Source organism: Sander vitreus, chromosome 14 (assembly GCF_031162955.1).
Source record: "Sander vitreus isolate 19-12246 chromosome 14, sanVit1, whole genome shotgun sequence".
In the NCBI taxonomy this organism is placed as follows: Eukaryota; Metazoa; Chordata; class Actinopteri; order Perciformes; family Percidae; genus Sander; species Sander vitreus.
In genome coordinates, this window is record NC_135868.1 from 18786788 (window position 1) to 18858145 (window position 71358).

At 41.1% G+C, this 71358-nt stretch overlaps 5 protein-coding genes and 1 long non-coding RNA gene across 9 annotated transcripts; 3 read left to right on the forward strand and 3 right to left on the reverse strand.

Moving 5' to 3' along the window:
- The first annotated feature begins 4061 nt into the window (after nt 1–4061).
- On the forward strand, nt 4062–5468 carry LOC144529024 (uncharacterized). The gene is made up of 3 exons (XR_013502951.1): nt 4062–4313; nt 4741–4841; nt 4979–5468. It is a non-coding gene; the product is annotated as an uncharacterized LOC144529024 (long non-coding RNA).
- A 1451-nt stretch (nt 5469–6919) lies between these two features.
- On the forward strand, nt 6920–9415 carry LOC144528660 (proline-rich protein 15-like protein). The gene is made up of 2 exons (XM_078267401.1): nt 6920–7327; nt 7841–9415. The coding sequence occupies exon 2, from the start codon at nt 7861–7863 to the stop codon at nt 8212–8214; it is 354 nt and encodes a 117-aa protein (XP_078123527.1). The 5' UTR covers nt 6920–7327; nt 7841–7860; the 3' UTR covers nt 8215–9415.
- A 1041-nt stretch (nt 9416–10456) lies between these two features.
- wipf3 (WAS/WASL interacting protein family member 3) lies at nt 10457–18997 on the forward strand. 2 transcript variants are annotated; one of them, XM_078267397.1, is made up of 8 exons: nt 10457–10774; nt 12996–13093; nt 14571–14706; nt 15929–16090; nt 16214–16933; nt 17890–18027; nt 18703–18804; nt 18900–18997. In XM_078267397.1, exons 2-8 carry the CDS (start codon nt 13013–13015, stop codon nt 18938–18940), a joined length of 1380 nt encoding a protein of 459 aa, XP_078123523.1. In that variant the 5' UTR covers nt 10457–10774; nt 12996–13012; the 3' UTR covers nt 18941–18997. The 2 variants fall into 2 exon arrangements, with proteins under 2 accessions (XP_078123523.1, XP_078123522.1); XM_078267396.1 differs by having other exon boundaries at nt 10458–10774; nt 18700–18804.
- Nucleotides 18998–19960: 963 nt separating this feature from the next.
- Nucleotides 19961–25207, reverse strand: LOC144528658 (peptidyl-prolyl cis-trans isomerase FKBP14-like). Of its 3 annotated transcripts, none has more exons than XM_078267399.1 (5): nt 24886–25004; nt 22919–23036; nt 22668–22819; nt 21593–21720; nt 19961–21441 (listed from the first exon to the last, which is right to left on the reverse strand). In XM_078267399.1, exons 1-5 carry the CDS (start codon nt 24905–24907, stop codon nt 21283–21285), a joined length of 579 nt encoding a protein of 192 aa, XP_078123525.1. In that variant the 5' UTR covers nt 24908–25004; the 3' UTR covers nt 19961–21282. The 3 variants fall into 3 exon arrangements, with proteins under 3 accessions (XP_078123525.1, XP_078123526.1, XP_078123524.1); XM_078267400.1 differs by lacking the exon at nt 24886–25004 and adding an exon at nt 23328–23492; XM_078267398.1 differs by lacking the exon at nt 22919–23036 and having other exon boundaries at nt 24886–25207.
- Nucleotides 25208–26067: 860 nt separating this feature from the next.
- LOC144529462 (uncharacterized) lies at nt 26068–32981 on the reverse strand. Its single transcript, XM_078268569.1, has 17 exons — nt 32885–32981; nt 32674–32783; nt 32432–32545; nt 32148–32192; nt 31979–32005; nt 30625–30696; nt 30473–30535; nt 30319–30345; nt 30181–30225; nt 29831–29866; nt 29678–29758; nt 29188–29284; nt 28921–29060; nt 28685–28804; nt 27546–27675; nt 26709–26811; nt 26068–26137 (listed from the first exon to the last, which is right to left on the reverse strand). Exons 1-17 carry the CDS (start codon nt 32979–32981, stop codon nt 26068–26070), a joined length of 1377 nt encoding a protein of 458 aa, XP_078124695.1.
- Nucleotides 32982–40905: 7924 nt separating this feature from the next.
- On the reverse strand, nt 40906–44278 carry npvf (neuropeptide VF precursor). The gene is made up of 5 exons (XM_078268321.1): nt 44245–44278; nt 42614–42630; nt 42370–42552; nt 41200–41576; nt 40906–40975 (listed from the first exon to the last, which is right to left on the reverse strand). Exons 1-5 carry the CDS (start codon nt 44276–44278, stop codon nt 40906–40908), a joined length of 681 nt encoding a protein of 226 aa, XP_078124447.1.
- Nucleotides 44279–71358: the final 27080 nt, after the last annotated feature.

Here is a 71358-nt window from a genome sequence, read left to right on the forward strand (position 1 = left end):
CGTCCTCACAACACACAAGGCCGTGTCTGCAGGTGAGTCATCTCCCAGCACTCCCAGTGATGAGGAGAGCCAGCTATTCTCTCAGTTTCTCCCTGAGACCACCAAGGAGGAAATGCTTGAGCAGTATGGATCCTGGATCAGAAAAACCAAAATCTTCCAAAGGGCTTTTCTCAATGAGGACATCCTGAAGTGCCAGCGACACGTCAGCGAGCCTCATTTGTCCAACCGGTATGCTGTGGACTGCAATAACATTGTTGCCTGGAGCCTCATAGTCACACAGATGCTCAACCAACTCAGGCCTCCTTTGAGCTTTGAAGAAGAAACCGACTCTGGAGATGAAAGTCCAGACAGCCTCGACACCCCCGACAGTAGAGAGGAAATAGAGCCAGAAAGTGAGCCAACAAAGCTGGAGCTGCCGCTGCAAGAGGAGCTCTTCCCTGCAGAGACGGTGACAGAGCCACAGCCTGAAAAGAAAACTAAGAAGAAGAACAACTTTTTCTCTTGGCTTTCTAAACTGGCCAGGTGCAGGAAGCCATAGATGCAAACACAAAGACAAAGGGATATTGTTTTTTCTGTTATTTTCCTTTTGTATTGCATTTAATAAACCTGTGCTTTGAAGATGTTTTATAAAGGTGAATCTTTGTTGCACGGGGAGCCAATGAAGGTGTTAAAGTGCTGAAGTAATATGTTCAGTTTCCATGGATGCAATGACACACAAATACTCACATGCACACATGAGACTTGGGGATGTTGATATTGGTCCAGGCTTTGCAGAAGCATGTTTATACCAGTAGGTGGCAGAAACAGACAAGTGCTTGAAATTTAATCTGAAGGAAATTATAGATTGGCAATAATTATTTTTATTACAAACATTTGTTAACAATACAGTTTAAATCTTTACATTAACAGTTTATAAAAGCATTGTTTCTGGGAAACACAATCACTCCTTAACTCTTTGATTTGATAGGTAATATCAAATTACCTATCAAAATACAATATTTAATCTGACTGTGAGCAACTGCAATTGAACAATTTCCCTGAGAGGATCAATAGAGTATTCTGATTCTGATAATAAAAAAGATGGTGCCACTTTTCACACCATATTTTTGTTTTGCCAATCAATATTTTCATATTAATAACTAATCAAATGACTAGTCTGCAGTTGCTCTGAGCTCATTCCAGCAGCAGGCAGATATGCACATTTTATTTCTATTTCATCTCTAATCCCAGATAAAATACCATATTTGGAGTAACGTTTATTTGCCTTCATCTTAAAATCAAACGTGTCTGTCTAAAAGCACTGATGAAGTCTGGGAGCGCTCTCATCTGTCAGCCCTCTGTCCAGGTTAACCTTTGGGTCTTTTTAGATTGAAACATTAAAATGGATATGTAGGTCTATATAAAACTCTGCCACTGGCAGCACTGGCAACTAATGTAAGCTATTTATTTCACTGATGATCACCAAGTCTGTGATGACACAATATTATACCCTGAAGTGTAAAGAACAGATGATGAAGAATTATATTTGGCTCCATCTGGTGATCAAATAACAGAGAGATGTTTTGTATGAAGCAGCTTGACACCAGAACTTTTCTACTACCCTACTTTGTTAAACTTTTAAGAAAGTGTAGATATCAGAGCTTGCACTCAGGCCTTCTTCATATAGACCTTTTCCTCTATGTTACTTGATGTTTTGACTGCTACAGTGACACTTTCTTCTGTGATAAAAGTGTATTCGTTACTTGTGATTTACTATTTGGGAAAAGTCTATGTCAGGGGTCTTCAATGTTTTTTGAGCCAAGGACTTAACTGAGACAGACAGAGCAGGGACCCCCTACTACATATATTGTATAAAATGAAGTTGCATATTAAACTGGGCCTACAGTAGCGTGTAGGGTGGCCTAAAGCCTTTATACATACCTTTTTTGCGTATAATACTAAGCTATTAAAATAGCCTAATAATTGTTGGCATGATTTTATAAATCATGTTTTAATGTTAAAACATGATTGTGGCACAGCTGTATCTGTGGATGGCTATCTTAGTGACTACAGTACTTTACCTATAGGCCAGTAAGCCTATCATTAGTGGGGATTTATATTTGCTAATAATGTGTTAGATTCATGTTAAGACTTTTTAATTTTTGAAAAGACTTTCAAAAATTAACAATAATTTGGAGGCCCCCCTGGATTGACTCTGAGGACCTCCTAGGGGTCCCGGACCCCCTGTTGAAGATCCCTGGTCTATGTAAATGTAATCAAAGTTTAAACTTTACACTTGCTGTGAGTCTGTTACTTTGTGAACTTTACAGTGCAGCCAACCTGCATCTGTTACAGTCACACATGATCCCAGTCACGCTTGGTGGTTTAAATTAATTACTTTAAGAGTGTCAGTTTGAGTGTCAGGCTCTAGGATCATGTGACAACTTTGTAATAAGCTCTAAAAGTGCTGGGGTTATTATGTTGTTTTTTTATATTCTTAAGATAAAACTTTTGTTTTGTTTTATGCAAATTATTACATACAGTATAGCATGCCAACTTCTCAATCACATTTGGAAAAATGTTTTATTTAACTTTAGAAGTCCACAAAATGGTCAGGACTGGGTACTGGATGCAGGTCTTTTGTGGTTGTGTTGTTTACTTCTGCAGTTACGAGGAAATGTTAAGAATAGTAGAACGATAATGACAATACGAAGGGTAAAAAAGCTACTTTAGGTTTAGGACTTTTGGTTTAAAGTCCCAATTGGTATAAGGCAGTTTAACGTTAGTAATGTAGCAGTGTGGGTTAATGTGGGTGGGTCCTTGTAAATGCAGTTTAGTTAACCTAACCTGTGTGTGTGCATAGCTGCATGTTTATATCTGTGTGCTCTTCAGTTTGTCTGTCTGTTTTAAGAATAGTACTTAGACACTCACTGATTAGACACTCATAAAAAAACAAAGAAAATGGCCAGTAATGGTTAGATTCCTTTCTTCATTCTTGAAGGTTTCATCTTTAGCGTCTGCGGTGAAAAGCACAGAGGAGATCCGGCCAAACAATGCAATCCTCAAATTAAGCACATAATGCAATTCATCGAAACTCATTCCATTCAAAGAACAGAACTCAGCCTGCTCCACCCAAATACTCGGAAAGAAACAATTTGTTTAGTTAGTACAATTCTACTATTTGAGCCATAGAACCCTCAGTCGTGGGCTGGAATGTGATAGGATGTCATTTGCGTACCTGTGAGGTGACCTGTGTTTAAAGAGCCCTTAAGTGTTTGTGCTGTCAGAGAAGGCCAGTAAACCAGTTATGTGCTTGTTACTGTCCTTAGATACAGTAGCTGCTCACTTCCTTCGAGAGGTTTTTGTTAGCTGACTCTACCAGTCCAACTGGCTGCCTTCCTGCTCTCTTTACCATAGTTAGCACACGTCAGCTCAACCTGTTGTTCAATGCTGCACAATGACAGATATTTTCAGGTTTATATTGTCAGAATACTGGATTCACACGCACATGGCACATGTAAGCACACTAGCGTCATCACACACGAAATCACAAGCGTAGACAGCCGCAAGTAGTTTGAATTGTACACTTCCGAGACAGCATAAATATTTATGCATGGTTGACTGAGTCACTTTGTGTTTCGTGTGTCTCTTACAAATGATTATTGACATCAATTGCATGCTGATAATAATTGAATTCCAGTTACAAAACAAAACATAAAAAGTCAGTTTTACTTCACGTATCTGCAATTAATAGGAAAATAGTATGTTATTATACTTGGCAGTCCAAAGATGTTTGTTCTTGACTCCAGAGCAGGTCATCTGTATTTGAAAGCAAGTGAAAGTAAAGTCTCCATCCTTATGTTATGGCCGATTCATACCGTTTGTTGTCAACTACCTCTGAGACAGAAATGGATACAGGTGGAGGGTATTACCTCATGCAATCATAACCGTTTCAATATCTCTCAACAACGTCACTTTGTGTTCTACACACATTCTCCACATGCCTCTCAGTCTCAACGGGCAAATGTTCAGATTTCACCCTGAGGAAATCCTTCAGTTCAATCTGGAACATTTTCAATGTGAGATGTCTTCTCGGGGTGGAGATGTTAATAATGCAGCTCTATCTGAAACATATCTGCATGGCTTGTTTTCTTTATCTGGTCTGGTTGAAGTTAATGATCAACTTTCAGTGAGACTAACTGTGGTTTGTGGAGGGAAAGCAGATTGAGAGATATGGGACAGAGAGTTGGAGAGGCAAAGCAAAACTGAAAGGTGATATAATCAGATCCTGTGATTATGATGCTGTGTTGACCAGAAGAAGCTGTATCCATGTGGTAAGCAGAGAGTATGGTGTTATTTTGACTATTTTATATAATATAGGAAGTGAAAAATGTTAAAAAAGATTAGTGAGATTAACCGATTCCAGCTTCCTAAATGTAAGGATCTGCTTTTAAATGGAACATCTTTGGGGTTTATACTCTTGGCTGGACAAAACTAGACATCATCCATGGGCTCTGAGAAATTGTGATGCGCAATTTTTCCCCTTTTCAGATATTTTACAGACCAAACAATTATTCTATAATCAGAAAAAATACAACAGGTGAATTCATAATAATTATTATAATATTATAATTATAATGTTAATCCAAAGGGTCATCTGCATCTGTATTGTCGACAGTGTGTATTTATGTGTTTATATGTGTGGAAATGTGCATGCAAAGGAGCGTCTATTGCATCATGCTTACCTGTATGTGTGCGCAGCTGGAATGAATTACAGTGGAGGACAGCATTCTGTGTGTGGTGGGGTGAGGAAATGACCCAGCAGAGTTTCGACTGCGATGGGAGGAGAGGGAGTCCCCCAGGTATGTAGGCCACCAAATGGCACACATTCCTGTTGCCACAGCAACTTTCAATCTAAACTTTTGGAGGAGAGAGACAAAAGGCATTCCTTGATTCCTACCTCCTCTCTCTGTTTCTGTCTTTCTGTTTTGATGCTCAGACCGGGTCTTCCCTGTTGGCACCGACCCACACAGAAACCATTTGGGATTCCGAAGGCACACCAAGAAGAACAGTTTCTAGCATAACGTCACACCTCGGAGATGTCATTTCCTAAACTGACACTTTGAAACTTGGCATTTACACAATAGATAGTTTAAGAATAAAAGGTTGTTCCATTTGTGATGCAATATGTCCCAAGCTCTACATGAAGCTCTGCTTTTTAAATCAATGGATATAAAGTGGACATTGCTAACACTTTTTTCTTTAGCTCTCCAGCTATTTGTTTTTGCGCACATGTACTGTATATTGTAAATGTGTCATTGTGTTTTCAGGATGTCTTGTAGCTTGAGAATGTTCCTATTTTTAAGGAGGTTTGTATTATTGAGATTTAGCAGTTTGACATTTTGTATGTGTTATGTTTTATGTCATGTTTATATAATGAGGCTGTGGACAAATTTCATTGAAGACAATAAAGTTGTTTTTGTATCGTATCATTTTGTACTGTATTTTATGCTATATGATGCAAACCACCAAATTCACCATCCATCATGTGTAACCGCTCATTGCTTTCCAACCATTCACACCTATGGGCAATTTAGAGTCACCAATTAACCACATTAACCTAACTCCACATTTTTGGCACACAGAGCCTGAGTCTGCCAGGTTCAAACCTAGAACCCTCTTGCTGTGAGGCAACAGTGATAACCACTTCTCCCCCAAACCACCACTAATTCACTCAAATAGAAATTCAAACTCACACTGTAAATTACTTACCACTTTCAATTAAAGCATCCTTTATAAATTGTAACTAATAGCCTATATCAGTTAAGCTACTCCAGCATGACACATGCTTTGTCTTTATAGCTTTTTAGTTTATCAGAAAGACAGCTCCAAAGGACCCTGCTGGAAAAAAGGACCCCTATGAGAGTATCAAATATTGTGTTATTAATATTTATGCATTCATGTAAAAGCTTTTTACTCTTTTGGCTGGTCCAGGTGGAGTTAAATATAGTTATTTCAGTTAATAGGCTATATTAGACAGTAGTAGGCTACCCCATAAGCATGGTATAAAACACATTTTCTAGTTGTTTCTAAATGTCAGAAATCATAAGTGTCAGAAATCATTATCACAACTGAGTAAATGTCATCTGTATGTCTATATATTGGATATATGCAACTTTATATACTGAGATGTAGATGATGCAGCATGTGCTGAAGACATGGATCCGTGAATGTGTCCTGGTCATGTGTCAATCTGACAGAAAGACAGACAGACAGACAGACAGATAGACAGACAGACAGACAGACTGACAGACAGACAGACAGACTGATAGACAGACAGACAGACAGACAGACTGATAGACAGACAGACGGACAGACAGACAAACTGATAAACAGACAGACAGAAAAACTACATGAACCTGACCCCATTGTTGGAGAAGGCAAGTAGCCCAGCTGGTGAAACCGGCGCCAGGCCAAACCGCTTCCCCTCACTCACTGTGAATTTACAACAGCAAAAATTGCACATCTAGTGCAGTAATGTTATTTCAGGAGACTCCTGACGTCTTCCTGTCCCCGCTGGTAATGGCAGCACAGGGTCTCATTTAAACCATGTAGCCTAACCGTGCTGCTCACTAGCCTACAACCTGTTTTGGTCGGTGGCTATTAATACCTTTAATTGAATAAACATATCATTATTCCTTTGCATTCCTTTGCATGACAACGTACAAGCCATTGTGGCCTAAAATACTGGGCGTCCAAAATCGGAACATAATTTGGCTTCCAGACTTGGGTAGGGTTCAGGTGATACAAAGGGTTATTTATCTTAATGTGTCACTGAAGAGGCGCACGCTCCCATGGGGTATGTTTCCACGCAACCACAAGCCCCGCCTACCATCGCAGTGGCTTCACCTGAGCGGTAGCACACGTGACATACCCTGGGAGTTCATCCAACCAGGAGTGAGGACAGGTGCTCCGAGATGAGAGTTTCGGAGGCGGAAACCTGCTGGTTCAGTAGAAGAAAGGTTGCTCCATATAAATGTGTAAACTCAGTTGTACTATTCTCATGAATTGCAGAAGAAGAGTAGAGATATTTGACGAGAGCAACAGTAGAAAAATCAAACTGTCTGGAGGTGAGAGATGTAAGGCAGCAGGACACCTGGCTCGTGCGTAAAATGGATACTGCTGCGACCCCTTGAAGGACTGCCGTTACAGTTGTGCTCCATCACTGAAGAAGAAGACACTAACCTGTCCTGTGGATTTATACCGCGGAACAATCTAAAGTGTTACATTTACACTTCGGGTTGTTTTAAGTGTCAACACACTACACTACACTACGACTGTAGCTCAGGTAAGTGTCCATGAGAGAGTTTTTTGCGCATTGTTCACCTGTGAATCACGGCTTGTGTTTGCTCTTATGTTTTCACGACTCATTAAACCAGTTTTACAGAAAATGTAAACGTGGTGACACTGGTTATTCTTAGGATTAGTTGGGGAGAAGTTGTCTCACCAGTGGAAAATGATGTACAAATTAAATCACATTCAAATTTAGAGAGGGCAAATCATGATATCCTAACAAAAAATAGGATTTGTGATGATTATGAGGGTGAGGATAAAGATGTAGAGCATGATGATTATTAGGACAATAATTTGTCAGAGTAAAATTGTATAAAACCAATGACATGACAGTTTTACAAATATAGTTTTTAAAAGGACAATTTGATGTTTTACTAGAAATTAGAGTAAGGTAAATCAGGGGCCAGATCAGAGCATGGTGATGATGAAATGACATGTATAATACTGATGCAGAGGGGAAGATCTTAACTACAGCTGAATTACTGATGGTATCTGTTTCCTGTTCCAGGTCCCTCCCTCCAGTCAAAGATGACAGAGAGGGTCCCATGGTGGAAGGCATTCCTGCCAAAAAAGAAGAGCGGAGGCCCTAAGGACAGCAGTACACCCCACACTCTTGACCCAGACTTTGATCCCTTTGCACAACAGACTGAGAAGCAAAAAGACCCTACAGCCTCCAAGACCAGCGGCGACCAGTCCCTTTCTCAACAAGAGTCCAACAAGAGCCCCAGCCTCGCCAGTGATGACACCTACGACGACTCCCGCCTGGAGTCGGTCTTCAACGAGCAGACGTGCCGCAGGAACATGAAGGTGTCACGCTCAGGTCGATTTAAGGAGAAGCGGAGAGTGCGCTCGAGCCTTCCTCTACAGGAGAAAGAGACTTAGAATGAGGACATGTGGTGACGGAGAGGAGGAGGAGGAGGAGGAGGAGGAGGAGGTGATCCAAAAAAGATGCTTGAAGAAAAGGAGAGGGTGTTGAGTACATGAAGATGCTTCATTCTCTTGAGGCATACCAAGAGGTCAGTTGTATGTAAGTTGCCATGGTGATGATGAAGATGAGACGATGATGGAGCATTTAACTTTTAACGAGGTTATGAGGTATATGACAAATTGGAAATGTGGACATTTTTGTTGATGGATTTGTGCCAGAAGGCCACAGGAACAATGGTCATTGACTTGAAATGGATTATATCTTGTTGTTCATGTTGGTTATTGAACCATTTCACCAACAGTATCCCATAATCAAAGCCCATAAGAAGAGATACAGTACTATTGCTGTAACTACTTAAGAGACCAATATGTAGTGTGTATGTGTCCCACAGTGTCCCTGGTTCAGTCACGGACAGTGCCATCATTGGAAAACTCCAAAAATAATAATAATAATAATAATAATAATAATAATAATAATAATAATAATAATAAATTGAATTTTTGTATAGCGCTTTTCATAGACTCAAAGTCGCTTTAAGACCTACAACCTGACCTAAAAATGACCTACAACCTTTTAAGAAAGCACAATCCTTGAATCCAATTTTCTGTCAATACTCAAGATTAGGTGTGATATAAGCACCCAGAAAATATTGTTCATAAGATGTCTACATTATTTCCGTCATAAGAATAATATATGTTTGATAATGAAGGATAGTAGTATAAGTATAATGCTCCTTTTACTAATGCTTTTACAAAACCCATGTTGATTCTAAAGGGTTAGAATGATGTTTATGAAGGTGTAAAATTATTTCATTATAATGTGTGAAAAAAGAAATCAGTTAGTGGAAGAAATGAAGGAATGCTTGTGAGCAGCTTTTAGTCAAGATGCACAACACTTGCCAGCAAAACTGCATAAAATACTTTAAATGAAGGACGAAACCCAGCATGCTATGACATTATGACATAATGGGTCCTATTGAAGTAAGAAGGTAATGTCGTGACTTGCGATATTTAGCTGAATGATATATGGCAATGTAGCTAAGGAAGCATGATCCAGATGTAGTTTGCTTTGCAGGACTACTGTATTTTGGACCACCTGTGAACTCCTAAATGAAGGCAAAATATGAGAAATAAATCCAATAACTGCTGATAACAAGTGATTGTATGAGTATGTGTATTTGCATTATTACCCTATTCAATCACAGTCTAATGGCTTGAACTGGACAGTGCAAGGTTTTGTGTTGTCTCTTTTGAGAAATTTATCTCAAAACAGATGCTGATAAAGAAGAAAAACATTTTACAGTTCAAAGATTCCACAAAGTCACATAAATACATAAGAAAATGTGCACTTCCAAACATTAGCTAAAAGTGCAAAAGACTCCACGTACTCAGGTGTCATATCACTTGTCTTGTCAGCCAGCCTTGTTCCTCATCATCACTTTACTGGAGGAGGCAAGGAGCGCGGCTGAAACTTTGTCTGAAAAAGGAAATTACAAGGAATTAGTGGCATTTATATGTAGCGCGTATGTCAAGCTGGCTTAATACTGTCTTGTCACTTAAAGGGAGGAGCACGCCTGTGTCACAACATTCCTCTGTCACTGTTGACATTTGAGGTGTGTGTGTGTGTGTGTGTGTGTGTGTGTGTGTGTGTGTGTGTGTGTGTACAGTAGCCTATCTGCAGCATTCATGTTTATGTAACATCCATTATGGCTACAAAATCACTTTATGACTTTCATATGTAATGCATTAATATCATCTAGTTATCTCACATTAGCTCAAAAGTGAAGCAGTAATCTGCAATAAGTGAAACATGTTATTGAATACAGACCATAGACATATATAATACAGTCTATGATACCGACACATTTGATTATGGATGACTTGCAATGCCATACTTTCAACACAAGGGGGCGAAAATGTGCAATCATGCAGCCGAAAATAGAGTTGAATCTTGTTACAGAAAAGTCACTGGTGCAGACTTCTTCCATAGCTAGCCTACACAATCTTTATTTATTTATTTATTATTATTATTATTATATATATATTAAGGTGACTGAAAGTCTGTTGGCAACTTCAGCATGAATTAAGTCGATGACACTGAACCAAGTGTCCGCCTCTCTCTCTCTCTCTCTCTCTCTCTCTCTCTCTCTCTCTCTCTCTCTCTCTCTTTCTCTCTCTCCCCCCCCATATTGGTCCCGTGTTGAGCGGGGGCGGCGAGGTGTGGCCTCCTGCACTGCGCTCACAAGGGAATAAACAGCCATAGCCAGAAAGAGACCATTGTTTACGACTACTATCGCATCTTTTGACACCAATGTGAAGTCAACATGAAATGTTTCTGCAACTTTTTGCAACGTTTCTTCAAGGTGTAGTTATTGGCAGCCTAAACGCCGGATACATGGTGTCCTCATTCGACTATAAATAACGCTATTGGGAGCGCACTATGAGGTCAGTGTGCTGTGGTCCATCTCACTGAAGCTTTCTCAGCAAACAGGTGGACTTGGGATATTTCGCAAAGGTGAGACTATGCTTCTGTCTATTATTAATGCACACCACTTGTATGTGACGGGTGGCTATTCTTATTCCTGTAAAACTGCCTGATGATCATGAGGGTGAAACAAGAACTGTGTGCAGCAGATGAGCTGTGTTTGTTCAAGCACCTTGTCTTTTCTGTTTTAGTGGTGTGGAGTTATTCAAGGTACATTTTTGTTTCCAGCAGTCAACTTTAAACTGAATACTTCCTCATTGTTTAGGCTAGTGCCCAGAGACCCACTGCTGTATGTGTTAAGAAAAAGCCACCATTTATTTTTTCCTTAAAATATGTTTTCTTTTTGCTTTCCCTTCTCACATTTAATGGAGACAAAATACAGCAATGAACATTAACTATTGCTTTCACACCAAAAAAGGTTTTAAATATGAAGTTCATAGTTATATGAATGGATGCTTAATTTCGGTTTGCATTATAATGAACAAAGCATGACAATTTGTGTCAATAATTGATGAAAACATTATTATACACATTTAAACCAATCAATTCCACACAGTATAACAAATATATATATATATATATAATATATGTTAGCCAAAAAACTCATTAACAGACAAAAGAAGTACAGTACGTTATAGTGTTGTTGCTTATGTTTCAGTTCAATGAACTCCCTGTATTATTATTATAATACTCCAATAATAGAAATCAGATTTAGTTTTTAGTATTTGGGTGGGGTAGTTCAACATAAAAAGTACTGTCAACAGCAAATCCAGACATAGAGCACATGAAAATCCATTGTATTTAACCATGAACTGTGGAGACAGGTCTGGCTGTGCGAGACTAGGGTCTCTGAAACCCCAAATAGAACATTATAGCTGCATCCTCCCTTTCTCTCGCTGATTCATACAATAAAGATTCAGTGCTAGGCCTATGTCATATCCTCAAGTAAGTTAGGACAGCCTCAGCTGGGGCTCCATGGTCTCAGTTGTTTTGCCTGTCTTTCACAAGTTTAGAAATCCCTTGTTTAGGCTGCAGCAGCTGCCAATTCCAGCTGCTTGTGTGCGTACCATCAGATCTTCTTTGCTTCAGGAAGAACAAGACGTACTACAGGTCAAAGAAAAACAGCTGGTGTGAGAGGTGCATTTCCACTCAGTATCCCACCTGTTCCTCTTGAGCTCAGCTAACCAGTGTCCAGCTTTGTCCCCTTTAAAGACCTACACTGGCAGTGTCACAGAGGCTGCTTGACACAGATATGGAGATAGAAATAGCAACGACAGGACAGTCTGCCAGTTGCAATGGCGGAAGGCATGACTTGTACACACACTCACACGCATGCACGCATGCACACACACACACACACACACACACACACACACACACACACACACACACACACACACACACACACACACACACGGACGGACAAAGAGAAGAGGGACAGATACATAAGAGATTCAACAAATACAGGTTCTGTTCTGTCTTTTATTAAATTGCTCAGGAGGAGCATGTGCAAATTCCCCAGAGAATTAAATGTGCACAAAGCTCTGGCTGTTTTCAGTCTTTCACAGCCATGCAAGACAGCTCGTCCAGAATACATGATGTCAAGACAGTTGTGTGGAGGTCTCAGTGACTGTCACTGTGAATCATTTACTAGCTGATTTGCCAACAACACTTGGAGATTGAAACACGGTGACATAATCCTGCATGAGCTGTTCCTGGAAAGTTGCTGTTTGGCCACCGGTGCTTATCACTTTGATTACTGAACCAGTTGCTCTTGATGACAGAACCACAATACATCCTGTTACATGTCCAGTATAATCTGGAGGAAAAAAAGCATGCAGAAGCATTTTCCTGTGGAGTTTCCTGAATGTGTTTTACAGCAGTGAAGGCCTTTGGTTACTAAGCGACTGAAGGATAGGGGTCCATTACTTTTCACACAACACTCTCCATTGTTCCTCTCCCAAGTACCGCCACAGGGCATTGTGGAAAGAAGAGTAGGACAGGGTCGGATGGGGGGGATGTGTCCGATTTCTCTAGAGAGGATGGAGCACTAGCTGTTTCCTGTTTTGCGACGTACGCTGGTGAAAGCTCTTCCTGTTCAGGGAGGAGGCTAAGAGGTCATCAAGTGTCCCCCTTTACATAGTAGCAGCCTCTGACATGGAGGACAAAAAGTCCTGTAGAAGGTGGTCAGTGGCTGTAGGGCACGAATAGCATGGCAACTGTGTTATAAAGTGTGCATTGTCTTGTGCAGGTAACTGAGGCATCAGCATGCCAGTCCCCCCTCCTCCCCCTCCGCCTCCTCTGGCTCCCCCTCCACCACCACCACCGCCCAACGCTGCCCTGCCAAAGGTAAGACTAAGTCTTTCTCTAGTCTATATCCAACATGTTCCACTTCCAGGATTGCTCCGTTGCCGACCGGAAATTCCACCAGATTTCACCCTTGTCAGCCAGATGTCCGTTACCTTCCGCTTTCTTTGTGTTGGAATTTTAAACTCCGGTCGATTTATGAGGACTGAGTGTTCCTGTTGCATGACTCACAACAACTTTTGAATGTACACGTGTTCCACCATAACAAGTTCCTTCCCGAGGCTATTTTGCAGCGGCACCGGGGCTCCATGCGGCTCTTAGCGCCTCTTAGCGCCTCCCATGACGGTTGTGATTGGTTTAAAGAAATGCCAATAAACCAGAGCACGTTTGTCTCCCATCTCTCCCAAAGTCTGGCAATGTGAGATTAGTCTTTCTCTAACTCTCTCTCATGCAATTGTAAACACTCCCTCGTGTCCTTCTCACTGACCATCAATCCTCACCTGTAGGTTATTTGCATTATTGATTGAGGTAATGCACACACACACACACACACACACACACACACACACACACACACACACACACACACACACACACACACACACACACACACACACACACATACACCCACACACACACACACACACACACACACACACACACACACACAGGCGGGAAGACAGCAGGCTCTCAGTAGCAGAAGAGTGTTATGTTTCACCAGGCGCTCAGTGTCCTCATGTTAAATGAGTCGCCGCTGCCAGCAAACAAGGCCATACTGCAAAGTGACATTAATAAACTGAAGTCACGGTGCTTCTCATCTCTCTATTGCATAACATAGCTAAAGACGATCCTCTCCCCTCCTGTTTCTCTTCTTCTTCCCTCACTTTTAATGAGTTCCTCTTCTTCCTCCCTTAACCCTTTGCTGAATGCTTTCACTGCACCTTCATCCTTTCTTTCGTTTGGTATCTGTTTGTCAAAAAGAGCTGAGGTGAAGTTGAGGAGATGGCGATACAGAAGTTCCATACATTTGTTCTCACCCACCGTAATGTAAATAGATCACATCAAATAAAACCTAAAAATCTTTATCCTTCATGTTTTAACCTGTTGATATTTTTTTTTTTAATTCAATGTTAATAACGAAGAAAGAAGTTAAGAAATTAAATGAAAAATAAATTCCCAGAGTCCAAGGTGATGTTTTCAAATATTTTGCTTTGTCCCATTACCACTCCAAAACCCCAAAATATTCAATTTACAACAATACAAAACAGAAAAGCACCAAATGGAGCCTCTTTATGCCATAATTTATTAATTAATTCAAAATAGTCTGTTCTTCACTTGGTGTCCTGAAGTGTACCATAAGACAGAACACATATAGGGCAAAACACTGGTCACTGTTACATAAAAGCTCTTTTTTGTCTGTGTGTGTGTGTGTGTGTGTGTGTGTGTGTGTGTGTGTGTGTGTGTGTGTGTGTGTGTGTGTGTGTGTGTGTGTGTGTGTGTGTGTGTGTGTGTGAGTCAGTGTCCAGCAGAGCCTCCTAAGTTCAAGTCTGGTGGAGGAGGTGGTGGAAGGAATGCCCTGTTGGCCGACATCCAGAAAGGAGCCAGACTCAAGAAAGTCACACAGGTTAATGACCGCAGCGCTCCTGCCGTCGATAGTAAGATCACAATCCTTACTGTGCTACTAATGTGCACACAGGCATGCAGAGTCTGTGTTAAGACACTAAATGATACTCACTCTAGTGTCACCGACTATGTCAAGTAATTCTCACAGTGGAGCTTAGAGTAAGGGGGTTTAAAGGTGTGTTTCTTTTTGGGATTAGATAGTGTGATGTACAGTATAAGGGTAAAAAGAGAGTGGGGGAAAAAATGGCAGTGGAGAAGGTAGTATGTGTAGTTCACTGGGAGTATGTTGTTTCTCTTTGACCTATATATGAGCATAGACACAGAGACACACAGACACACAGACACACACACACACACACACACACACACACACACACACACACACACACCAAGTGGACACTTCAGGAAGGAACGCACATCAGATAATGATGCAGCCAGAATGGGAAACTACTACAGTGGCAAACACAATAGACAAGACATACATTGTATCCACAGTATAATATTTATAAAAATGTCTATGTATGTTATCATGTTTTTAGTACAGTATTTTCAAGTCTGTGTGCATTTGACTGTATGTTTCGTCTGCATGGTTGCAAGACACATTTCTCTAAACTTTTAGCTGCAAAGGACAATAAATGTAACATTAAAACAGAGTAATTGGTAAAAAGTTCAGACAGAAACATGTACTTTCTACATGTTTGCCATTCTGATAAATAGAGTTTTCCTGCCCAACCAGAAAGCTATCTCATTGACAGGGACAAAAACACAATCTCCCTTTGAAATAAAAAACTCAGAAAATATTGCATAGTTGAAATATATCAGTCAGTATATCATATAATATTTTAACGATACATTCATTCAGTTAGTCGAGGAATTAGCTTAACTACATGGGGCCATTGGCCAGTAAATAGTACCTAACAGTAGCTTTGTTTGTTGATGGAGCCAGGATAGTTGAAACAGACCGCTCTATTTTGGGAAGGGTGTGTAGTTAGCCCTCAGGAGATGGGAGGTGCAAAAAGTTTACTCCTGTACTCATTGAACTATTGCGTCTTTATGTTGTCTTACCAGAACATTTCCACAACTATTAAACCTACTGAGAAAAGACAATGTTAAACAATAACCTTACGTGTGAATGCATGTATGTATTTGTTAATGAACATGTGATAAATATATAATGATTAAAAACACCAAATGGGCACTGATGTCATTGGTATTAATCATTTGTAATGTATGTGTACATGTCTTGTTACCCAGAGCCCAAGGCTAGCACTGGAGATGTATCCAGCAGTGTTGGTGCTTCTCAGGGCTCATCAGGAGGGATGGCACCCATTGTACCCTCTTTGGGTGGGCTCTTTGCTGGAGGGTTCCCCACTCTCAGGCCTACAGGACAAAGAGACTTAGCAGGCAAGACTTCAGGTTAGTGCCAAGGGTCTTGCTCTGACTAAATCTATTTATTATTATATATATATTAACCATCCAAATGACTCCTCTTCTGTGTGTGTGTGTGTGTGTGTGTGTGTGTGTGTGTGTTTGTTGAAGTGTCCCGATCGAGCTCCACAGCCTCCCTGAAGCCTCTGTGGAACCCCCCCATGCCAGCAGACACCAGCAGCGTGTCTGAGCCTCCCAGGACAGGGGAGCTCCGAGGCTCTGTCCACCGTCCGCCCGCTCCCTCGTCCTCTGCTCCTTCCTCCCCCTCTCACAGCAGCAAGCACCTTCCTTCTTTCCCTGCATCTTCTCCCCCTCTGCATCCACCCACCCCTCCTTCTGCTCCTCCCCCACCTCTCCCACCTCAAGCCTTCCAGGACCGGCCGGCCAACAGGCCTCCTCCGCCCCTCCCCTCCTGTCCCCCTCCTCCACCTCCTCCATCCCAAGTCACCAAGCCCACCTGGCTCCCCATCCAGCACTCCTACCACACCTCCATCTCCCAGCCCTCTACTCCTCCTCCTCCTCCTCCTCCTCCACCTTTCCAACCTCCCTCTGCTGTTCCAGGGGACCGTTCCTCAGGGTGCTTCTACACTCCACCCCCAGTCCACTCTGAACCTTCTAGGTTCCCCATCCTGCGGGACAGCCCACTGGGACCTCCTCCCCCCCCCCCCCCCCCCCCCCTCCCAGCTTCTTACACCCCCAGCTGCCCATCCACCCTCCCCCCTCCACCACCCAAGGTGGCCGCAGTGCCCTCCCCAGCTATGCGCTCTCTGCCTCCCTCGTACCCCTGCAACGCCCCCACACGACGGCCACCTGCTGTGCCCAGAAGTGCAGGTAGGTGGATGCCAAGAAGAGGAATAGTCGTTTTTTTGTTTTTGTTTTGTTTGCTCACCACTGTCTTTTCTGTTGAGTTGTTGTAAGGTACAGTAGATAAAAAAAAAACTCCTGTCATATTTGTTTGGAGTGCACTTTCCAAGGCAGTGGTTATACTGTATGAGATGATGTTCACTCATGTTAAAACACAATGTACAGCCATAAGCAATGCTAGCAAGATGGAGCTAATGTAGAGTAAGAAACTGATGACGATAAAGTAAAGAGGGACAAGAGAATGTATTAGATGTATAATAGAAAGATTGCCAATTTTAAGGCAGTGGGTTTGTTTTTTTCCATCTCATTTACAAGTTAGATAGGAAGACACCCTAAAACAGTAGTTCTATCTGAGGTGTTTGGGAACCCTACAAGGGTGTCACAAGTTAAATCTAAGGTGTTCCGAGATGATATTCAGGACAGGAGGGAAGAATTGGTTTTGGCACACAAAAATTAAATACATTTATTTTCTTGACTTTTATCTAATCATTGCTTTGCTTTTGTGAAATGCTGTTTTCTGATAGTTTCATATCCGTAGAAATGGTTAAAATAAGTCAATACTGAAAAGATGAAAAACAAAACTGTTTGGTGGAACTGTTGTGAGTAGACATCGCAGTGTTTTAACGGGTCACAGATGTCCAAATATATAAATGTACATTTTACAACAGATGATTCAACAACATGTTTATAGGGGGTAAATATTTGTAGTAACTGTTAGTTGTGCGGGGTTAGGGTTAGGTACATGTGTTGTGTAACTCTTTATTTTCTAAACAGCATTTACAAATCAATGTTTTTTATGGCCTTGCTGTCTCAGTTATCACAAAAGATCATATTGGATTTGGATGTATTTGACATGTTGTCGATTTTATTGCTGATGTCTGACACCCCTCTGACTCCTCTGCTCTTGCCACCCGTGGCAACAGGTGTGGCTCGGCTGGCTCCTCCTCCAGCTCCCCCGGCACGATCCCCCTCTACCGAGCTGACCAGCCGCAATCCTCCACCACCGCCACCACCTCCTCTGCCTCCATCAAGTCTCAGGAATGGACACCTGCACAACCTGGGTGAGTGTAGCTTACAATTATATATATCTGACATTTTAGAATATGTTTAAGGCCTTTAGGGGATTTTCATATCCCGAGTGACTTCAAATGAGAGCAATAAAATGTTTCATTGTATTACATTTTATTTATTTAATTCTTTCAAATAGTTCTCATCTCTTTAGTTATTTCCTACATCATCCTTAAAAATAAATCAGAACTTTTATGTATTTTCCAAAAATAATAAGCGTTTCCTATTGATGATGAGATACATCCCTGCATGTGGCCAGTATGGACTGCTGTGTTTAAAAAAACGGTAGGCAAATTATTGCTTGTGGAGTATACTTGTGTTTTGTTTTTATGTCTGCTTTTAGGCTGCGTCTCATTTCTCTATCTTACCCCTACCCCTTACCCCTAGCCCTTGGTTTGCGCGCTCCCGAGAGAGTAATTATTGTATGTGCATTTCTATCTTGTTGTAAATTTGGGTATGATAGGAGCACAGTAATTAAATATGATTTTATCAATTAAACATGTAATTCTCAGAGTGAAAGAACTGTAGAGGAAAGGAGACTCGACAAGGGTTGATTTTGAGAAAAGGACATACGTTTATTTTTGAAGAGGCAGATTGAATAACCTTGTATTTGAAAATGAGGACAAAATGACTTAATTGCATCTTCACTGTATGTATACTACCAGCAGATGATTTTGAATCCAAGTTCCAGTTCCACCCCGTGGAGGACTTTCCCCCTCCCGATGAATTCAAGCCTTTCCCTCGGATCTACCCCAGCAAAGAAAACAGAGGTACAACCACAGTACCCTCTTTATTTCTCAACTTGTTTACCCATGACTTCAATATCATCTATTGAGTTTTTCTTCCTCTTTCTCTTCTCTTATAGGCAACCCCAAACCACCTGGGATTAGGACACATCTAAGATGAGTCAAGGCCCCCCCCACACACACACACAAATACACATGCACGTGCACACACACACACACACACACACACTTATCAGGCAGTTAGACTCAATTTTCATCCTCCTCATGACAGCTCATGATAATGACATAACTGCCATGGGCTTATTTTGATGCAGGCTGTGTGTGTGTGTGTGTGTGTGTGTGTGTGTGTGTGTGTGTGTGTTAAACAGGGTCCCGCCTTATTCTGACTATGTGACCTCTGACCTATTCCAGTGTGGAATGTTTTGAATGTGTGAGGAGGAGGACTCTCCCTACACACACACACACACACACACACACACACACACACACACTCCAGGGACAGTGTCTTCCAGCAGCTATATTTAACACGACTCTTGACACAGTTTGTAAGCATTTCAGTTTCTACAGTATATACAGAAAATAATATTTTGATTTTATGTCATGATCTGTCCCTTTATAGAGTAGCACTTTTGAAATTCTGTATTTAACTCAAAAACATTCTTAAACGCACAGCTCTTTTATAGATACAAACTGTGGTCATCAGCAACAACTGTACAAGAAGAAGCTCCTAGTACTGTATAAATGTTTGACAAAATGCAGTCCAACAATAATTTAAATGTTCAATGTTCGAGCAGAACAACCCTCTCAAGAAGTCATCCGTTTTGGGGAATTCAATGACCTTTGTAGTCACCGTTAGCAGGGAAACCTCATCTTAAACTCAATGTGAAAAACAATTACAGGTTCATAAATCCTTGTACATACAGTGGTGCTCTCCTGTGTTTATGTTATTGTTTTTATAAGTAACAAATGCATCCATAAAAGTGCAGAACAGAATATACTGACATCACAGAATGATGGGAATGCATCTGTTTTGAGTTACACTGTTATGAATAGATAATGGAAGAGGTTTAGCGTTTCCTTTCTTACTGTATTACCAATACTAACACATGTGAAGACAGTGCCACCTGCTGGTTCAATGTGTAAAGTATTACAAGTTGTGACCACCAAATAAACCACAGTATTTTGTTTAAAAAGTTCACTTTATTGATCACGTTGGTTGTAAAAATACATTAAAACTGCCTTGTCTTGATGAATTTGCATCAAGGAACCCTGAAGCTAAGGAAACTGGACAGTCTAGATTCTAGTCGGCACTGTGTGAACATTTCCTGGTTTAAGACTTCTGTATGCAATGTCTCAAAACAGCCTCCAGCACACTGTTAAAAAAAATAGCAGATAGTTTATCCCACGTCATCCTTTCAGACAATTCTTCCTTGGATTGTAACTCGTAGAGAAAATTAATCATTATCACAGAACTCCAAGACACAGTAGGGTCAATTTTAATTTAATCAAAAATCTGAATGAGATTCCATGGATGTTGCAGAGCAGGGCTGAACAATATATCCTTTCAACATTGACATTGCAGTGTACGCATGTGCAAACAGGTGTCTCTAATAATGGCAATGCTGGCTGCATTCCATTTAGGTTTACCAGTGCCAGGGCCTGAGTACGGTGTATGCTGGCTTACTGGGAGCACTTACAGAAAATGAAACTGAGCAATCATGTTCTTGGTTACACCTGCTTTTCCTGCCATGTCAAGTCATCATGTCTGCCATGGAAAACTGATGATCACTGATGTCCTTTAAAAATACACATTTTGAATAGAAATTCAAAATACCATAGTTGGCATTGTCATGACTTAACTCAAATACACACACAAACTAATCAATATGATAACACTTAAGCCTGATTTAATGAAATGACGATTGTTATTTGAAATGGACCGATTTGTTTACCATACAGGGAAAAAATGCAAAAGCACTTTCTTTCCTAATGGACCCACAAAAGGTAAACTACATTGATCTGGTAACATTTTGTAAAGGAAATCAACACTATTTCCATTAAGGGGAATTTTACAGCCAAACTTGGCAACTGTAATCTACTTACATTGCCTGCCCACAGGATGCACTGCCACTACAATCATTTGCTCCGTGTCTGTTACCTCTGATATTTGGTGACAAGGATAACTGCATAACATTTAAATCCTTAATCCTTAAAAAGTGATATGCAAGACAGAGTGGAGAGTGGAATGGGCTCTTGCAGAAGTAAACACAAAAATGTAAACAAAAGTAAAACATCAGTGAAACAAACCCGTCGGCTCAGAGCTCACCACAGGAGGAGTTTACATGTCGCACACAAGACAAACACAATGCGTCTATAAAAATGAATTACTTTTCATGCGGACAATAAAAAAATAAAAATAAAATAAAAGTATTTCCACCAAAAATCAATGACAACTGGAAGATACTATGGGCAAGTGAGTGGTTCGTGGGACTGGGAGAGAATTTAAAGTTCATCGTGTTTGTACGTAAACTCTCGGGACGATATGAAGCCGTCTTTGTTCTCATCCTCTTTGGCAAAGATGTCCTCCACCATGTTCTCGTGTAGAGTGTCGTTGGGAGCGTAGCCGTGACGCTCAAACTCTTTCCTCAGATACACTTTCACCTGGTAGATGGAGTGAGGGCAGGGCGATTAGTGAGACAGGTTGAGAAGAAGAAAACAACAACTTGGAATTTGTGTATCATAGGAGGCGATGGGTAATTAATCTACTTCAAGTCTGAGTGTTTTCTGAAGTGTTTGAAATCCTTGTGTATACCTCATGCTTGGAGAGCCTCCAGTCGTCGTTGAGGTCCATCTCCTGGAAGGACTCGTGTGACCTCGGCCCATTTCTGATCTCAAGCACCTCGATGACGAAGGTCAGTGTGCTTTCAGGTGGGATCTTACCTGAGCAGACAACGCCACAGGGCAAGAGGTCAGCTAAAAACTGAGACTGGCTATCACCTGAGGTTTCTGTCAGAATGCTTCAGTATGAAGAAAACAATTGGTTTGGTTAGTGCTGCAGTAGTCTCACATTTGGCTAGTCCACACAGCATTCCGGGATGGAAAAATGTGCTCTGGTTTATTGGCATTTCTTTAAACCAATCATGATCGTCTTGGGCGGTGCTAAGCACCAGACGGAGCAACGGCGCCTCGTTCGTTCAAAGGTTGTTTTAGTCGTGCGAGAGAAAACTCAGATTGGACAGATAGTCTAGCTAGCTGTCTGGATTTATCCTGCAGAGATCTGAGGAGCAGTTAACCATAGTCCTCATAAATCCACCAGAGTTTAAAATGCCAAGACAAAGAAAGCAGAAGGTAATGGACATCCGGCCGAAATGAAAGACATCCGGCTGAATTTCCGGCGGCACCTGAACAATCCTGGAAGTGGAACGCCGTGGATATGGACTAGTGCTGAAGAAAAGGTACCCCTTGTAACACATTTCAATTTAAAAATGTTAACTTGTGAGTAAATAAGAAACCATGTTGAAAATGTTTCAGAAACAAACCTAGGTTGCATTATTAGTCATATTAAGTCATTCAGGTTGTTGTTATCATGGCACAGAGGAGATAGATGCTATTGGTTAGCGTGGTGTGTGCTTACCAGGACAAAGCAAAGTATTGTTCACATGCTCCATGTTGAGAAAAAGTGGACTAATAGTGCTGAATGAAACCTTCATTCAGCATGGGAGTCCTAGAGTGCCATTCAAAACAAGACAAAGAAGTATAATATACATACATGCATGCATGCATGCATAATATACATAATATTACACACTTTGTAAAACCTCAAGCACTTTTATAAAGACTAGCATCATGCAGTAAAGTTTGCACACATATGGCCACAGCTACAGTACCTTTTCCTTCCTTCCCGTAGGCCAGAGCTGGCGGTATGATGAGTTTCCTCTTCTCTCCAGAACACATGTCCTGCAGGCCTTTATCCCAGCCTTTGATCACTTCTCTGATGCCCAGTGTAAACCACACTGCCTGTTTGTCACCTTCGGTCCGACTGGTGGACATACACAGACATAGAGTGGAGTGTTACAGGTCCGAAAAGGGAAGGACCGTGGGAAGGTCTGGCAGAGATTTTTCGGGGGTGTTAACTTACTCTTTAAAGAATTGAAGAAAATAATGGAAGCAAACTGCCCCCGTTCCACTGGGTAATTCACAGTCACCAACATGACTGTAAACAGCTTTCATTGGGACTTTTTCTTCAGTAGAACAAACTAAGTTCCAGTGGAAAAAAAATAAAATTATTCACAGCTAGGTGTGTGGGGAACACGGTTTTTGTTCAGATGTTGCTTTAGTGTTTTTTCAAATGCCACTTTTCTTCTTCCACTTTCGTGATTAAATTTCAGTTTTTCTGCTTCAATTATATATACACACACACCATACACAAAATCCCCTTCACCTCAATTGTAATGACTTGGTGGCAGAGATGAACATCTTAAAACTTTAGCACATCAAACCAAACCACTAAGAGAAAATATGTATTTTTATAATTTGGCTGAACTGACCCTTTAAAATGTTTTATCATGTAACCCCTAATAGATGGAGGTGTCATGCCAAGATACTTATCCCCGCCAGGATTTGTATCCTCTGCTCGCGGGGAGCGCGCGTGCATTCAGAGCGGAGTTTAACTGCTGCACTTCGAATTCACCTCTTAAATGGAACAAATAGTGACGTGGAAGACTCGACAGGGTTTTCCATAGTAACAACGGTCTCATTTATCTACATAAATACGTTTATTTGTCTGTTACATTAAGGCGACGTGTAAATTGTTAAATGCTTCGTTTATTATTGTGGATTAATCGACCGCGTTTTCCAAAGTTCCATATTGACATGCACCTTAGCTACATAGGCCGACTGATAGGCCTATCTATGTGAGTCATGCAGGTTTATGAACAATATTTTTTCCTCGTCTTTGCTAACCCGTCCCTCCCTGCCCTCTAACGTGATTTCTGTTTCAATTTAATTTAGTTTAATATGGCTTTTCAATTAACCCCTTTGTTCACCTGTCTACCATATAAGTTACATAGGGGATACACAAAATATCAGGCCGTTTTTTCAACTGATATTTTGTGTATCCCCTCCCCTAACATGCAAAGGGTCTGTCCTTAGTTGAAAAAAACGGCCTGATATTTTGTGTATCCCCTATGTAACTTTTGCTAGAAAACAGCAGACATCTCCATATTATATCAGGTTGTTTATTGTGACCTGGTAAACACAGAAAATAACACACATGAGGACAGGACAGACCCTTTGCATGTTAGGGGAAAAAACGGCCTGATATTTTGTGTATCCCCTCTGTAACTTATATGGTAGACAAAGCGGTTAATTGAAAAGCCATATTAAACTAAATTAAATTAAAACAGAAATCACGTTAGAGGGCAGGGAGGGACGGGTTAGCAAAGACGAGGAAAAAATATTGTTCATAAACCTGCATGACTCACATAGATAGGCCTATCAGTCGGCCTATGTAGCTAAGGTGCATGTCAATATGGAACTTTGGAAAACACGGTCGATTAATCAACAATAATAAACGAAGTAAACAATTTACACGTCGCCTTCATTTAGCTAACAGACAAATAAACGTATTTATGTAGATAAATGAGACCCTTTGTTACTATGGAAACCCCTGTCGAGTCTTCCACGTCGTTGTTCCATTTAAGAGGTGAATTCGAAGTGCAGCAGTTAAACTCCGCTCTGAGTGCACGCGCGCTCCCGCAGCCAGGGGATACAAATCCTGGCGGGCACGACAGAGGCGTCACCAAGGAGATTTAACACGCGTGCACTTAGAATGGAGTAGTAACCCGGTAAAAAAAAAAAACACTAGCATTTAAAAGTTTTAATAACAAATGTGTTATTTGCACAAGCAGTTTATTAAAGAGGAGTGATGAAAACAGCAAATTGCTTCCACTAAACGCAGTGAGACGGTAACTTCCGTTGTTAACTGCACACAGGAACCACCAGGAGTACTGTAGGAAAACTTCTTAGCAACTCAGTCCAACTTGAAACTCACATTAGGAGTATAATAAGTCAGTCTAATATGTCAGACATTAAGCATAACGTTACCTGTCATGAAACATGGTCCCATTCTCAAAGTATCCCTGATGATGTACCAGCAGTATGTCTCCGTACTTTGATTTTCGATGACAGAGAAAAGGTCTGTGCAGAACTTCTATGTTCACCTCAGCTTCAGGCAGCTTCCCCCCGCTAACAGACAGCAGCAGCAGCAGCAGGCAGGAGCACAAGCAGCTCAGCACGGTCAGCAGCATGCTGCCACGTTCAAACCTTACGAAGAAACCGCACGACAAACAGCTAACTAAAATGTTTGAGCAAATTTTGAGAACCAGCAGCGACGCGCGTGCAGTTGATCCTCTACGTGGCAGTGACGTTTCATCATACGTGTTGTTGCAGGAAGTTTGCCTTTGATTGGTTTCCTGAACAAAAAGAAAACGCCCACAAATGCTCCCTGACAGATCCCCTTTGGAGAACTCTGAAGTGTTGGCCTAATAGCTTTATTAGTGTACAGTGTTTAATGAACATTACAGTCATGCAGGTAGATTATCCACTAATCAAATTGTACTAAATTCATTTCATAGTCATTTTGTAACTGAGCAGTTTCTTCATGCTGCTGCAATAATAATAGGTATTATTGTTGCAGTATGACATCCGTTCAAGAGGGCCACACTTTGACTAGTACATTTACAGCACTGGGTAAAGCAGTCCACTGTGTTCTGGTACATATTTACATGCAATATCACAGCATTGCTTTTCATTATACATGTTTTCTAAAACATTGCACAGGAATAAATACATTTACACAATCTTGATTTGCATACTACAGTATATATAGTATCAATAATAGAAGTGCCTCTTTTGCAAAAAAGGCTCTTTTTTTTCTTACAAAAGTAGTTCAGAATACAGCTTATTTTTGCATTAACAGTCAGCAAGTCATACACATTGTAACTATTTCATATGATACAATCATTAAATCATTAAAATGTTCCACAGCATCACATGTGTCCATAACAGTGCTGGAGCCGTAGTGACAGTAACAGGAAGCTGCTCCCTGAGGCCAGTGATAGAATTTAACCTCCAGGGGAGAGACAGTCGATTCAAAGCTGACTCCCATGACTTCTCATGGCTCAGAGCAGCCAGTGATTTTTTTTTAAGGGGCAAGACTTCAGTACAAATCTGAAATGTAACCCCCGTGATCACAAAGAGGAACTGCAAAGTTGCAGATTTTCCAGTTCAGGTGAAATACTTGCAACCAGTGGAATCAATGAGGCAAGATTCGGTGCAACGGAGCTGCCCAAAGGACCTGCAGAAGACACGGAAAATTATTTTTAAGAAGTGCAACTGATTGCGCTACGTGTATACTTATATTTACGCTCAGTACCTTCCCAGGTTATGCAGCACACCTCCAAATTTCCACTATTTTGTTCTTTATTAAAGGAATAGTTCAAAATGTAGGGAACTACACTTATTTGCTTTCTTGCAGAGAGCTTGATGAGAAGATAAACACCCCTCTCAAAGCTAACAGTGGTATCCATCTTCGCAAATCTCAAGCAAGAAAGCGTTTAACTATTTCTTAAAGCTTAAGTATAAAGCATGCAGAGTTGGGTGATTTAGGCATCTAAAACATTGTACAGTCGGTGGTGCCAGGATGATGCACCATCATCTCTGAATTGTTTCAAAGTACATTAGTTCATTCAAATGACCTTTACAATCCTTAGATGGGTGCAGTATAAATGTGCTGCTGACTAAAAAGGAACTGCATTGTGCTACCTTGGCATAGAAGATCTTTAATTAATAGCAAGGTTCCCAAATAAATGGACACTGAGTGTACAGCATGTTTCTGTATGCACGCTGAATGCTGCCAGTGAACATACCCAGGAAGATAGGATTTGCAGGTCTGATAACCAAAGTCCTTTCCATCACACTCCTCAATGCCATCATGTTTGTAGCCATCTCCACAGTAGGCCCACTTACAGTCTGAAGTGATGAAAGGAAAGGAGATGAGTTGAATGTAGTGGCAGAGGTAGGAGAGAGCAAGGGAGGGAAGGGGGAGAGAAGACGTTACTCATTGCTTTGGCACTGCTGTGTGTTTCAGTGATGCCAATACAGCATTTTGCTGCTAATTTAATTGAACAGAGCAGAAGAGGGAAGTGAGAGGATGGCAGGGTGAGATTAATGAAAGATCAAGGAAAGGTTTCACAGTGTGTACTGCTTTTATCCTCTATCATGTGAGTGTAGACTCTGTGGTGCACTGGAGCTCTAGCAGGGCATCTCATGAGCAGCTGGGTATGTGACAGCATGCTGGTGTTTGTGCAGCAAAAGACTAACCTTTATATTTGAAGAATTTATTTTTTCCCACTAACATAAATTGTTTTTTGTTTTTTTTGTAAAGATAATTTTTTAGGCATTTTTAGGCCTTTATTTCCGACAGAACAGCTTAGACCTGAAATGGGAGAGAGAGGGGGAATGACATGCAGCAAAGGGCCGCAGCCTCCGAGCCTCCATACATGGGTGCGCGCTCCACCAGGCGAGCCACCCAGGCGCCCACATAAATCGTTTTTTTTAATCTTAATTCTTGTTGCACTGTATTTCATTACATAAAGGTGTATTAGAATAACTGTCTGTAGATCATTTTTACCTTTTCTTTATATCTCTACATTACTGGGCATGTGTGCATGTGTTCAACTGAGCAAGAGATGCATGTAACTCACTGAGACAAGCATCTGTGACAATCTGGTTTCCATCATCACACTCCTCTCCGTGCTGAGCCTGCACCTTTCCGTCCCCACACACACCGACTCTGTCCGGGACTTTCTCTGTGGACTGGAAGGGCTGGAAGGGCTAGACAAGGAAACAAACGCTAATTTGACATTTCAGTCAATAAGAAATCTTAGCTTTAGTGTCAATTAAAAATAAGGCTAGGTTTTATTAGGTGGAAAAGTGAATGTTTTATGTAACCTGGTACATACAGTAGATGTCAACCAAATGTAGCCCAGTTTGACCAAAGAAATCTTAACTCAAGGTCCACTTATTAGCTTTTTCCACTACTTTTCAACTACATCTCATGGTCTTCCTCAGCAGATGGAATTTGTTCAGTTCATGCAATACATGGATATACATAGATGTTTTGATGACAACCAGAGCCATCTCTGTGACAAATGCTGAGCGAACTCCAGCCACTCAGAAAGACTGTGGGAAAGCTCCTAAAAAAAGCCAGTAAGTGGACCTTGAGTTTTTTTTGTCGAAACTATGTTTCTAAGGGTAAAAAATAAAACTTTTACGCTCAAATGTGGTCCAGTTTTAGCTTAGAGCAGAGATATTCAACAGGGGGTCCGTGACCCCTAGAGGGTCCTCAGAGTTAGTGCAGGGGGGACATTAGTGCATTATGTCTAAAAAATAGTGTTTTGGAAGTTTGTTTTTTCAAAAAAAAGATAAAGAAAAGATACATTAAAATAATTCTTACATTTTAACAGCAAAGATAAATTGGCCTATTTGTGGGGAAAAAAACATTTAATTTACACATTGGACATAAGCTTACTATAGGTAAGGTAGCCATACAGTTAAGCTTAAGGATTCACAGCCATTCATTTTCATCCATCCGGCCCAGTTTAATGCAATTTAATAATATACATTAGGCTACATGTAGTTGGGGGTCTCTCTTTCAGCTAAGGGGTCCTTGGCCTAAAAACGTTGAAGATCTCTGGCCTAGAAGCATAGACGTGAGCTGTAAATGATCAATTATGTGCTCATTGGCTTCTGTTTGAAAACATATCTCACTGGTTATTTAAAAATCTGTAGTTTTACAGCTCAGTGTTGCAATTACAGTACACAACACTCTAATAGCCATCACCTGTATGGGCTTCCATCCCTCTTTATCTTTGAAGTAGAGCAACCGCTGATCCTTCCTGAATACTATTGCATTGTCTAGGCGTACACGGTCCATCTCCTCCTCACTGTTTACCACAAATATCTGCACAGACATATACAGGAATAAGTGAAAGCTGATGAGAAATAATTGATTCAGTGTGAACATGGATTCAGTTTGGGTAGTTATATTTTAAGGACGCCGTTTGAGTGGGGTCTTACTGCAGGGACTTTATTGAGGCCGCCCCGTTGAGTGTAGCTTCCGAAAGGAGCATTATTTGCACCAAGAGTGGAATCACAGTCACAGCGACCTGCTGGACCTGGAGGACCCTTCTCTCCCTTTTCCCCGACTAGATAGAGACCTGCAAAACCACAAAAATGTATGACAAATATGAGGGGTTAAGACACACACAAACGCCTACTTTGATATTATACATTGTAGACTGTAATTTGAGGCTGATGTCTGAGTAAATGTGTGAGTTACTGTACCTGAGGCGGGTGCACCAGGTGGCCCTGGATGGCCGTTTGGACCTGGGGGTCCTTGGGGGCCCATGACACCTGGGGCTCCAGTGTGGCCCTTCATGCCCTGTGCAAGCCAGGCAACGTCCCATTAGAAATCACACACACACACACACACACACACACACACACACACACACACACACACACACACACACACACACACACACACAAACACAGAAGGGGACCTACATGCCACTGCCACTTTGTGCATAGCTGTGATAATCTAGTCCATGGAAAAAGAAATGTGTGTGTGTTTGTGTGCATATATGAATGTGTGAACTGATGCCAAAGACACCGAAGCCTCTATGGAAGTCTATACTTAGAGCTGGAAGTATAACTTGAGTGACTGAATTAGCCAGTGAGAGGATGTTCGAGAGGAAGAGCAGAGTGTTAGCGCACACACCAGGATTAAGTGATGCTGCCAGGATGTGCATCATTCTTCCTCATCTTTCCTCACCTGTTTGCCTCTCTTCCCAGGCCGTCCAGTAGGCCCTCTTTTCCCTATGACTCCTGGCTCTCCCTTTGGTCCCTGCTCACCCTGGGAAAGGAGTTGAGTAATAATTAGTTTAAATCAGATTCTTTACTGTCCTCATTATTGAATCATTCTTACCTTCTGTCCAAGCATCCCAGGCAAACCAATGGAACCCTGCATAGAGACAAAATGAGACCTTGATGTGAGAAAAGTAATTATCTCAGCAGAGCAGGCACTCATAAAATGTGTAATGTTAATTTAATCTGTCTCTGAGCTTGAAATGTCGGGACGTGAATGAACCACTTTGGAATTTAACCAGTAAACTATTGTAAAGTTTTTCACTGCCTAGACAAATGATAAGGTCCAATATAACACAGCATGAGGTGAAGTGTTCATAGTCAAAGCCAAGCATACATGGGCTTTAAAGAGTTACACAACACAGCATTTTAATGATCTACGATAAAATAAAAAGCCATTTCTCCACCAACCTTATCGCCTTTTGGTCCTGCTGCTCCAGGGTCACCATAGCTGCCCTTTAAAAAAAGGAGAGAAACATGAAATGGAGGATTTAATAGTTTAGTAGTTAAAGTAAACGTGTGCACTGTGAGAATTTATTCTGAATTTACCTTATCTCCTTTATAACCGGGAAAACCCTAAAAAAAAACACATGAGGAATATAACAGCAGATAATGATGGTCAATGAAAAACTCTTATATATATGTTTGTATACTCCAAACATATACATAATTGTGTGTATGATGCAGTAAAGAGATGACTAACCTTTGGCCCTGGTGGTCCCCTCAGTCCTGGTAATCCCATGAGTCCTGGGTCCCCTTTCTCTCCCTTAAGAAAAACCATACATACATGAGGGTTCATTTTGTTTTTCTGATATATACATTCATGTAAAACCTCAAGACAGTACAGAGACTTACCTGGGGTCCCTCTGGACCACGCCATCCTGGTAGCCCTGGTTTCCCTGGGAGGCCTGGAGCTCCTGTACGACCCTATGCACAAACACAATCAGTGCCAGCACTTATGCAAAATAATTATACATTTTCTGACCCCTTTTGCTGAAAAAGTGACAGGAAGCAGTCTCTTGCTTTAAATTGCTTGAAAGATTTTTGGCGACAGACTCCATTTCTTTTTGAGTATTACTGTAATGGTCGGATCTTCAACAGCAGGACGTTTTAACCTTGTTCTCTTAAATAAAATCTCACTTGCATTTTGATTTAAGACATTACTTAAACAGGTTTACATGCTGGACTATTTTTTGGCCCGGTTACTGACTTCCTGGAGTCTCTGCTCATTGCCTGCCATCTTCTCATCTAACATCGGGAAGAAAGCAAATAGGTGTATGTTCCAAAGTGTCAAGCTCGTCCTTTAAATTTTGACTAATTTCTGCTTTTGTACTTTGTTATATATGCTGATGATCTGCAACTTTTTCTGTCCGTCAAGATGCTTCTTTCATGGCCCTGTTTCCTCTGAGTAACCAGGTTAAATATGGGTCAGAGACAAATAAGCATGTCGAAACTGACCTCCTATGACTTCCAAGTCGGACATGACAGAGGATAAAAACTTGCATGCAAAGCTTTAACAATGCCACTGAGATTGACTAATTAGTGGACAGGAATAAAAGTTTATTCAATCTTGCGCTATCGCCAGTTCCCTGCAATCAGGAGACTCAGATGTGTTAAACAACCTACACTTCTCTGTGACGCCTGGGCGAGTCTCCCAGAGCTGCTGCCATGCTAGCAGCGTGCTCTCATTTAGTTGCCTGTCATTAAAACAGCAGCCTGTTGAGACCCCATGGACATGCTGCTGTGTGGAGTGATTTATCACGGAGACCAAAAGCACTTAGGGAGATTAAAGTGCAGAAGTGGAGTGCTGGAGAGCCTGGATCAGCAGGACTGAGGTCCAGTACGAGGGCTAATGGAGCCAGGCCAAGGAAAGGAGGAGAGAGAGAAGGTAAAAGCAGAGGGAAAGGAAAGAAGAGGGGGATGATAGAGAGGTTGAGGAGCAGTAGGATGACTGGAGACATCCAGGGATGTGATCAAGCTTTGCTATGTGGCTAAAGCGGCTACTGAAACTAATGTAGCATGACCCATTTAGCAGCTGCTGAAGATATTCTGAGCACATCAATAGACAAATCACATCACAGAGATTGAGGATGCATGGAGGGGACAGCGGAGAGAGAAATCCAGATCCCATTATTCCAAGGACAAGCAAGATGGACCAGAGAGAGATGAATGAGAGAACACGCCATGCAGGAGGGGAGGAGCGGCTCACCTTTGACCCTGGACGTCCAATTTCTCCCTGGAGGAGGACAAATGGGGGGGGTGTAGCACTCATTAGAGCAGAGAGGAACACAAGGACATATGCACAAATACTTCTACAGCAAAATAAATTAAACATAATTTGACCTATAAAAACAAAAACAACAAAAATAGAAACACACCTTCTCCCCTTTTGGTCCTCTTATGCCGGGTAATCCATTGTGACCCTGAACAATGACACAACATTTATATCCAGCTCACATATTCTAATAGAACATGGCACATTTGTAGAAAAATCAATACTATAAAGGTCATTTTCATTTCCATTTAACAAATATTCCCATCTACTGTCTTTAAATGGCTACAGCAGGCTGATGGATGTACTATGATTTCATCGGACTGGAAAGTGGCGCACGCCCTGATGTAAGGTTTCAAACATATGTAGTATTTTAAAAAAGGACCTTACCTCTGGGCCCCTGGGTCCTGGAGGTCCAGGTAAACACCCAGGCATCACAGGTTTTTGTTTTTCCTGTACCTCTCGTCCAGAAACACTTGGCTCTAACATGCCAATACCATCCGTCTGTCAAACATGCACAAAATCCAACAGAATAGGGTATCAATCAGTGTCCCATACTGTGAGCATACAAATGTGTTTAAATGAGTTGTATTTATGCAAGCAGGTGTGTGAGTGTGTTTGTGAACATCTACGGTAATGCCCCGCTTCCACTGGTGAGGTGGCGGAGGGAAGAGCGGCGGGGGAGGCGGTGACATGAGACAACAGGGGTCAAATGTCAACGGCTCTTCCAGAAACCTGAGAGCTGAGAGGAAGACAGACGAGGCACAGTGGTGAAAGGCACACGCAACATGTGTTTCTTCTGTTATGTGACACTCAGTCGTACAATTCACTCACACGACTTACCTGAGCGGGCTGAGAGGATGCTGTCCATGTAAGAGTGACGGGCCCACACAGAACACAGAAGAATGTGGAAGGACACTGCAAGTTTGGCCAGATCCATCATGACGGATTTACTTTCCCTACAGCACACACACACACACACACACACACACACACACACACACACACACACACACTCTATTTCTGCTGAGCTTAATGCAGTTACTGGCAGCTGTCATTTGTCCTTATTGCCAGAGGGTGTCTATTTGATCACACCCTTAACCTCAGTCCTCTGAAGTCTCTCTCTCTCTCTCTTCCCCCCCTCAAAGCATAATAAACTTGTTGCAGCTCCACACTGCAGCAGATGCAGCCACCGCTGTAATTCCACCTTGCATCAGCCACTTTCAGCCTTGTGCCAGAATTAGAATTAGATGGGTGGCCGGGGGCTGTCACTCAGGCTTATTATGACTTCTGCCACTTTATGACAGAAGTCATAGTAACAGTAGCCTGTAACGGCTGTTACAGGTTCATTCACACAAACATTTCCAGTATGCTCATATTTCATAATGGTAGTATGGACGCAAGAAGATGTTAGAAATCCTAAAAAATGATAATCCCGTGTTGAACCACGTGCAGAAAATATGCAGCACCTGGTTCAATCAGTAATTCATAGGCTATCTTCAATAATATGATTTAACATTTTCCATGTTATCTAATTAAACGTACATAATGCCATAATGTCCTGATGATCCAGATGCGTTAAATAGAAACAATGTCATCTACAACCATGGCTAATGCACAAGATCCCCCTTACCTTCAACTTGAAATTGTGCCGCACTTGTAGAAACGCTGTCTGGCGCTCCTCTAACCTAGATGAAATGCGCTGTGTGCAGCCCCACAGTCTGTGACTCCTCTGGCATTTGGCGTGCTGTAGCCAATCTGGACCGCTAATAAATCTGATTCACTTATCGACCCTCTTCTTTCCCTCCGCCAGTCAATAACAACACAATTGAGGAGGGAGGACCTTTTTTTTCTCCCGGCGCTAAATGCCCAGCAGAGGCCACTGAGTGGAGCCAACACAGCGGTAGCAGCTCAGTCTCAGTGGGTCTGGATCAGAGCCTCATTAACTCTTGTCTGGTGTCTTCTGGATCGACTGCAGTGCAGCTGGCCGAATAGCTGGGATGGCAACATTTTAAGTCGGCATGCTTACACTCATTTGGCACGTTTGACGTCTACAGTGGTGCTGATGCTCTCCTCTGCAGTAAAATGGCGACCTCTGCTGGCTGTTTTAGTTTATAAACGCAATAATAGTAAAGTCAATGTTCCTTTAAAGGCCTATGAATACATTTTTTTTTAAATCTTTTTAACTGTATTTTAAAGCCTTTTATAATCATGTTGTTGATGTTGGCCCTTCTTTATTGTATTGTGTTAATATGTGGTGAAGCCAAAGACGCTACAGATAATAAAGCCTAACTAACTAACTAACTAACTAACTAACTAACTAACTAACTAACTAACTAAATACAAGTAGGCCTAAGCAAAATGAATACAATATTAAATACAAACATTATTTCAAAGTGAAAAGAAACAATACATGTAGAAAGAATGGCCCACTGGAACATTTCACCAAAACATAAATATTTTGTGGTCACATCCGTTATCTTAAGTCAAGGTCAAGTTATTGTCTAGAAATGCAACAGAATAACAGTCAGCCAGTATAAAGACTTTATTATAAATGCAAGCACAAAACATATTTACACCAAGTAATTTCTGTAAATCAAATGACCTTACCGTTCTTAAGTCACATATACACATGTATATAGAACATGCATAAAACCAAAACACACTCATTTTAAAGCCCTACACTAAATTAATTTTAATTCAATTTCCCCTTTTCCCGCTTCCAACTCAATTAGCTGACTGAGGGCGTTCACTCTTTCAGTTACACCAATCAGATTTGGCCATGATCTCTGTAAGACAATCATCTCCATGTGATCACCCCATTCACCTCCAGTTTTCATCACAACCAGCGCCACCATGGCTCCTTCCACTGAACTCATCAGATGTCCAGCTCCACATCACATGCATCCAGATCTTCAGCATTGCTCTTCACACCACCACCACCACCACCACCACTGTCTAGACTCCATCTTCTCCATATTAATCCAGGACAAAAGAGAGAATACATCCGGCCTGCACATGTGCTTACTTGGGTATCTAATTTGCCTGTTGCTTTAGTTGCATCTTGATCAGTTAGCTATTTACAAGCAATGAACAGTAATCTAATCAGATCAACCAATCTGTCAGTCAGCTTGTTGGAATTGAGGTGTTTTGTGCTGCAGAGTGATTTACCTTTATCGATGTTGGCCTGTGTGGAGGAGAAGCCAGGTGGCTGCCTTCCTTCCTAACAGACCCCACAGGTTGGGTCCAACCTTGTGGCGTCACCCCTCTCCCACTGTGTGACACTGGGAAAATTTCTAGACAAAGACCTTCTTCCCTTTGTTGATGTCCCCCATACTGGGAGGAAAGGAAATGGTGGCAATCAATGTGTGAAAATAATATTAATTTGCATTGGTGAGTGGGAAAAAAATGTAGCCCAGTGGGTTAAAGAAGGCATGAAACATGGGCTATTATGTAGCCTACAGAAAGAACTCATTGAGATGTTTAAAAACAGACCTATAAAAAGTATGTTTGTGATGTAGGCCTATGTTCCTAGCTGGATAAAAAAAAGATTGCTGTCATAGTTAACGTTATTCCATTTTAACAATTGAAAACATATAACTATGTGATAAAACAGTAGCCTTGTTATAACACAGCAGCACGATATAATTACACACACACACACACACACACACACACACACACACACACACACACACACACACACACACACACACACACACACACACACACACACTGTGATAATAAAATTAGCAATGGTTGAATTCCATTTAGCTACTTCAGTTTAGGGTCCTGGTAGGCTATTGTATGCTGGCTCACTGCCACACTGTCAACAGAGCCATCCTTAATGTATTTAGCAACACGTGTGATTTTCCTTCTGTAACAAGTCAAATTGTCTGTGTGGTGTCTTTAATAGTAATGCTGTGATGCTGTATGAAGAGGAATCCGCTGACACCGATCTGGATTATGAAAAGGTTTATTACAATCAAAGATTCAGCATCAATTTTACAAGCTTCTGCAGAGAGCTTGGAGGACAACCAACTTGAATAAAAAAAAGTCTGTAAACCTTTTTTCTATAGGTCACTACTATCCTTAATGATGCCTCCGTTCCAATTAGGTGTCTTAGTAAGCCATAGTGAGCTGGCATACCAGGGCCCTAGAACTGACACACCTCAGAGGAATGCAGGCATTATTACAGTTTTTTTCGATTGCGAATCACAGTGGGCACAACTGAAGCCACATGTGCAAAACTCAAACTACAGTCTGCACTACCTACAGTCACCTGAGCTAAACAGTTCACATCACCTGCAAAACTCATTCCAAGTAACACAACTCTCAACACATGTCTCACAAGAGGCTCAGTGCAGCCAAACACTATGAACAATCCTCACTGAGATAACACACAGTGTTATTCAGAACACACTGAGAGTAAAAACACTAGCATCAAACACCAATACAGAAATTGAAACTGCAGCAAAAGAAACGCAATGGTGTTGTTTCAGTGGGTAGAGCAGGCGCACATATAGTTGGAGGTTTATGCTGTGACGCAGAGGTCCAGGGTTCAAATCCAACTTGTGACGATTTCCTGCATGTCTTCCCCTTCTCTTTCTCTTTCCCCTTTCTCAACTTGCTGTCCTGTCAAATAAAGGCGGAAAAGCCTAAAAAATAATCTTAAAAAAAACAATAAAACAAAAATGTAGAGAGGCTTCAAGAGAAACTGCAGTGCAATACACAATATATGATCAATACAATATACTATTGTCTTTTGTATAAGGGCAGACCTGACACATATCAAATAATGCAGTTTCTGTAATTCCATGTGATGTTAGTGTTTTTTATGACATTGTTCTATGATTGACTAAATGTTCCTGTTGGAAGAGAACCTGTGATAGTGTTTTGGAAGAATTATTTGATTTTGAGACATGTTTGCATTGTTTTGGTGGACATAGTGTATTGTATTAGTGTATTACAGTTTTTTTCCAATTGCTAACACACTAAAATGACACAGCACAATTATTTAAATTGACACACAGAAAGAAAAACCCCTTCTAAAGTCTCCAAAAGTCTAAACACATTTTCTGCTTTACACACATTTTGCAATTCGAAATAGCACTTTTTAAATGCACTGAACACGGTTCTCTGCATAAGACACAACAATTTGACAGCAAGTCACATGTTTGCCATTTCAAAACTCTGCCATTCAAAATGACACTACATGAGCTAATTGTCCAACATATGCGCCACCTGGCCAAACACCTCAATGCTTACTGTAATTGTTAGCACGTTGTGCGTATGGACTGTGCAAATCCGATACCGTCAATTTGTGTGTTTCCCATGTGAATGGTCAGCGTATGAGGCGGCTCACATTATGGCATGACCTATAGGCTTTAGCTTCAATTTTGATGAAATTATTCTTTAATCGGTTGCATATTATGTTGTGGATATATCAGGAAGTAAGCACTATAAAAAGACCACATGTGAGCACCTCTTTTTTTCTATATATTTTTTCTCCAATTTTCTTTTTCAGTTTACTGTTTGTTGTGAGCATATTTCTGTTCAGTCCTATGTAAATATATCTGCTGTGCATATGTTGCACTGACTTGTTTGATTAAAAATAAAAACATAAATGTTTCAACAGCATGTGTGTGTATCTGAAAATATTTAGATAGATAGATAGATAGATAGATAGATACATAGATACATAGATAGATAGATAGATAGATACATACATAGATAGATAGATAGATAGATAGATAGATACATAGATAGATAGATAGATAGATACATACATAGATAGATAGATAGATAGATAGATAGATAGATATATATATAGATAGATAGATAGATACTTTATTCATCTCGAAGGAAATTTTAGGATCCAGTAGCTTAGACAACCTTACACAACAAACACATATACACACATATATCACACATATATTAGAATAAAAATCAAAATCAAAATCACGCACAGAAATGCAATGACCATGATAAGGTATGTGCATGTGAACAATGTGTTTTCATTGTGTGATTTTGAGCATGAAATTAACTGTTTTGCCAATTGTGTGTTGTAGGTGTGTTGGTGCGTTAAGAGTTTAGGAAAGTTGTTAAAAGTATTGAAAAAATTGTCATAGCGTTCGTAAAAAACTGTAATCTATGGAATTACTGGAAAAAAAACTAAAGGTACATAATAGTAACAAAGAATAGTGTGACTAATCCTGCCTCTCTCCAGCATCATGCAGCAAGTTTTCCTCATCACATTGGATGTCTGATCATCTCTAAATACAAATGAGTGTGGTATTTCCATGTCCTTCACCTCCATTACTTTCTGAAAAACAGGAAGTCCACAGTTTTACTATAGTAAAGGTAGTGTTTTTCATATATATATATTTTTTATATATATATATATGTTGTTCTCTTGTCTGAATCCACCAAACAAGTGGTTATGTTGGAGCTAACAGTCCCTTGGGTAGACCGTTTGGAAGAGGCCTTTGAAAGGAAGCTTGCCAAGTACGAGGGACTGGTTAGCGAGTGTCGACAAACCGGATGGAGAGCAAGATGTCTCCCAATAGAGGTTGGAAGCAGGGGCTTTGCAGCCCGTTCACTGTTCAGAGCCTTCAGCGTGTTAGGCATCGATGGAGTGAGAAGGAGAAGAGCCATCCACAATACCACCGAAGCAGCAGAGAAAGCCTCAAGATGGCTATGGCTAAAGAGAGGAGATCCTTGGGGACAGAGTAGCTAGATTCGCCAACTGGACACAAGCTGGGGTCTGATCAGCCTCAGCTGGGTCGCCTGGAGGAGGGTGTATGATGTTGAAAGACCTGAAACATCCAATGATTCCAGGAACACCACTGAAGATGTGTCCAGTAGCATCAGATGTATTTGCACAGTATAGCTGTGTATGTAACCTCAGACATCTTACCTGGACATGTTGGTATCTTTGCTCTTTTACCTGATTCTCTCAAATAGTACGGTGTATAATTTGTTTCATTCTTATTTGGTGTTTGTATACAAAATAAAAGCGTTCTGAGCTTTCTCTGTATAAATACCGTATGTTCACTAACTAGTCTAAAACAAGACACCTGCTTAGGCTTTCAGCTAAAATTGCAATCAGCAGTGTTTGATAGGCACCAGACTGAAATCTATTCTGTTTTGAGTGTGTGATTCACAGTTTTGACAGCAGTGTGTTAGCATTTGAACAAAGTGCTGTAAATCCACAGTGTTGTGCAGGTTGTAGTTAAAGCCATGGGATAAGTGTGTAGAGTTTTGAAAAATGTGTTCAAGCAATGAAAAACAAACTAGAGTTTGGTCCATATGAACTGCTGCTGTGCAGACTGTAGTTAGAGTTTTGCACATGTAGCTCCAGTTGTGCCCACTGTCGTTTAGCAATCGAAACAAACTGTAATGTTATTACATGGGGGCTTTTTTTTGCCCTGACAAGTGTCTGCTGTGAAGAAAGTCTATAAGAGCAGATTATATTGTTGTTGTTTTGTCAAAGTAAAGTCACATATTCAAATTGTGTCATGTTGGGATATGATTTGATAGGCAGTCCTCGTTCTTATAACACATATCAGTGTCACTATTGAGGACAGTCGACAGGACAGCGGATGGACAGCAATAGAGATAACGGATACTGGCATCTTTATTTACCTCTCACTGGGAGAAAGGTACAGAGATAGAGGACAATATTTTTGAAATCCAACAAACTGTATATTTTATGCGTCCCTTTGGTAATTTGAAGAGCCTGAGATTTGTACCCTCTGTACCCTAGAGTGCACACTTTGACTTGGTGTCTGTCTCCCTCAAGTGGTCAAATGAGAGAGTACCTCTCTTCTGTCTTTATGACCGTGTCACGATCCGTTACATTTCATGGCTTCAAAGTTAGATCAATTTTAGAACACACACATACACACACACACACACACACACACACACACACACACACACACACACACACACACACACACACACACACACACACACACACACATATATACATATATCACTTAAATTCACTTAATTACGACTACTACGACTACCATTTGTAGTCACCATTCCATTATCTTTGTGACTATTATTGCCACTGTTCATCACATCCCCAACCGGCACCGTCAGACACCGCCTACCAAGAGCCTGGGTCTGTCCGAGGTTTCTTCCTAAAAGGGAGTTTTTCCTCGCCACTGTCGCATTAGCCACTGCTAATGCTTGCTCTTGGGGGAATTACTGGAATTGTTGGGTCTTTGTAAATTATAGAGTGTGGCTTAGACCTACTCTAACTGTAAAGTGTCTCGAGATAACTCTTGTTATGATTTGATACTATAAATAAAATTGAATTGAATTGAATTGAAAATTGAATTAATTTAAGACACTTCAATGGTCATAACAGTAGGTGAGCCTTGTTGTGTTTCACTGGATATTAACAGGTTGTTGTTTAGTTGTGTTCAAGAAAAAAGCAGTTTAATGAATGTGCATAACATAAAAAATCCACTTTTTTGGAAGTGTCCTTTCAAAACTAAATGAAAAACATCTCTGTTTTAAATCTCCTTAAGAAATGAAAAAAAAAAAAAAAACATATTTCATTTGCATTCAATTACTCTACCAGAGTTAGATCCTGATTCCCCCTGATTAGGGCTCAATAATAAAGCAAACAAAACCCAAACCACTGGCTTGAAACCTTTATTATTATAGTTTGACATGTTTTCTGTCAGAATAATGTAACTTTATTTAAAGGGACTTGTACATTTAAAAATTCCAACATATTTATCTTTTCTTGAACATTTTGACAGTCTAACATTCGTCTTCACAGTAAAAACACTATATGCTGATATTTACGTGCAGACCTCGTTGTTGGCCTATCTCATCTTCTTTCATCCTTTAAAATTCTTTTCCTGTATCTCCATCTCTTCTGAGCTGGCTTGAAAGTCAAAAACTTCAGCCCTGTGGGAAGAAGAAGAAGAAGAAGAAGAAGAAGAAGAAGAAGAAGAAGAAGAAGAAGAAGAAGAAGAAGAAGAAGAAGAAGTGGAAATAAATAAATAACAACCTTGTTATAGACTGGTGATCTATCATCTCAATGAATTTGTCGTGTATTGTTTAGATGAGGTTATGGCATCCTTTTTGGAAATACATATTTACGTCAAACTTTATGGGCAAGAGTTTCCTACCAGTGCATACCAGCGTTTACTAATGGTGCATTGGCCAGAGTCCTAAGAAGGCTCCAGTATGGGCCGCTTCTCCCAAATCTCTGAGGCAGCACTGGGTTCAGTGCTTCTCGGACATCAGGGCACTCCGCACACATTCGAATCACCTCCCAGGACCGCCCAAATCTCTGGGGCATGTTGGGGGTCGATTTTGGTTCCTTGTCATTATCAGGAATACTCTCTCTTCCAAAGCGCATGGGCATGTTGGCATGCAGGTGGGGAGGTTTGGTTTTGGGCGGGTGGAGCTTGAAGAAATTTGGGAGGCTGATTTTGCTGGGGGCGGGGGTCACATCTACATTGAAGCTGTTAAGATCCAAACTCCTGTGGATTTCACTTTTCGTCTGGAAACAAAAATATGTTGAAGTCCATTACTCAACTAATTATTAAAAAAGACGTTTAGTTAACTAAGTTTGTTGAAAAACTAATCAATTAATCAAGAAAAATAGTCAGCAGATGTATCAATAACCAAAATAATTGTGAGTTGCCGTCTTAGTTTTAACTACTAATATTCATCACTAAATTTTGTAAGCACATCATTTCATGTTATTCTTTTTGCTCTACAATAATGCAGAACAAAAATGAGTAAATGTGACCACTGGATAGCAGATGAGTTCCATTGTTATATGTCGTAATAATAGCTCAAATAGTGGATCCCCATTATGTGAACATGACTGACCCATTTCCATAATGGGCTGATACATTTTCTTGTAAAAAATATATGTGGCGTTATAACAAATAGTTTCAGTTACACTTTCATGATCTTGAAGGTGTAGTACATAACACAAGTAAAAGTAGGGCTGCAGTTAACGGACACTTTACTATTATTAATTGATTGTTTTATCCATAAAATTTCAGCAAATAGTAAAAAATGACGTCTTCAAATTTCCTGTTTTATCCGACCAACATCCCAACCCCCCCGAATATATAAATTACAATCATATATGACAAACACAAGTACAAAATCTTAACTTTTCAAAAGCTAAATCAGAGATTGTTTGGCATTTTTGCTGGAAAAATTACAATTATCTATCGACAATTGACTAATCTTTTCAGCTGTGAAAGAAAACCTAAGAAGTCCAAGCTAGTTGCCCAATGGAATAAGCATATCTGTCTGGCTTAATAAATAGTTCTTACCTGATGGTGTGGCTGTTTGCTCACAGTGCGTCTTCCATCACTGATGCTCAGCAAAGTTGTATCACTGTGGATTGATTTCCCATAGACCTGCAAGTCAGATGCTGCTCGCACTCCAAGACCTCCCAGGATCACGAGCGCTGACAGAAACACTGTGATCAACACGTTGACAGCAGGAGCCATGTTCTCTCAGGACAGCACAAGGCTACATGCCTCATTTCTTGCTGAGCACACTGTTATTAAAGACCCTTGAAAACATACGTCACCTGTCGCGTGTGCTAAAGACACCCACACACATTCATGTGTACAAACACATACAGCTTAAGCCTCATTTAAAATGAGCACATTCCTGTCTCAATAACCATCCAGCTCTAAAGAATATATTTGAAAATGCATGTATGTCCTAATTGGGTTGCTGGATCAACGGCATTTCTTGTCAGAGGAGATCACAGGGAAATTAAACTAAAAAACAGGCGCTCAATGGAAATACTGAATGGCAGGAGCATTCACATTTAATAATGTGATTTAACTTTTATTATTCATCCTAGGCTGTATTTCCTCTTTACTGTAAGTTTGCTATTTATATCCAGGCAGGCAATGTCAATTAGGAACAAATTGTTAGTGAGCTGCATTAAAAACATTGAAAGCGTATTAATTAAAGTGCCCATATTATGAAAAAAATCACTTTTTCTGGGATTTGGGGTGTTATTTTGTGTCTCTGGTGCTTCCACACGCATACAAACTTTGAAAAAAAAAAAAACATCCATGCTGTTTTGAGTGAGATACGGGTTTCTGAATGTATCCTGCCTTCAGTCTCCGGGTGAGCTGGTCAAAATCTGCACGGCTTTCTACGTCACTAGCCGAAACGACCTGGCTAACCGCAACCGTTAGTATGCTACCTCGTTCTCAATGGCAAAGCACTGCCACAACACACACAAATTCACCATAATCTACAAAAGAACTACTTATGCACCCTTATTTAGAAGAAGTCTCCCAACTAATCCTGCCTTGTAACTAACCGAAGTTGGAGAAACAGCCTTTCTTTTACTGTCTATGGAGCTAGCTGACATGATCTATGATCTGAGCTACTGCGCATGTGCGAGTGCAAACAAAGATAGTACAGAAGAAAAGATGTCTCACTCTGTAGCTAAAACAGAGACCTGAACACAAGGTGAAAAGAGGAGCTGCAGCAGTGAGAGAGAGCTGTGCAGTACAACAAAAAGATGGTGTTTTTTGAAAATTAAACCATGTGAACCTATTCTGGTACAACCTTAAAATACAATTATGAACCTGAAAATGAGCATAATATGGGAGCTTTAATGTTTTGCAGTCTTTCTTTTATTTTAAAGATTATTTTTTTTGGGCATTTGTAAGCCTTTATTTGGATAGGCCAGCTTAGACTTGAAAAGGGAGAGAGAAGGGGAATGACCTGCAGAAAAGGTCCACAGGTCAGAATTGAACCTGCAGCCTCTGTATTGAGGTGTAAACCTCTTCTATGGGTGCCTGCTCTACCAGGTGAGCTTTCATATTCTCAGTCATTCAATCAATTCCTCTTTTTTTTTCTTTAAATTTGTTTGAATAAAAAAAAAAAAAGGTTTAAAGTTTAAAGTGAAAATATCTGCAGTGCCTACTTGCTGGTGCTAGCCACCATTCCACCAAATTACTCATGTTAACAAACAGTCAAACAGTGATAACTGTCCATTGCAACTAAGGGCACATTACATTTTACATAACAGTTCTTCTCTTTAGCATCCCAATTTGTTTCCTGAAACTGTGGCAGAATGTACCTGCGGTATTGGATAACAATATTGGATAACAATACTGAATGCTGCTGAATCAGCATTCACACAGTAATTTGCAATGGTTACGATGGAAAGAGGAGCACAGTGTTGTGATTACTGGTTGAAGGCATTGTATAATACACTGGCCTGAACTAAAAAACGGAGAAAAACAAAGTGAAATGATAGACACATGCATTATAGGAAGTGTAAATCTAGTATTTTTCCAAAATTACCTATATGACGTATTAGGACAACTCTGTTGATATTCTATATTTTTGTCATTGTCAACAAATCCCATTAAAAGACCAAAAACTAATTGTAAAAAGAATAAGTGATTTGAGTAAAAGTGCATTTATTTGAGATTAATATCACATTAAACATCCTTCAAAAAGTACTCAAACTGGCTCATATCCCATGCAGCTATGTGTTGTTGGTCTTATTTTGGAGCAAACCTCAGACAAACCTAATAACAGAATGTGTTTTCTCCCTGTTGTTCATCTATTGAAACTATACTGTATCTAGCAACCATTGGACAATTCAGCTTTGACAAGTATTTGAAACACAAGAGTGGGGAGATTATGTCACTCACCATTCCTGTTTCTGAATGTGTCGGTAGTGTATTTAGATGCACAAATGACTCACTGGATTTGTATTGGCAGACAGAATGTGAGAAATGCCTGGTGTGAGACACAGGTTGATAATGACAACACACAACGCATTTTAATGTGATCCATGCGTCATGACCCTGACATTGTTTCCATTTGCCATGTTACCATGTCAAGTCCCACCTTTAAAGGCATACTATGCAGTTTCTGTTTTTGCTGTGGAGTACTTGTATGGATTTAATATTTGGCTTTTGAATTTCAATTTAACATTGGCTTTTAATTTGGATTTAATATTTGGCTTTTGAATTTCAATTTAACATTGGATTTTCATTTGGATTTAATATTTGGCTTTTGAATATCCATTTAACATTGGCTTTTCATTTGGACTTGACACATGTCAATGTAAATGAGGAGGCGTGGCCCAAAGGCTGGTGGGATGGTCTGAAACGAAAGGAAATGTCGTTTGTATTTAGCCTACATCATCAGTTTCTATCATGTGAAATAAGAGGCCAAGCCAGCCTGGTGGCGAAGATGCAAACAGATGCTCAACAGTGTGCTCCCCAGCAGTCAGCCCCCCCTGCTGTTCATAAGGTGCCTCTGCACCCCTTTTGTTTCAGACCCGCCCACCAGCCTTTGGGCCACGCCTCCTCATTTACATTGACATGTGTCAAGTCCAAATGAAAAGCCAATGTTAAATGGAATTTCAAAAGCCAAATATTAAATCCAAATTAAAAGCCAATGTTAAATTGAAACTGAAAAGCCAAATATTAAATCCAAATGAAAAAGCCAATGTTAAATTGAAATTGAAAAGCCAAATATTAAATCCAAATGGAAAAGCCAAATGGAAAATTTTAAAAAATAACAATATTTTTAATTTGATCTCGCTTCGTTTTCTCTTTGGACTTTCAATTTCTCTTTGGACTTTCAATTTGAATTATGAATAAATATTTCCTCCATACTTTTTAGCTCTCGCCAATGAGTGAAAGCCTGACCGAGTGGAACTCTTGTCCGGTTCCTCACGGTTTTCTTTTCCTTGACTCTTCCAACCGCGCTTTCTTAGCTTTCTTCGTCGACTCTGTCATGATTCACGTCTGAAATGCGTGCTAGTGTCTTCCATAGAGGCTGCTTCTTATATGTCGTTGATGTATGTGACGTTGTGCCGTAAGGCAAGTTGTGATTATCGTGAGATTTGGTGGGGCGCCACCTCTCAGACCTGTATTGCTGGTTTTGCCAGCGGCGTCCCCCCCTGCTTTGCTATCAGGATGATTCGCCTTACTATGAGTTTGTTTACCATCGAAATGACTTTGAAGCTGTTATATTAAGGTACAAAGCATCTCAGCGGAAAAAGTATCCCAATCACATCTGGTTTTAGTGTTTCATTATCAACCTTAAGATGTTTTTTTATGGCTATGATTTCAGTCTATCTTTCTGTATTATCATTTACCTCCCACCTCTCCCCAGCATTTCTTTGTGTGCTCTCCCTCCCTGACCCTGGCCCCAGCTCGTAGACTATGGGGTTTGGGATTTACGATCCTGTCTCTGACACTTATCCAGAGTTTTATCCGCAGATGGCTTCCCTATACCTCAAGCTCTCCCTTTGTTCTTAACCGAGCTCTCCGAGCACTCCCTCAAAGACCTTGTTCACTGCCACTGTAATTCTCTCTTCTTAATGTTTTTAATGTGCATCCCTCGCCACCCCGGCGGCCTTTTCATCTTTCAATTTTCTTCCTTTTGGGCGTCTTCTCCCTCCCCTCCCCTCTGCTTCTACATGCTGTCTTCTTGCTTGAAAACATACTCTGCTTCCTTGATAGAAATAGAATGTTTAATTTAATACATCTGGAACTCCCATATATATGTGCTTTTGACCTATTTTGCACCCATGTTTCATGTCAATTGTAGGAGACATAGAATTTCCTGAAATGTTCATCTATCTGTCTTATAATTTCATTTTTGTGAACTCCAGGAAAACTAATCAAGAATAGACAGAGGAAGACTAGCAAAGAGGCAAAGATAAAAAAATAAATAGGTAGACCCAAAGAAGAGGCACAAACAGGAAGCAGATTGAAACAGGCCACAACGACACCGTTGATCCTAACCTGTCTCTTTCTCTGTCTGGGATCTGGCAGCCTTCCCAGAATTCCTCTCCAGGACCAGGATACCCTCGGATTCCCAGGATGATTTGTGGGAATGTTATCCCCATGTTGAGCTGATTTATGTTGAGTTTTATCTTCCCCCTCACTTAGACATCAGCCAGGTCATCATCACAACACTTTACATGCCCGTACACTCAGCGAGGAGACACATTCATCAAGCCCTTGTGATGGGTTATAGTTTTATCAATGATCAAATCCATTTCTGCCGGATCACTGCATTATGATGTATGGGAAGATGTGCTGAAGCCGAGAAGACAGACACACAGGCTCATACCACTGTATCGGTGTAATTCTGTGCTATGTTGCTGTGATTTCAGCAGACGATGATGGATTCATGTCTCTCACATGACTACATCTAATGAAAGAAGTGACAGAATCAAAACTTTGAGCCGATAATAGGTCCAGGAGACGTACATGAAAAGATAGAAAGTTGTATGTTAAAGTAATTAACATGCTACACATGCACAGGTCTGAGCAACACACACACACACACACACACACACACACACACACACACACACACACACACACACACACACACACACACACACACACACACACACACACACACACACACACACACACTCAGGAAAGGACAATAAATATATAAATATCCTGATTAGTTTTCTTCTTATATGACAGGTAAGACAACTGTACAAAACCAGGACAAGACACGATAAATAAAACAAAGCTTGCAATATTCTATATTTTTTAATGTCAAGTCCCAAGAAAAGACCAAAGGTGTTATTCTGTAAGTTTCCTACTTACCCAGAGTCACTCTCAGCCCGATTGGTTACTGCTGAAAACATAACTCTTAGAAAATGGGTCAGAAATATATACTTAGACATTATTTGCTTAAACAGCTGGGCATCTTGTGTTATTGTGTTATTTATAAGTTCTGTCACAGTTGACACATAAAACCACTAGATGGCAGTCTGGGTTTGGATGATCAAATCCAGTGTCCAGAGTTTATAGATTTGTTTGTAAGAGCCTCGTGTATAATTCTGTTTCTTAAACTTTTTTTCTGTTTAGCAGTTATTAAATTTCAGGTCAGTTTTAGGCCGTTTGTTAAGGAAATCAATCTTTTGTCAATGTTTCGTGCAGAATAGTGCGAGTCTTTAAACCGCATGGTGCACATTGTCAAAGGTTTCGTCCACCGGGAGGCACTCTAACACCCTTCTTCTCTGTTTGTAGAGGAGGAGGAGCAACTTAGAAGAGGGGGGAGTCAGAGGAGGAGGCGGTCCGAAGAGATAGAAGGAGTAGCCCTAAAAAAAGGGGAGGTGTTTTCAGAAGTGTTAACAAGGGGAGGCGCTGAAAGCACTGGCCAATCAGAGACTTGTAAAAATTCACCAATCAGAGATGGAGAGGAAAAGCCAGGAGAGGCAGGCAGGAAACTGAGCAAATGACCCTTGATGAGAGAGGGGAGGTGGAGGATGGGAAGGATGAGGGAAGGAAAAAGGGGCCCTAGGAGAGGGGTGTGTGTGTGTGTGTGTGTGTGTGTGTGTGAGAGAGAGACGTGTAGGCTTGGTTGAGAAATCTGCCATAGCATATGTTTTGTCTTATGTTTTTATTTTAAGATATATTCCTTTTCTCAAACATAAATGCTAAAGTTCCGTTCAAGTGTAAAGAGATAAATAATGCAGTGATGATGAAGATGAGTGATTGAGCTGCGGCAATGAAATGTGGAAATAAGCAAAACTACTGTGTTGAAAGAAATAGAGGTGAGAAGATATGTTATGTGTGAAAAAAAACAACCAGAAAATGTGTAAATTACGGAAGAAAATATGATAGGAATTGTCTAGTAATAACAGATTGGACCTGTCATTTTGTTGTTTTTCTTTCTCTTACTTGATTTGAATGTTTACACGGCCATTTATCTGTTGAGTGAGTTTCATGAGCCCTGGGCTCTGGAAAACTCTTTAAAACCTTGGTGCATAAGTCTCAAATACACCGGTGACAATAAGAAAAATAAGCATCTCTTTTTTAGATTTAGTACATAGTATTCATGCAGACGCAGTAACAGCGATGGGAGGATAAAGGTAGAAACAGAATAAGAAGCAGAAAATGAAGTTGTAAACAAAGAAAAAGGATTCTCCTGACCTCTGGGCCTTCTCTCTGCTCCTGGTTGGACGGCCAGTTTGGCTGCTGTTCGGCGGGTCAGAGGAGGTCAAAAGTCATCTTAGAGACACCCACACGGAGAGCTACACCATGACCTCCAACCTCTCTCCACCATGCAGCAGAACCCTGCACAGCGCTTAAAGCAAAGCAGGGAGATAGGGAAGAACACAAAAATCTGATTTGTTTTACTCCTAAAATATTTGTAGTCGTATCCAAGCCACTTGTAATGTGCCACCTGGAAAAAGTCAGACTGAAGCAAAAATAGAATTCAAGAATTTGTGTCTGCTCTCACCGTAATGATAGAGATGTGACTGTTCATAATTTTCGCTAATTGAATACATGAGACTTTCATACACTAAGTCAGAGACAGGAAGCGTTCGCTGCCTTGATTCATTTAATGTGAAAGGGCCGGGGGAGCAAAAACATGAAAGGGAAAATACCAGACTTTGATTTCAAAGGACTATTTCTGTTTCTAATTGTATAGCTATTTTGATAATTTCTCAGAATGTCTTTGTGCTTTGTTTATCCGGGTTGATTTAACTGCATAAACTTTATTTGTAGTGCCATGTACAGTACAATTTTTCAATTGCCTGCCAATAGTCCTTGATTAAGACGTGAAACTTTATTATAAAAAAAATTATTTAAAACTCTCTTGCATACTTTACCTATTTGCTTTGGTTAGTACACCAACATCAACTAAGGCTAAATAAAGTAATGCCAATTTGGGTCTAGTTTGCATTATGCTACTTAAGTTATATCAGTGTGTATTTGGACTTATGTACTGTATGTTGTAGTGGTGGGAAAATCAAACAAAACCCTTAATTAAATCAAAGCAGATAGAACATAGCAGCCCTCTAATAGTCCTCCATTCAGAAAACGGCTTCAGCTGATTGAAGTGCATGCACTTAGCGGCATACAGATACAGTATGAACACTCATGTTTCACTACCAGGAAGCTTTCAAACTCTGATGCGTTAACCTCCATAAATTAAGAGCATACAGTATACTATATCAAGTGTGCTTGCTGTGTTATGCTATTAGTTGTATGCAATCTCTTCCTCTTGGTGCTTTCTTGTTTTCCTAAAATCATTTTATACTTTCTTTGAAAATGTTGTTATAGTGTAGGGGTTCTTGATTTGGACTTAAGAACTTAATTCGCTGAAACACTGTCATAGTGTGTGTTCAATAAATAATAATAATGGATGAGTGTGAATGTGAAAGAATAAAAGTTTTAAAAAACTATAACAGAAAAGTTAATTTTAAATATGAGGCATTTAAAAAAAAAAAAAACAGTTCCGACAAAGATGTCTCCTATATTCATTTATTTATTTTGTCAGTAATGTCAGTGAAGAACAGAACAGCATCCAAGAAGGTCTTTGGCTGTCTGTTTACAAATGCCAAGAAGTTGTGCAATGAAAATGCAGACCATTTGAATCACCTGTTTATGTCTTGGAAATACATGAGCTTTATTAAAAATACATGAAATGCTATCTGTAATAATGGGTGATGTCTGTTTTTGAAACATTTAAATCACAAAACCGGGCCATGCATGACTAAAAGGACATTTTTGGTATCTGGCTTCAATAACAAAGGAAGTGTCTGCATCGAAAGAGCTCATCAGGTTGATTATGAACCTTTATCAAAACCTTGGCCCATAGAAATAAGATGCATGTTAAAAAGCAGCATCTATGTGGCTGGGTTAGCTCAGTTGGTAGAGCAGGCACATATATATATATATATATATATATATATATATATATATATATATATATATATATATATATATATATATATATGTACATAGAGGAGTATGCCTTGATGCAGAAGGTCCAGGTTTTGAGTCTGAACTGTGACAGTTTCCTACATGTCTTCCCCCTCTCTCTTCTCCTTTTCAAATCTAGCTGTCTTATCCACTAAATGTTACAATTCTTTAAAAAACAGTGCCTGTTTACATTCTCAGAGAAAAATGTAATAGAGTTGGAAACTTGGATTGGTTGAATTTATTTCTCATGAATCTGATTGATTTCTAAAAGTGTGTAGATTTCGCATCAAAACCAATTATTCAATTTGATTTGCATTCTTCACAGAAGAGATGTAACTGTGTGCCTGAATGCAGTCCAGTAAGAAGAAACGGCAATGCTTTATTCGTTAGTTTATTCGTTAGTAGTAGGTACAGAAACCCCAAGGTCTAAATATTAAGGTCTAGATTAAATGATTTACTCCTCACACTTTGCATTGTAAAAGTTAGAAAAGATTAACTGTATTTTAATTCTAGTGATTCATTTATCATTGTCCTGTATAAGTTATGATTATATTGGCAATCATTTAGCCACCTCGTTTTCTAAGCAAAAAGCAAGTCAATTGTTTTGAAACAGAGCAGTAAAAGAATTATCTTTTTTTTTCAAAACGGAATGAGTGAGAACAGCACACAAGTTTCTCTCTGTTTTCACATATGCACATTCTCAGTATACAGTGTGTGTGTGGCCAGTTATGTGTGAATAAAACACTGTTATCCTCTGATGGTTTGTGATGGTTCTGCTGTAAAAGCAGCCCCACTTTCCCCTCATTTCCCCTCCCTTTCCCACTCTCTCCCCATGCCATTCCCGGCAGCTAGAATTGGAGTATACAGAATGAGTGTGTATGTGTGTGCCTCGGATACACACAGAGGGAACTTGATCCGAACCATAGCTTTCAGCACGGCCTGCAGGATCCCTAGGGCTGTTTTTTTTTTTTTAAAGAAGACAGAATTAAGGTGAGGGAGACAGGGAGAGTTCAATTTGACCTCAGCAGAGCTTTTCACATGCGCACACACACACACACACACACACACACACACACACACACACACACACACACACACACACACACACACACACACACACACACACACACACACACACACACACACACACACACACACACACACACACACACACAGTGTAGTGCAGCGATGAGTGATTCCGACAGCTGTGAGATAGTGACATCATCTTTAGTTGCCGGCTGGTGTACTTGATCTGGGCTGAGGGGAAGATTGAAACTGAAACACCAGACTGCTCTCTGGACCCACATCCTCTGCCAGAAAACCCTGTGTGTGTATCCATGTGTGTGTGTGTGTGCTTGAATGCATGCATTCGTGTGTGTAAAGCTGTAAGAGCACCAATAAAACCACAGCATTGAACCATTCTCCACTTTCTCTCTCGTTCTGTCTCTCGTCTCTCTCTCTCTCCCTGCCTGCCTTCCTGCTGATTGATGCGTTGTATATATTCCTCGCGGTAATCAGATCCTTTTCTTCCAGAGGTTTCTGTAAATACAGTCTGCTGAAGTGCCAGCCTGCCAGGCAGCCAGGCTGACTGTCTCTAACGGGGATTTAGCCAACGCTCTGACGGCTGGCATTGTGCCATAGAGGCCCCGCGAAGGCACGAATGAGCACATGATGCCTCCCCATGACGAGGCAGGCGCACGCTAACTGTGATTTGTGCATAGCCTATGTGTGTTAGTGGAGAGGGGTCATCCAAGGTCTGTGTTAGCAAATATGTGTAGATTCATTAGACATCTGACTTGATCTTAGCTGTAAATTAGCTGTTACATGGAAATGAGCAGAGAAGTGAGGTGGTGCAGTGATGTGACTTTTGGCGGTTCGGTGAGGATGACACAAGAGGGAGCACACACACACACACACACACACACACACACTCACTCACTCACTCTCTCTCTTACAATTTAGAAAAGATACCTACATAGTCAGATCACCACTATAATCTCTCAGTGCCTTCACCACCTAAATCATCCTCTATTGCTCTCAGAATATGAGAACACACAGCCAAACCAGCATGCAAGAGACATGTGCGTGCGTGCGTGCGTGTGTGTCTGTGTGTGTTTGTGTGTGTGTGGTTTTAGATATTAAGCTTGGGCATGGGAAAAAGTGCAGCTTTAAACAGCAAAACATGCAACCACCACCACAAGTACCAAATTCCACAAAACTCCTTAAACGAAACAGCATGTTTGAGGCGGCACAAACACAAATGCACATACTCACACACAGAAGGAGGCTGTTAGTGTCTGTTAGTGTCTACTAGTAAAGTGACTAATGAATAACCTGACCTGACATAAGTTTGGAGACACACAGTTTAGGTTTTATGTACAGGTTACTAAGAAAACAACATTATAACCAGTGGATTAATGAAGTCACATCATAATGAGTATAAGTCTTTGCCCCACAATGATCATGGTTATCCTCCATGTCTCTCCATTATTGCGAACTATGTTATTATTTGGACAAAAAAAAACTCAACTCAAGGTGCACTTCATAGATTTTTCTTGTGTTTTCAACTACGTCACATGGTCTTAGTCAGTGGAACAGTAGAACAGCGGAAAAATAGTAAAAGAAAAGTGCAATAAAACGATTGTGATACAATTGAAAGGTCCAGAAAGGCTATTAAGTGGACCATGAGTTGAGATTGTTTTGTCAAAGTACTTCAAGTTCAAGAATAAACTTTGATGTGTAGGATTGTTGATAACTGAAGCTTGAAGTCGATACTGATAATAATATTTGCGATAAGAAAAAATATAACTATATTTAGAATTTTAATGTTAACACATAAAATAAACTTACATTTTTGATAAGGACCACTTACATTTGCTAATTAGAGTTGTGTTAAAGATATTTATGCTACTGAGCGGGACATCTTTTAGTTATAAAATCATTTAAATATAATCAAAAACAGCAAATACAACAGTATATTTTAAATAGTAAACTTCGCTGGAAATGAACACAAATACAACAAATGTATACTATATTCAATTGATGTATTAAGGTAAAAAAAAACAACACTTAAGACTTAAAATATGAAGACTTAAAATTATAGAAAAAAGCAGTGCATACTATCAAAAGAAATCTGAACTATAATAAATCAAATGGGAACTTTAATAAACATTAAATTAAATGGTGTGTGGTGGGGCAAGCTCGCATTATGGACATATCTATGACACTCTTGTTACTTATCAACCAACACATACCCTGATATCTTCATATACACAAAAAGTATATAGTCAAAAGTATGTGGGCACCCCTGTTCACGTAGTTTTGGTCTGGAACTGTTTTTCATGGTTTGGTCTAGACCCCTTAGTTCCTATTAAGCAATGGTACAGCACACAATATGTTTGCAGCTCTGTGCCAACAGTTTGGAGAAGGCCCTCTCCTGTTTCAACATGACAATGCCCCCATGCATGATTGAGGTTCACAAAAAAGTTGTTTTCTGAGATTGGCGTTTAAGAACTTGACTGGCCTGCACAGATCCCTAAAATAACACCCTATCTTACACCTCTGGGGTAACTCCGGCCAGGTCTGCCATCCCTCACTGATGTTCTTGTGGCTGAAAGGAAGCAAATCCCTGAAGCGAGGCTCCAACGTCTTGTGGAAATCCTTCACAGGCCCCATCCACATTCTTAGTTTTAGTATCCACATATTTTTGGCCACATTTGAGTATAAGTTGGGCTTCTCTGTCAACATATATATTTGTATGTTTATTTTGTTTGGCAATAGCGTTTCTAAACTTTCATGCCAATAAAGCCCATTTAAAGTGAACTGAATTGACACATTGAAAAAGAAGCTAATGAAAGCGAGCAGAAAGCTACCACCCACTGGAGTAGACAGCATTCTCTGTCTCACTCTGCAGAAAGTCAGCATAGACACAAAAGGTACAAATGCCATCTGGGCTAGGAGGCTACGCTACATCCAGAGACAATAGGGGCTCATTCACACTGCCCAGCCCAGCCAGGGCCATCTGCTCTTGGTGAAAGTGAGTGGGAGACCAGGAGTCTCCCACTCTCCAGGAGACCCCCACAGGTCCCATAATACAGCAGGATGGTAGGCTGAAATCAGCATAATATTAGAATCAGGGTATGAAAATATGAATGAATGAAGATGATCCACTTCTCAACATGAGCCGACATAATAGAGGTCTCGACTGAACGAGTCGTGTGAGGCTGCGTAAGCCTCCCACGCTGGGAATGAGAACACGTGTGGTGTTTTTCTGAGCAACAATGGTGAGAGGAGAGCAACTGTTACAACAGCGGGGGAGAGGACGCTGCAAAGGGAGAGTGGATGCATGCAAACATCTATATATACAGCACGCAAGCACAGATGCACACACAACAGCGGCCATTCATCATGCAGTGAAAAATGAAACAAAGACACTGAGAGGCCTTTGACTTCAGTTTCACCTCATCTGTGACTGCTTAGTAAACTTAATCTGGTATATTTCTCTCTCTAGATATGACCAGTGTACACTTTGGCACGGTGAATATTCATACCGCGAAGTCATATCACGCCATAGCATGACTGTAAAGCAGCCAGAAAGAGAGAGCATCTCAAGAATCTAAGTTTGGGTGTGCAACTGGGGCATTGAAGCAAAACTTTACAGACACACGCAAGCAGTTATATATATATATATATATATATATATAGATGCACACACACACACACACACACACACACACACACACACACACACACACACACACACACACACACACACACACACACAGTACATGCCACATGTGCATATTACAAACATGCAATAATGAAATCCATGAACATACGATCCCTCAGCATAAAACCAGGGAATTTTCCATTTAGATATTATATCTCCTACTTATTACTCAACAAGTCTCTCAATGAGTTTTATGATTATAAGCACAGATGCTGAGCTTTAAGCCTGTAGTTTCAGATCAAAACAGGCAGGACACGCCAGTGTTGACATATGTTAAAAGTTTGTGTGTGGGTGGGTCGCTTTACTTTTAAAGAGCAAGAATGATCCATGTTTCTCACATCATCATCCAATTGTTGAAAGTTAGCAACTAGGTGGTGAACACAGTGGAGCATTTAGCCGCTAAAGAGCCAGATATTTTTTCTCAGGAGTTGGAGGAGACCAAAAACAGAGCTAAAAGATAAATGAATTTTGGGCTCACATTCATCAGGTAGACAGAAATACGACTCTCAATGAATGCTAATGTTAGTTTGTGTCTGCTCAATGTGTGTGTCACATCTGATTGCTAAAACATTAGCAACTTTATAAGGTGATAATGTGTCGATGAGAAAAAGAAAAAATATTCAGTGTCAGATGCAATGACAACAGGACAGCATTAGCTCTTTACAGCCAAGATCATCAGCTTGAAGCTTTTGTTGTATCGACTCTTTTGTGTAACCTCTACAATCTCACTGTCACTGACTGTTTACACTCTGGATTGTGCAGACAGGTTTGCAAATATTTCAAGTCTGCTTTTAAAAGTGATTCAGAGAGGATTGTTTACTTATGCTCAGCTCAAAGGGAAACACCTGAATTAGCTCAGAGACGCTTGACGTCAAGCCAGTCACTGATGAGAGATCCCGCGTCAAAATGTATGCCTCGCGCTAATGAACGGTTGTGTTCTCAAACACAACCAGACAGAAAGTGTGGAAATCCCCCTCAGCTGCTGACAGACATTTGTCAGAGGCCTCAGATTAATGAAGTCTTTCAGTCAGCCGGTTCCCAAAGGCCGACACAGCTCACCCCCGGGGCTTAGGTGGCCTTTAAGCGCTTAGAGGTTTAATGTGAACACAGGAACTGTTAAAGCTAACAAATACATGCATTGGCAAATAGGCTTTGATGTTTGAAAAACAGAATATCCATATAAAGAAACAAATGAAATAGAGTTCCATCATTCACAGCGGATGTGAGTTGATCTTTATGTCTTTAGTGTTTCTTATATGTAATAAATTGTTCTGCATGCAAAAGATTTGTTTCTATACAATGTATGAGGAGGATTGTGTTTGTCATATTATTATCTGCATCATATTTGATTCAGCATCTGCCTCACATCTGTATGTATTGGTCTGATGTGATGAAGAAGAGTACAGCTCAGTGGAGTCATTTCATTTTCTAATATTTCCCAGGAATGTACCCAGAAGGACAGATGATAAGGGCAGAAATAAAATAAGTGAACATTTGTAGATCATTAAGACTATCAGTAAAGTGATAACAAGGGTCAGATGACTGATGTCAGCTGACAGAAAGCAGGTGAAATTGAATTTCATAGAGAATTCAAGTTCTTGGTAATTTGGCTGAGCATCTCTGTTGACTGAGCAATTATATATTTTCTATTTATAAAGCCATTCTGCACAAATGTTTATCGTATCATATAGAAAGTATTACACAAACTTTATTGACATTATCTCAGATCATTAGACATACATTTGCTGTCTGTGCCTAATGTACAGTATAAGCTGTTCTTAGCTTACCTTTAGTCTTATTTTAGTATTGTTACCTGTTAGTATTGGATTTCTGAGTTTGTCAGACTTTGGCCAGGTCTCCCTTGCAAAAAAGGTTTCCAACCTCAAGGAACTTACCTGGTTTTAAAAAAATAAGTGTAATCAATACATGTGCTATACATAATTTTAACAATCACAACAACCATGTTGGTAATTACTCACTAAACACTCATTGGAGCCAAATAGGTGCCTTGTTTATTTGGGTGGCGATCTGATAGGTCATGTCCCATCTGAAGAGGCAATGTCTGTTTTTCAAATCATGTGCAGGTGATTTGCATTTTATGTCCTTATTGACAGTGTTGGGGAGTAACGGAATACATGTTACGTATTCAGAATACAAATTATGAGTAACTGTACTCCGTTACAGTTACAATTTAAATAGTTGGTATTTAGAATACAGTTACATTGTTGAAATCAATGGATTACATGACAATACTTCTCTGTTTCACGGGTTTATTCACTCTCACAACTCCATGCATTTCCCAGAAGCCCCAATATGAAAACGAAGAAATTAGCTATTTGCGTGATCACTGATAGAGGTAGAGATGGAGCCGGAACCGGCACAACAGAGCCAGGGCAGGAATGCGTTTCTATCTTGGAAATTCAAACAGCATTTCACATTAAAGAAAGAGAAAGGAGAACGAAATATAACTGTGCATTGCAGGGCAACTTCTGCTTGCCAGCAACCAACTTCCTTTCAGCGTCCAAATTACTCCACCTCCAACCTGAAGAAGCATCTTAAAGTAAGGTATTTTTAGCCAAGGGTAGTCGTCTGCTGTAGTTTTACTGGTCACCTTACTATTTTATAGTTGACGTGCGACTTTACATTCTCCTACATGCTGATTTACTAGCCCCAGAGCCGTTGAAAGACTAGCCCCGTTTGACATGTTAGCTAACGTTAGCTAAAATTAGCTCATGGTAGCTTAGACTGCGGTTAGATTTTTGTAGTATGCAGTTCGGGACTACAAATACAAAAATCTATCTGCTTGTTTAAGTACACATTCAGCCAGTTGGAACAGAAGAACACACCAGAATAGGCCTGTTTAGTAAGCTGTATGTGATGGCACATTCCTACTTATAAAATGCAATTCAATGTGGAAGTAATCCAAGTATTCAGAATACGTTACTCAGATTGAGTAATGTAACGGAATACGTTACAAATTACATTTTTGGGCATGTATTCTGTACTCTGTAAAGGAACACGTTTTGAAAGTATCCTTCCCAACACTGCTTATTGGCAAATTCCATTTCTGCTTGTGAAAGTGAAGACTAGTTAACATGGAAGCATTCCAGAGACCCTTTCCAACGTAACCAGCAGAAACCCACTTACAAATCTACAATAAACTCCTCTTTGGGAAGCAGGTCAGGAGAGCTACATCCAGCAAGCTTTCACCATGGTGATGACAGTTGTGTTTACATATTCAATCTGCAGGCTAAAAGGATTGAATTTGCAGAATATATTTAAACCGTGTGCTCTAATGGCCAGACAGAAAATCAACAATTGCTTACTGTGTGCAGCATAATCCTGCTAATTAAAAGAATCCAGACTTTTAGACTGTTTAGGTGACAAGTTTATCACATGAATACATACATTAATTCATTCATTCTACAAAAAATCCTTCTATTTTATGTGTGTGTGTGTGTGTGTGTGTGTGTGTGTGTGTGTGTGTGTGTGTGTACCCGCAGGGCCGAAAGAGGTTTGTGACCGGCTTTGACAGGTACTGCATGATGGCACACCTCCCAGCTGTCAAACAAACAGACAAACCAAGGAAACAAGAGATAAAGAGCGCTGATACGAGGAGAACTGATAGCTTACATGCAAATGGTTGAAAGGCAAAACATTATAATAATAAATTACTTTCAGTCACTCTTCCTTTTCCCTCCATCCTATACCTCCCATTTCCTCACCTCCTCTTTGCTATATGATTTCTTATTTAGCTCTCTCAGCTCTCAACATCCGGCCCCCACCTGGACAAATTGCAAAATTGCAGCGCCTGGATTCTTTGCACAGGCAAATCTAAATACACCTCAAGTGGTCTGAGTGGTGCAAACTTGCCTGAGCATGAGGGAAGGCGATCTGTGTGTGCAAAGAGCTGCTGCCAAGTATGAACTTGCAGTCAGAGGAAAATATACAGAGACAGAAGAGTCAGAGGCAGGAGGAAAATACTTTATTCTGAAAAAGGTGAAACAGAGTGGAGGGAGTTGTAAGAAAGAGAGGCAGATCTGTGTGTGTTTCTGTGTGTGTATTTCCTTGGTGAAAGGCTGTTGACGGTTTTGTCGGAAAGTGCTGTCAGGGCCTGTCACCTTGACAACCAGGCGTGTATTTCACTCACTCGCTAAAGAGAGAGACGAGAGAGGCCCCATGGCTTCTAACCCCCTGTCAAACCCATGTATACCCTCACACACACACTCCCTTACACACACACACACGCACCATCTCTCACACACATAGCAAATTCATCCTCCCTATTCATTTAGCTCACCCGGTTAGTGATTCATTTCACAGAAGTTACACAACCTGTTTATGTCACGCTGAAACCCTCCCGTTTGTGTGTGTGTGTGTGTATGTGTGTGTGTGAGTCTTGCTCCAGAGCAGCAGCTCACCTGGCATGTAAGGTGAAAACAACAGGTACATAAGGTCATGGGAAACAGCAGGTTTCTGTGTGTATTTGCGTGTTATGAGATGCACAGGTGTGTTTGGCCTTGTCTGTGTATAAGCACGTGCCGGCTAAGCTATTTTCTACTTCAAATCTGTCACCATAACTCGACAGTAAGAAGTTGAGATCACAGCAGCAGCCACAACAACGTCACCGTGCACAAAAGACAGGATGGACAGATGAATGAATAATGGGACGCACTGAAAAGTAGACAAGTGCGTAGCTTGAAAGACCGATGGCCTAATGGACGGATGATTTAAGTGACAAGAGAAATGACAGATGCTGCCGGATAAATGGATGAATTGACAGATAGATGGAAAGGCAGACAGTTGAAAAGAAGACAGAAAAATCAACAGATCTCTAAGGTAACAGCAGAATGAAGACATCGACCACCAAATCTGGCTAATACTGCCAATTTAATTTTACAAATTATATGGCTCAACCTGGAGCCTGGAAAGTGTTGACAGCTTCCAAAGTAAGTGAGAACCAGCATCTAAAGTAGTCCTGGCTCTCTGTTGGAGAGTGGACCTCCGATTTCTTCCGCTTGAGTGGATGAGCAGGCGACTGGCATTCCCCTGCTTCTTCTCAATAGAGCCATCTGACGCTGAAAAGGGTAGATCCCTTCACTCCCTGCCTAGCCCCGTCACATCTATCAATGTTGTGGTTGAAAGGTGGGACGAGAGAGCAAAGAAAGAAGCTTTCCATGCACACTTCCCATCAAAAACACACACACACACACACACGCACACACACACGCACACACACACGCACACACACACACACACACACACACACGCACACACACACACACACACACACACACACACACACACACACACACACACACACAGGATTGAAAGGAGGGGTGGGGAAGTTTGACTAATACATGTACAACTGTACTTCATAATTATGTAGCGTGCCTCCAGCCCTCATAAGGCTTTTGTCAGTGTCTTGCTGTGAGTTTTGACGTCTTGCTATTTATGTCCCTGGTGTTGCTCATTTGTTTTTGTGGTTTACTGTCTTTTGTCATTTGAGACAAACTTTCTTGTAGAGGCTGTGATATTACTCAGTCGTAGGGCATACTAATTGTGGATCCAGCACACACAACGCAGGCATCAAGCAGTACTTCATTTTTGGCTTGTAACTGTCAACACTTATGAACGTTAAATTTCACATCCACAAAAAAAAAATATATAATTAATATATAATTAAGACAGGCTACAGCTTCAGTATGACTGGACAGTTGTTTTTTGTATATCCTTGCAGACAATCTTTCAGTGCAAGTCATTCCCCATGTACATTTTCAAAGTAAAGATCCATCATCAATTTCACACACTAGACTGTGGACTGACATCATGACTTTTGTTTCTATGTTAGCAAATGAATAGTTTGACATTTTCGGAAATGTGTTTATTCACTTTCTTGCAGAGAATTAAGACAATTCAGTACCACTGTCTTGTCTGTCCGGGAAACATCTAGTCCAAAGGTAAAGAAATCCATGATCAGTGACTTCCTCATCTCCATGTGGTTGCAAAGCAACTGGCAAGGAGCAAGGAAATGATTCCCAGCCAAGAGATACCGCACAAAACCCTTTGCAAAACGGAAAACTGTCAGGGGGGTTTTGTACTTTAGTTTTTGTACAGATTAAACAAACGAGATATAATGTGTTAAACGGCTGCTTGCTCCAGATACATAGTGGACAGACATGAATTAGTCTTCTTATTTAACTCTCTGCAAAAAAAGCTAATAAGCATATTTCCCAAATTGTCAAACTATTCCTTTAATCAAAATGGAAGTGAGTTATCCAGTGACTGGAATGTAATGTAAATATCAGATATTGGCACACTGCAGAATGTAATCATCAGCTTGATGAACTGACTTTACTAACTGAATTAGAACTGTCAGCTGAGCCATTGATAATATCCTTTTTGCAATTTCCTATTATGGCACTTGAAAAGGAGTGAATGAGCCTGAGAACTTAGGGAAAACTGATTTTGTTGTGCATGGGACATGCATTAAAAAAAAATACAGTGGTCATAGTGCAATACATTGGCTGTAATCCATCAAATAGTCTTAAGAAACAGCAGCGGCAATACATTGTCATTCAAATGTTTAGTGGTATCATCCAAAAACATTATGAGCTTAATTGTCAATTTGCCCTATTAAATGATACGAACTCAGCTTCTGTACCAACAAAACTTTTGTGGGAGAGATAAAGTTTTACTATACACACACTCTGTTTATGCTCTTTGGCTTTGTAGAGCAGCAACATTTTGCTTCCTCCAGGGCTTTACAGCATTATTCAGATTTATTGTTTGTTTGAAACAACATCTGCCAACTATATTAAACCAGCTGAGTGCAATTCTCTTTTGATGCAGGGATTGTTTCATTCTTTGCAAAGTGTGCATCACTATTGCAGCTACAGTTATCATCTTTAATATATAGACAGAACCATATTTTTTTCTGTCTACTTGTTGATAGATGTGGTGCAGTCAGGACTTTTCACTTGTCAGTAGGTTAGATGTTGAAATTGTTACAAATGTACACATGCTCCTTTTTCTTCTTTTCACACACACAACAAACACACACACACACACACACACACACACACACACACACACACACACACACCACACGCAGAAAAAAAGTAGATGCTTTGGACTTGTTGAATTGTGTGGCTATAGTGAAGCTTTGTGAGTTTCTCTCATGTCATTCTGCACCTCACAGCTTTGGGACAAGAAGTGTTGAAAACTTGAAAGATACAGTATACCCTAGCGCGCGCACACACACACACACACACACACACACACACACACACACACACACACACACACACACACACACACACACCCACAGGTTTGTGGCACTATCTTTGTGGGCACCCGTCATTGACATAATGCATTCCCTAGCCCCTTCCCCAAACATTAACCATCACAACTAAATGCCTAACCTTAACCCTTACCCTCACCCTAACCATAACCTAATTATATCCCTAATCCTAAAACCAAGTCTTAACCCTCAAACAGCCCTTTAAACTTGTGGGGTCCAGCATTTTGGCCCCACAAAGCTGTCGGGACCCCACAAGTATACTGGACTCCTGTTTTTTGGACCCCATGAATATAGTTAAACAAGACCACACACACACACACACACACACACACACACACACACACACACACACACACGCTTACAAACCAGCATGCACACATACTGAAGTAGGTAAACACAAGCTCAAGTTTGTGCACTCTTTGACATGCGTCAGCTGGCCCTTCAATCTCGTCCACACACACTTTCAGGTCTCTTATTCATTAATCTTCATTTCAACACACACTCTGGCCGCCGTCAGCACATATGCTCCCTCACTTGGCGCTGTGCACTCTCTCTCTCTCTCTCTCTCTCTCTCTCCCACACACACGCGCACACACACACATAAACAAGCTCTCAGAGGGTGAGATCTGATTGCTGACACTGATATCAGGTCCCCTCCTGCTGCTGAGCTGTCCATCTGGCTGCCCGATCAGAAGACAGAGTGGGGTCCTCACAGCGGGGCTCCTGTCACTGTGCATTAGGAGAAGGCTGATGGCAGATCCGAGCTGACATTGAGGATAATATTGGCATCAACAGAATCCTTTGGTGCCGGTATCACATCAGGGTTACGGTGGAACATGATGACATATGAGGTGGCCAGGTCGAGTCGTTTTGAGGGCACAGCGTTCCCAGATGATCCAACGGATCTTTTCCTGGAGTTTGCAGGAGTTTGGGCCACGTCCAGGGGACAAATCCACATGGTGTGTGTGCGAGCTATTAGTAGATCAACTTTGAGAAGCTGGGACACCCTACTTTTAGTCCAGAACTACATTTGACAAGAGGTGCTAGTTTATTCTTTTCCATCTTATTTCTGTGGTCTGATCAGTGAGTTCTGCTGAATTAAATCCAAACCTCATTAATAATGTCATGTCGGTAGAAAATCAAATATCACCCACACAGATGAAGTGCCAATCTCACTCAATTTTACAATATTGTTTACAAAGATCCCCAAATAGTGGGAGCCGTGTGTTTGTTTGAATAATTTTTCGAACAGGGATGACTGAATGCAGTCCTCTCCTCGGCTCTGATTCACTACAACAGAGACAAATAAACTCCAAGCCTGCGTTTGGCCAAGCAAATCAGTACTGTTGAATGATTCAATCCCACCGTTTATTATGGTTTTTACGCCATGCATTCCGAATGAAGCTCTGAGCACGAACAGGCATGTAGGAAAAACCAGACACTTATGCTTTGTATATTTCTCTCTCTACCACTCTCTGTCTGTAGTTCCCTCAATAAGCCTCTTGTCCTGAAAGATAAATTATTCGCCGTAGTACTTTAATAAATGCAAACAATGCTTTAAATTTTTTTTAGAAAAACTGTACCCCCTGTTTTCACATCATTGATTGCTTATTCAAAAATGGTAGTGTACAGAGAGGGCAGTGTGGGCTGTAGTATTTTACGCCGCTGTCCCCAGCTGTGACTTGGCTGTCAGTGAGACATTTGGGGTGCTGGCTGGGGGCGACAGGAAGGTTTAGGTGTTGTAATCAAACTCCCCTTATTCCCCCCAGGCTCGTTACAATGCTCAAATTCTGCACTAATTGGCTGGCGAGTCACACGGCAGCCAGGGACCCTGTCTGCCTGGTAACCCCTAGAGAGAGACGAGAGGAAGGGAGTTTTATTATTTTCAATTTGTAACAATATATAACCTTTAAGTTGATTTTCTGCATCGCGTGAAATGTAGCTGTGGAAGCAGCAAATAGGCCAGACTCCTATTACTGTGGTGTAAAAGTGACTCAGGGGCTAAACATTCGCTGACATGTTCACAATAATGGATAATGTGTGTTTTCATAGAGATTTCTCAAGGATATTGCAGATGGATTTTGAAACTAAATGGATTCCGACGTAGCCAGGTACTAAAGATAATGAAGTGTAACATAAAATTGGGTGATGCAACTGTGGGTTTTCAATAATTGGAACTGGAAGATAAACAATCTTCCTTTATCTACTCTACTATCTCTGCAACCACCCCCTCCTTCGTCTGGCCCCCTCCTCCTTCAATCTTCCTCGTTCCCCCGGTGCCTCCCTTTCGGAGGTTTATGGCTCGCAGTTCTTTGACTGCTGAACCATTACCCCAAAGAGCAACAAACTGATCCGTGGTCACACTTTATAAGCTGTCAGCTGAACCGTGCTCCTCCGCCGACAGGTGAGGAATGTTTTCATTCACCTCACTGCCTCTCTGTGGGTGTCTCACTCTCTCAAACACACAGTTAAATGCATCTTTTTCTCTGCACCTGGGCGCAACACTTTAAAGATGAAAGGAAAGGGACAGCAGAAGACAGAAGATGAGAGGCAGAGGCGAGCGAGAAATGTGATCCATCATCTTCCGTTTCAGCTCATGAGCCACAATTCCTCCCATGTTCCTGTGGGGTGTCTGTGAATCAAAGCAGACTTTCAGTGCCTTCAACCCAATGAGTCCTCCTAATTAAACAACAAAATACGTTGTTTGTCCATGCACTCTAGAACGACACTTACTGATCTCATGGCCCTATCAACAGGGTCACATAATTTAACTGTGCTGTCCAAATCAATGTTGGAAAAATAAATCAGTTTTATGATCTGACAACGCAACACATTCTCACCCCCCACTCGTCGCATATGGACACTTGGTCAGGATCCCTTGGCGTCAACATTTTAGTCCAATAGACTTCAACACATGGTTAACTTTGTGAATTCAAACAAATCTACTTGGTTAAGTTTAGAAAAAGATTGTGGTTTGGCTTAAAATAAGTATGTTACGTAAGTAAGTCAACTTAAGTATATGAGTTAAAATATGTCAACTTTAACTTTTGGTTTCCCACTGGACACAAAGTTAGTTAGAGTAAGTTTCTCATACAGATGCTAAAGAGTGCCTTGTGTGTTGGTATCAGACGCTGAGGGAAACTGACCAAGCTGCTGTATTTGACGAGTTGGGAGTGAGAATGGGTTGGACAACACAAATGGTTAAGTTTTGGTTAGGTTAAGGCTAGTCTTGCATTGCCATACCTATCTCCACAGCACTGTGGAGTAAGGTCTGGCCCCCTCCACACATACACTCCTGGATAGGAGAAAATGGTCTGGGTTGTTTGCATTTTTTAAAACCAATCACAATTGTCTTGGGCAGTGCAAAGCTCCGGTCGCATCCGGTGGATCTGTAAAATGGTCTCGAACTTGCTTTGGTGGAACATTTTCAACCTGCAAGAAAACGCCACATACAATATTAATATGAAGTTAGCTGTTCACACAATACAGTAACGTAAGCTATATTAATTAGCTGGATACGTGGTTAAATGTAATTTGCTCTTACCAGTGATGTTTGTCCATTGCAAAACCCTGCTAATATGTCCCAAAACTTTCCAGTTAGAGAGTAAATGCCGTAAACATATTCTTTGTAAATCTTAACAATCATTCCCCGAAAGAACCAAGCAGGCTTGTCTTGTTGCACGATCTAAATTTTCTTTAAAACATCCCCTTGCAGCGTGTAAGGCTCTGACACACCAACCCACCGGCCGACCTTCAGCAGAAAAGGCAGGCGAACTGACTGCCTCCCCGAGTTGGTCAAAAAAGTGCCACATCGAAGCAACGCCGACTTGAGCGTACGTTCTGCGCGTGCGCAAGACATAATTCGTCTCCATAACAGCAGGCGGTGCTAATCTGTATTGTCGCCCAAAAAATTAAAACCGGCAGCTGATTGGACGAACGCGTCACGTGGGTCTGGCTGCTCTCGGATTTTACAACCGGGCATAATGGCGGCTTCGTTCGGAATACAATCTCATATTTTACGAAGATAGTTCACTGAAACGTGTTTCTGAAAACATTTTAAGCGAGAAATAGGCCATGCAGTTGCTGAATCTGTCTTCATTTCAGATTGACAAAGGTCAGTTTAAAAGATTTTCGTATGATTTTGAGAGGCGTTAGTCAGGCTCATCCCACTCGTCATTTCCGGGTTAGCGCTCCACCAATCAGATTGGCCATTAGTCCGACTGCCCGCCTTCTGATTCAACATGTCAAATCGACCCAAATGAAGGCCGACGTCGACTGACGACGGCACGGAACACACCGAACAGACTCAAGTCACTGTCCTCACCAGACTGTCCGATGGCCGATAATCGGGTTGGTGTGTCAGGGCCTTAACTTGCTAGCTCTGAGGTTCTGGTTGTTGTTTCCCGAAGACAATGGAGTTTAGAACGGCAACACAAAGAAAGCGGAAGGAGAGGGACATCCGGGACTATCCGGTAAATGAACCTGTCTGCTAAAAAGCTTTGACACTTAAATGTAAACATAGGCTATGTAATTTCTGGGCAACTGATGCTGTCATTTTTTCTCAGGAGGACTGTCTGCTTTTACCACACATGAGCATGAAGCACTTTCACTGTTAACAACACAAGAAGTTTGAAGCTTAAACTTTGCCCAAAATACATTTTCTTTCATAATTTTAGCTTGCCAGACAGCTATGGGCGTTGGATCTCTGTGTTGATCCATATTAACTGTGAATTTGTTTGTGCCTGTGTGGCTGATTAGTGTGTGTTTGATGATGGCTTAGGTTTCTCGCTCCGACTCGTGCCCACCCAGCAGCCATCACTGGTAGCTGCTAACGGAAGAGAAGGATTCTGGAAAAACATGGAGGCCTGTGGTTGGCGTGTCACCATTGCTCAGCATCCTTTGGCCTTGTTACCAGTCTGCACACTTACACACACTCACACACATATGAAAATGTACCCAGCCATCAGCTTGTATGTGACATCAGATTTCTGACAAAGACAAGCTGGGCCAGCAGTCTCGATTTTAACAAGCTCCAGCTGGGGGTGGACATAGGCCACTGTGAGTGTGTGTGTGTCGGCTGGTACCCATGGTGACACAAGGCAGCCTGTGTATGTGTCTACTCCTTCATTTCCTGTTCCTGTGAGGCAGACTTTCCTCTCACAGAACATGGCAGCTCACCGTCGGGGGGCAAAATGGCCTGTTGTGAGTATATGTGTGTGCGTGTGTGCGTGTGCGTGTGTGTGTGTGTGTGTGTGTATGTGCCAGTGTGTGTGTTCTCTTACTGATGGGAATGAAAAGTCAAGCACTCAAAAAGGAATCAATCGCACTTGTTGCTGATTGAGCCACGACTCCACCCCTTTGCTCCCCTCCTCCTCCTCCTCTTCCTCTAGCTCTCCTCTGCTGTGAGTGATTAAGTTGAGCCAGAGGGGCGGGTGGTGGGGGGCTGAAGGGAAGGTTGGAAGGGTGAGAGGAGGGGACAGGGTACTCACTCACAGGCTGAGTAATGGCTTCCAGAGACCCCCGACTCCCTGGCTCTGTGCAGGACTAGGGATAATCAGGAGTGACGGCTCGGCCCGTTTGGACAGTGTATAGGCAGCCCCACTCCTGTCAGGCACAGACATGGACAGCCACCCCCCCAACCCCCCACTCCCTGTCCCTCCCTTCACCACAGGGCCCCCACCACTAGGCCGCTAGTCCCTGCCACAACCATCTGACAGGGAAATGTTAGGTAAGAAGGAGGAGAGAAGGGACAGAGAGAAGAGGAAAGGGAAAAAATTAGAGAATAATTCAAGCAGATTTGAGGTTGAGAAAAAGAAAAGGCAGCCAAACAAGAGCGCACGGGAAGATACATTGAAGGCCTATGCACAGTGGAGTGGTTGCTGCGGTGTGTTGGTTTTGTGTTTGTGCGTGCCTGTGTATCAGATTGACTGTGTGTGTTTAATGGAACCTCTGAGCAGCCGGGGAAACCCATCGTGTTCATTTAACAGTACAGATCTCAGGCAAAAGAGCAATACTGAGGTTGCCTGTGTATGTGCGTCGAGGTGTGTGCATCTACTGCATGTGTGTGTTTGCGAGGGTTACGATGTGGTCTGCTGATTCGTGCTGTTTCCACGGTGATTGGTTTCCATCACACGTCCAAGGGCTAAACCCTCGACAGCGCTCCCTCCTTCCCAGCGACCTGACTTCTTTTCATTTTTCAATTTCACTTTCATCAACCGCTGCCGCCTGTTTTTTTCATTTTTCTATTTCCAGCAGATGACAGAAAGTGTGTGAAGTGTGAAATTAGAAAGAGCGTGTGTAAATAATGGCGTGTAACACAGAGAACACACACGTGAACAAACGCGTATGAACACACACATACACTATTGCATAAGCCATGAGACAAAACTCATTAACTTCAAACTGAGCGAGTGGAAAAAGTGATCCGAATGCATAGACACTGCAAATTACATAATTACACAGAGAAGATGATAATGGGAATTCTTCTCCTTTGATTTTATCAAGAGGGAATTCAGAATATTGAGCAAAACATGCAAAAAGAGACCTGTGTTACTTTATGGCACTGTCTGAGACATTATGAGCAGAGTTTAAGTGTGTTTTTAAACTCTGTGAAGAAGCCCCTGTTCTATGTCGCTCTTTGGCACATACACACTCATACACTCTCACACACATGTTGTCCCCCCACCTGGGTTTAACTGTCTGACAGAGTGAGATGTTGGTGCAGAGGAGGGCTGGAGAAGGAGGTCAGGGGCGCAAGGGCAGTCAGGTCCCTCAGACGTCCATCAAAATGACAGGTACCCCAGCTTTAAAACTTACTTTCCCTCCTTTTTGCACACACACACACACACACACACACACACACACACACACACACACACACACACACTGAACTACCAGGCCTAAAAAGTAGCCCCGCAGCGAAGGAGACCAGCTCTCTGCAATTAGGACATTCTGTGGCCATGAAATCATTCTGAAAATTAGCTCCAGGAAGCGAGAGGAGGGAGAGAAATAAAGGGAAAAAAATGAGAGTGGAAGAAAAAGGTTGAAGTTAGGGAAGAAAGAAAGTGTTCTGGATCTCCTCAGCAGTCAAACGGACAGGCCACATGTGCTGGCATGGCGAGAATGAAGGAATCTAAAATTATCCCAGATAATGACGGCTGTTAAGATTAACAATTAATCCTCTGGCCTCATGACATGTTAGATTTGCTCTAAGAGTTGTGAAAGGGCTCCAACAAGGAATCAGTCAGCAAAAATACTCTCCGTCTGGACACTATGGGCCTCCGGTGGCTGACAGTGTCCAGACCCAATGTCCTGACAGGAAAAGGAACCAGGGTTCGGATCTCAGCTCACGACCAAAGAGACCTGCTCTGTGTTCTGCATTTGTCCGGGACATGGTTAGAAACGTCTGTTCTATTTTCTGCAGATCTGCAGCACTCCTGTCGCCCCTGGTTTACCCTGCTGTGACCTTCTGCCATTACACAAACAGCATCTGCCAGCGATCAGCCTCCGACAAGCCCTAAGTAACGCTGGGACAACATTACCCAGTCAGCCACCCCAACCTTTAGGCCACGCTGTCTCTTAAGCTAAGCATTTGAGAGATAGACTTGGGGCTCACTTGCTGCTGGCCATTTCTACTAACTTTAGAGTAAATGGATGTGTGTGAGCCCAGCTGTGGGTTGTTAGTAGCAAACTCAGCTCAGCGGGAAAGGGGAACCAGATGGTTGGATGAAACGAGTGAGAGTTGAAAGGAAGAGGTGTAAATCGCAATTAGAGAAGACGGAGAAAAGCCTTTGGAATAGGGAAATGTGGAGAAATTGCAGAGCATAGCACAGACATGATCCAAAGCTGAACTTTTCCATCGTCTTAATCCAGCAGCACCCCGCCGAGACACACAAACGATCACATCAAAATAGACATGCAGTTGCTAGGAAATCAACAAAATGCAGCTTCATAGATTGACGTAGTGTCTACGTTGGGCATGTGTCTACAGTATGTATGAGGAGGTTCACGCATCACTGTGATTGTGGAAATGTAAAACCATTCTGCGCTCATTTCTATCTCGACATGTTTTTCAAATTCCAGATTTTCCCCGTGTACCTCTGAATCATCTTGGAGGGAAAATGGGAGGACATGTGGTTCCAAGGATCTGTAATTCAGATCTTGTATCGTTGCAACAACATGTGCTTTTCTCAACATGGGGAGAGTCTGACAGTCAAGAGAGGATCACGCGATCGGTGAGCTGCTAATCAAGTGAAGGGGAGAGGCTGGGAATTCCTTGGGAGGCAGACAATGGAGGCAGCGGGGTGTTTTTGTTGTATCCGGAGCAGCAGGCATTGGGAAATCAAGTTCAGCTGAGCAGTCCCACACACACACACACACACACACACACACACACACCATTATTTGACAAACATTTGGCAAGAGAAGTTCCCATCTTGATTAAAGGCTGGATACTTGTGTGATGTATGTTTCTGCTGATGACAAGTTTCTTTTCCAGGGTTGTCAGCGTGTATGGACATGCTAACTTTTCCTCTGTGTGAAC

Excerpts from the sequence above, each read along its gene's own strand:
- npvf (XM_078268321.1), bottom strand. The coding sequence starts at position 44,278 with ATGCCTTCAACCAGTAATCACAACACTGTGCTCC. Across the intron at positions 41,577-42,369 it reads GCAAACAGCCACACCATCAG|ACGAAAAGTGAAATCCACAG; the intron begins GTAAGAACTATT and ends TTTTGTTTCCAG. Across the intron at positions 40,976-41,199 it reads GTAAACGCTGGTATGCACTG|GGCTGAAGTTTTTGACTTTC; the intron begins GTAGGAAACTCT and ends TTCTTCCCACAG.
- LOC144529462 (XM_078268569.1), bottom strand. The coding sequence starts at position 32,981 with ATGGATCTGGCCAAACTTGCAGTGTCCTTCCACATTCTTCTGTGTTCT. Across the intron at positions 29,759-29,830 it reads CTGGGATGCTTGGACAGAAG|GGTGAGCAGGGACCAAAGGG; the intron begins GTAAGAATGATT and ends CTCCTTTCCCAG. Across the intron at positions 26,812-27,545 it reads TGTCACAGATGCTTGTCTCA|ACTGTAAGTGGGCCTACTGT; the intron begins GTGAGTTACATG and ends TCATCACTTCAG.
- LOC144528658 (XM_078267398.1), bottom strand. The coding sequence starts at position 25,088 with ATGCTGCTGACCGTGCTGAGCTGCTTGTGCTCCTGCCTGCTGCTGCTG. Across the intron at positions 21,721-22,667 it reads CTACGGGAAGGAAGGAAAAG|GTAAGATCCCACCTGAAAGC; the intron begins GTACTGTAGCTG and ends TTGTCTGCTCAG. Across the intron at positions 21,442-21,592 it reads GGAGGCTCTCCAAGCATGAG|GTGAAAGTGTATCTGAGGAA; the intron begins GTATACACAAGG and ends TCCATCTACCAG.
- LOC144528660 (XM_078267401.1), top strand. The coding sequence starts at position 7,861 with ATGACAGAGAGGGTCCCATGGTGGAAGGCATTCCTGCCAAAAAAGAAG.
- wipf3 (XM_078267396.1), top strand. The coding sequence starts at position 13,013 with ATGCCAGTCCCCCCTCCTCCCCCTCCGCCTCCTCTGGCTCCCCCTCCA. Across the intron at positions 13,094-14,570 it reads CCAACGCTGCCCTGCCAAAG|TGTCCAGCAGAGCCTCCTAA; the intron begins GTAAGACTAAGT and ends TGTGTGAGTCAG. Across the intron at positions 18,028-18,699 it reads TGGACACCTGCACAACCTGG|CAGATGATTTTGAATCCAAG; the intron begins GTGAGTGTAGCT and ends GTATACTACCAG.